Here is a 72,089-nt window from a genome sequence, read left to right as displayed (position 1 = left end):
TAGAACATAAACTCTTGATGGCCTGAAACGAAGCTGAGCCTCAGAATACCTAAGACATAATGAACTGGATGGACTGAGAGAGCAGACTGTTTGAAACTTCACAGACTGGGACACTGAAGGGAGACATCCACGTGATCTGGTCAGAGGAAGTGTACAAAGCAACTCGGAATATTGTTCCTCTTACCCACTCAGAACAGCAGTGAAATATGCCATTGCTTGTAAGAATTGCAAGATTTCAGAAGCGTGAAAGTGGTCGTAATATCCAAACCTGCCATCCAATCTGGTAAAGGAACATGCAGAATTAATGGAACAAGGCCTTGTAATGAGTAGACCAACTTCTAGTTAAAAGATAGTCTGTTAATCCCCACAGCATAGCAGGGGTACGGCTTAGGGGGCCTAGACACCCCTTTCCAGCGCTGCCACCCTTCCCTCTGTTCTCTCATCTATAATGAGGCCGCTGGACTGGAAGAACTCTTGGTTTAGTTAGCAGAACTTCTGCAACCTCTGGTATTCTATTTTGTGGTAAAATGGCTCCAGGGAAATGGAGTTTCAATCCCTGCTCTAGGAACGTGTAAGAAATCATCATCCGTGTATTTAACTATCTTCTGTATGGATAGTTATATACAGGCAACTACTATTCACAGTATTTTTCTTTACTACAGTGGGCATGTGGTATAAAACAAGCATTCAGGACATCTCCTAAAACAAGGTGCTTTGCTGTTCTTAATAGTTCTTATAATACTATCGTCTTCTGTACCACTTACTCTTAGTTCAAATGAAACTACCTAAAGAAACAAAAATATGAAAATTTTAAGATAGTCCAGAAGAAAGGTGTCCATGTTAGTCAACTTTCTGAGAAAGTCTTGTTATTTCACTTTTATTAGTGCTGTATGATGTTTCATTGGCTGGATACACTGGCATATTTATCTAATTATCTATTGAGGACACGTTGCTGCTTCCAAGTTTGGGCAATTAGAATAAAGCTACTGTAAACATCCATATACAGGTTTTTGTGTGGACATAAGTCTTCCATTGCATGAATACCAATGAGTGTGACTGCTGGATTGTATGGTAAGAATAAGTTTAGTTTTGTAAGAAAGCATCAAATTGTCTTTCAAAGTAGCCATACCATTTTGCATTCCCACCAACAATGAGTGAGAGTGTCTGCTGCTCCATATCCTTGTCAGCATTTAGTATTTAATGTTTGGAATTTGGGCCATTCTAATAGGCATGTAGTGGTATCTTCTATTCCTTCGTTCTACTCAGTGCAAATATTTTATTTTTATTATTTTATTTATTTTTGAGAGAGAGGCAGCATGAGCAGGGGAGGGTCAGAGAGAGGGAGACACAGAATCTGAAGCAGGCTCCAGGCTCTGAGCTGTCAGCACAGAGCCCGACATGGCGCTCGAACCCACAAACCATGAGATCATGACCTGAGCTGAAGTCGGATGCTTAACTGACTGAGCCACCCAGGCGCCCCTCAGTGCAAATACTTCAAATGGAACCTGAGTCCAAGAGTACAAGAAGGAGGTGTTGTCATTTTTCTGTAACCGTCTTCCTTCCTAGCATATAGCAGTTATTAGAGCATCCTACTACTTTTTAGAAGGTAAATTGACTTCAACATTAAATCTGCAATGAGAAGGGAGAACATTGAGACCAAGTGGTCCGCAAGAATGGGATTAGATATACAGGAGGCCTATAGCTTAGATCTATGGGCTGGCTCCTAAGTATACACATCAACATAGAAGTATTGCATAAAGAAAGGTGTGGGATTCTCATTTAGGATGTCGTTTGCATCTTAAGCAGAAACAGGAGCCAGACTGCCTAGTTTCAAATGTCATCGTTACCAACACTACCTCCCCCAGTAATAGCTGTGTGATCTTAGGTAAGTGACTTAATCTGTCTCCGTTCTAAATTTGTATTTCCAACTGCCCACTCAAAAGCTCTATTTACATGTCAAAGTTAACAAGTCCAAAAGTGAACTCTTTATTTCCACCCCCACAAATTTGGTCTTCCCGCAGATTTCTACAACTCAATAAAAGGAAACTTCCTTCTACCAAAAATAGCTTGGTATCATCCTTGACTCTTCTGTTTCTCTCCTATCCCACATCCAATATGTCAGCAAAACCTTATTGGCTCAAGCTTGGAAATACTGACCATTTCCCACCACCTCTATTGCTACTACCCTTGTTCATCTCTTATCTAAGCTATCATAATAACCTCCAGCATGGTTTCACTTTTCCCATCCATCACCCTTTCCGTCCCTTCTGAGAACATCTAGAAAATTCTTTTTAAGCCCAACTCCTAAATATGTCCTACCTCTACTCAACAGCTTCAATGAATTTCCATTTAAAAGTAAAATCTAAAATCCTCACCATGATCTAGAAGATCCTACCATATGATCCCTTCCTGCGTCTTTAACCTCAAACCTGTCATTCTTCCCCATTACTCACTCTCCTCCTGCACTGACCACCTTAACCTGAACTGACCACCTTGAAATTCCTAGAGAAATATAAGGAAGGTATTCCCTTTTCCTTGAACTTTCTTTAGATATTTATAAGGCTAACTCTATCCTTTCCTTCAAAATTCTGTTCAAATGTCCCCTTATTAGAGAGGCTTCCCAAATTCTCCTTTATAAAACTTCACCCCCTCCTCCAGCACTCTTCATCTTCTCTCCTTGTACTTCCTTGCATTCTGACATATACATGTTTTATTAACTGTCTATATCCCCTTGCTAAATGGTAGTCTCCATGAGAACTTTATCTGGCTTGTTCACTGCGATTCCCCCAATACCTGAAACAGTAGGCATGCAATAAATATTTGAGTGAGTGAATAAATGAATACAGAATAATATAAAAATACAAAATGGGATCATAACATAGCGTTGTGTGCATTTTAAATAATATAAAATGCTTAGAACATAAGCTCAGTAGATATTAACTATTAATGTTATCAATCTAACTTTCTTTGCCATCCAGGAGTTCGATTTAATGGTGGGGCAAATCTTAAGGTAGAGGGAAAATCAAAGGCAGTTGGGTTACAACACATTAGATCAAGAAGAGTCCATCAAAGATGAAGCAGGATACAGTATGTGGATTGGAGGGTACTGGAACTAAAGCCAGACTGAGAAATACATTAAGATTGGGTTGGTGGTCAGCACCCCAGCAAAGTTGATCAGGTTTCAAGATCGAGCTCAAGTCCCACTCAAGTTAAAAAAAATTTTTTTTGATGAGGAAAAGGTCATTGTTAAGCACTCCACAGAGCACACGGGTATTTCCTGATTAGCTTATTCCACTACCACCCACCACTCTACCTCACTCCTCTTCTCTGGAGGAGAAAAGACAAGAGTTGCACTGACAGATTCTCTCAGGGCACTGGGCAAGACAGCATATGTGCCAGGTCTTGAGTGTATTGTGTCTAGAAGTACAGCACAGAAGAAGATGGGCAGAAAGGCAAGGAGTGTGGCCAATAAAACTCCTAGAATAGTCAAAGACTCCTCTCCTTAATTCAGGGACTTGAAAGGGGCTGTTACTCTACAGCGCACTTACTAGGACAAAGTTAGGCCAGTGTATTAGTCGGCTAGGGCCTCAAGAACAAAGTATCCCAAATTGGGTGGATTAAATAATATAAATGCATTGTCTCAAAATTCTGGAGCCTAGAAGTCTGAGATCAAGATGTTAAGAGTTGGTTCTTTCTGAGAGCTGTGAAGGAAAATCTGTTTATGCTTCTCTGCTAGCTTTGGGAATTTACTGACAATCTTTGACCTTTCTTGGCTGGTAGACACATAGCTCCAATCTCTCCCTTCATCTTCATATGGTGTTCTTCTTGGGTATGTGTCTGTGTCCAAATCCCTGCTTCTTGTAAGGACACAAGATCATCTCATGATCTCATTTTAACTTGATTACTTCTGTAGAGATCCTTTCTCTAAATAAGATCATGTTCTGAGGTACTGTGGGTTAGGACTTCAACATATGAACTGGGGGAACATAAATCAACCAATAACCAGCAAGAGCAGGTCACCATACATATACACAAAAATGAGAGAGATCATATTTACAGAAGAACATGGGACCTCCAAGTCTGTTAGGCAGTAGCTGAGAGGAGAATGAGGGGGGGGAATATAAACTATCAAGTTTTCACAAAGTGTTTCAAGGTACAGAGACAAGTGTTTTGAGTAGAGATGAGGAAGAGATGAATATGGCTATTAGTGGTTGCTATGATACTAGCTAGGGATTATAGACAACCCAGGTTTTGGGGGAGACTCCTCCTTAAATGCAGGTGGGACACTGCTGCACCGGGCTTAAATCAGAGCCTCCAGGCCTGATTTGAATCTTGGTTCTGTCTGAAACAAACACTCTGAGTTTAATAAAGTATTGTAAACTCCTTGCCCTTATGTTTCATAACTGAGAAATTAGCATGCTGGCACCAATCTCATTACATTGTTATGATAATTTGATGGAAGGATATATGTAGAGTGCCTTTTACCATTCCTAACACATAGTGAGTTCTCAAACAGACTGCACTAGAAGTTATGGAGAAGCTCTCCTAGGGGGGTTATCTAATGTAGGACTTTTCCCAGAGGTAAATAAGAGAAACTCATTCTCATGGTATCTAAGACAAGTTATCCAAAGCAAGAATATTTATCTTAAGGAAATAGGCCACCTGGAGAGACAGACATTCATCCCAGTTATGCCTCCAGAATAGCTGGTCTTAACTTCTTCTGTAAATTCATTTCAATAGGCTCTCTTCTTCAGAGAGATCACCTTCATAATCTTACTTAACTGAAACATGTGTTCATTCTCCTTTAAAAAAAAAAAAACTTGTATTTTTCCATTCTTGAGAATGAAAAATAACTATTTTATCTGAGAGTATATCTCTTAATTCTGTTACAAAGAAAGTATCGTATTTTATAATAAGTAAACTTATGGTCTACAATTTTTGCCCTTATGAAAATATGCAAACCCTACTTAACTTTGAATTCTTAATTTTCTTTCCATGTCAGAGATTCCCCTGAGTTTTTGTTCATCTGGCACGCACGCGCGTGTGTGTGTGTGTGTGTGAATATAGTAAGTGATTCAAAAGTCTTTTACTAAGAAAAGCAATCACAGCTAATACACTTAAGGACTAGTATGAAGATGGATATGTTTTGGTATCTAATGATTATTTGCTAAAAGTGATGCATTCCAAGTGACTCCATCTTACCTTCATTTAAATGGAAAATAAATAATTGCTAGAAGGAAACATCCAATGAAGATTTCTCAGAAGTCATGTGACCATTCAAACCCAGATTTCTATGTAGTTTTGGCCTTAAACTTCTCAAGTATTGAGGACCATACAAAACTCGCTGAGCCTATGTTCCAGAAGTATGGCAGAAGATTCCTGTAAATGTTAAGTAACCTCATTTATCTTCTTTTCCCTTTTAAACATCAACATGCTGTTCATTTGAAGAAATGGGTCATGGGTCTAAAAAATAATCTAAAACACATTATAGACATGGAGCTTAACCCTTTTTAAAGCAGTTTCAAATGTACTCCATTTTTCCACCCCCTTCTTGCTCCCACTATACTAAAACCTCTCATTAAGATCATCAGTAATGGGCATTACTACTACATCCAATGGGCATTTTTCAGTTTTTCTCTTGACTAACCTCTCAATAGTATTTCCTGCCCTTAACTGTCCTCTCCTTAAAATATGCTTTCTTCTTGATTTCTAGGGTACCGCAGCCCATACTTTTTCTCCAACTTCAGTGACTTTTACTTCCATCATTTTTCAGGTTCCACTATTTTTTCTTCTATTTCACTTTGATTTTTATCAAGGTTGTGCTGTATGTAGTTTTAACAAATAGTCCTGCAAAGCCTATAGTGAAAAACACAGCCTCCAATTCTACCCTTGATTTCCTCTCCCCACTCTTAAAGGTGTTTGCTCTGATATTTGTCTTCACATTTCTAAATAGCCCACCATTTCTAGAATTTTTCCATTTTAGATTTCCAAGTTGGGGAAAATGAGTATTTTCATCTTCTTTCCTGCCGAGTACTTTCTCCGTCTCCTATCTTTTTCTTTTTTCCTTCATCCTCCCAAGAAATTACACCATAAATTTTGTTAAATCAATGATCAGTATTTTTATAATTATACAAGTATTGCTCCTAGCTTAATTATATAGTATACTAAGATTATAATTCTATTCTTGGTCAACTTTTTGCTTTCCCCCTCTATGTTAGTAAATTTACTAATTGCTATAACAAAGACAATTCCAAATTTCAATTGCTTACCACAAAAGAAGTTATTTCTTATTAACTTATAGGAAATTCAATGCAGATGTTCTAGTTGGTAGGAGGCCCTTTATGGGGCCTTTGACTTTAATGATAACTCTATCCCCTTTTTGGCTCCTTTGACTTTAATGATCTTCTATTTCCTGGTACCTTAGAATCCTGTATTAGATTCTTTCTACCTGAAGGCAGGAAGGCAAGGTGAGATGAGACTAGACAATTTAAAGGAACAATTCTATGAGCTGGGTTGGAAGTTTTATGCATAACTTCCATTCACAGCCTATTAGTCAGAATTCAAAGCATACAACCTGAACTATATGCAGGAGAGGTTATAAACAGAGTCTACTCATTTTTTTCTTCTTATGAACATAAGAGTTTTGGTAAACCTAGTGCTGTCTGTTATAACAAATAACATATATATATTTCACTCTTCTCATTGATAGGATACAATCACTCCTCCACTAAGGCAATACTCCAAATCTCTGGAAGTTCTTGCTTGTCTATCAAAGATCAATATCCTTAGATAATGTACAGTCTTCTATCAGGTTCAGATATGATCCCTCAAGTTCCAAGAATGTATAAACTAAAGAGACCAGTAACTTTTTGATCCCACATCCCCAATACTCATTCTACAGACAATGGAAGAGCAGGAAAACTGAAGAATAGAAGGCACAGAGAAGTTATTGGTACATAGCAATTACGGAATCCTGTAGGCAGGATTTCAGTTCCTGGGTATTAGCAAATTTTTATCTTAGACCCCAATTCTGCTCTCTGGAAAGAACTTTCTAACCCATTGTTTAACATGTCTCCTGATTCTACCCTCTGGGAAATTCTTCCTTGTCCCATTATTTTCCATTGACATATCTGAAGTCAGTGTTGATGTATATATCTTCCTTGGGAATGGTAAGTTTTACAGTCACTTTCTGCTTGGGCGTTACTTTAAGACTCAGTGAAGAGTCATGGGTCTTTTTAGGCCAGGTTTATAGTGTCTTTGACCATAAATTTACCTTCTATTCATTATATTTCTAATCTCTTTGCTGCCAGCCATTTTTATGTTCATTATGTTTTTTTAACATTATTTTTTTAAAAATATTTTTATTTATTTCTAGGAGAGAGAGAGAGAGAGACAGCGTGAGCAGGGAAGGGTCAGAGAGAGAGGGAGATACAGACTCCAAAATAGGCTCCAGGCTCTGAGCTGGCAGTCAGCACAGAGCCCAACGCGGGACCCGAACCCACCAACCGCGAGATCATGACCTAAGCGGAAGTCGGACGCTTAACCGACTAAGCCACCCAGGCGCCCCTGTTCATTATATTTCTAATCTATTTCCATGCTAGTCAACATTCTTTCCTTGATACAATTCTCAATCCTGACTTCTTCATATCTTCAGTGTCTCTCTCTCTCTCAACTCATAATGAGTTGGTTATCTGGAAGCCATATGAAACCAGAGGCTTAGGTGGGAAGATAACATCTTTAAGGTGGTCTTTGTTCTATGGCTGAATCATATTGTTTAACTAAAACTTCTGTAAATCTTTCAGTCTATACATATTTCGTCCTCAAACTCTATCAAGAGTGTAACTCTCCTTTAGGTTTAAGCTCTTCCAAGAATTTCTTCTTTCCTAATGAGATCACTGCTGGAGCCATGTTCTCCTGCTTCATTTGGGACTCATTGCTCCCTAGGCTTATTATACAAATGAAAAGGCCATGAAGTGTCTTTTCATATTCACCCTGGAAACCTCCTTCTCTTGCTAAAGTCTTAAGGTCCCTGCATACGAGATCCCATTCTTGGGATCTAGAATTTTATTTATTCATAAGATAGCCTTATTTAATGCTATTGGAAGAAGACAAAAGATGCCTGGGTCAGAAACAAAGGACTATATTTATCATGGCACAAAAATCCACGTAAACATTGTGTTTGTGTCCATTCCTCTTGCCCCCAAGTCCCATGGAAGGACCATGGAGGTGCAAAGGTGAATAATGTGTACACAGTGAGTTACTTTATAGGCTGAGCTTGAACTTATTTTATAGCAAACAATAAGCAAGACTTCTCTTTGTTCCAGAGGAATATTCCTCATCCCTGCTTGCTACAGACTCTGAGAAATGGCCCTCATTAAGATTGGTCAGAGTCTTGCATTCTTAGCATACTCAAAAAGAATGTGCAGAGACATTCAGTTTCCATGCAGATTGTCTTTCCCAACACCCATATATGCTACCCCCGGTTCATCAAGTCTCCAGATTTACTCAATTATGGATTTCTGTTAAACAACATTATGGCCCACCAGGAAGGTAATTAGGATTATTAGGAGGGCAAGGGCTGGGTATATTTTCCAACCATTAGATCCCTAGTGCCTATCTCAGTGCATGGTAATGCGTAGGTAATCCAAATAAACTAAGAGACTTACGTGATTCACTCTATGAATGGTATTGTATAAAGTAAACCCCACTTGTTTGCTCACTTGTGCACTCTCACTCGCACTCACTCTCTCAGAAATGAAAGAATGAAGTGCTCGTGCTCTCTTTTTAAGACTATCCATTTCTTCATACTAACGTTTGTATTGTCAAAGATAGCATAAAAGTCAGGGATGGTACTAAAGATCCTATAATCCACAAATAGCCCCAAATTGTCCATAGTGCCAATGTTGAGAAATCCTATTTTAGCACGTGGAAGAATGCTGCAGAATAGTTCTTGTGCCAGCTACACAGGAATTCATCATCTTCCCAATTTCCTTCATCCCTCAGTATTCTAGAAATATGAATTTCCCTTCCCTTTAAAGCTAAATTACTCTACCACAACTATCTTCTTATCCCTTTTTTGAAGCATCTTTGTTTTTATAAAATCTTCAAGGATAAGGATAAGTCAAATAATGTGGATTTAAGGTTTACTACTATGCCAAGGATTCCCTGTGCTCATCTTAACCCTGTCTCCCAGCCATATACATATCTCATCGTGTGGTCTGATGTATTTCTCTCGACTGTTTGGGTAACAAGGACACAGCAGGCATTCTGTATGACTATATCTAGCCTTGAGCCAAAAAATAGTCTGAGGTTATTTCAAAAGAGAGATCGTTCACCAATTTGACTCTTTATTCAAATATTGGATTCACTCAAACCCAAAGTTGCTGAAAGTTTAGAAGAACTAACCTCAGCAATTTGACTGTTTCTTACTGTGTATTTAGGCTGTCACGAAGCAATATAAACTATAATAATCCACCACCAGATAAGTCTTATTTGTAAAGCAATCTGACATGACCTAAGTTAGGATAAACAGGTAAATCAATACAGGAAAGTCTGGTGTGTAGGCTTAATTTCCAGACCTAAGAGATTAGAGATGAGTTTAGAAAGACCTATAAGCACAGACCCACAAATATATACAGATTGCTTTTAACTCATCCCACAGATAGAATTCCTTTGCAGAGTTAGCTTATGTGCCCTCCTGACATCCTAAAGACTTGGTTTACATCATCTTTTGAAAAGCATTATAACCTTGAGATTTTCCATTTATCAGCATCACAGGCTAAAGTCTACCCCAGAATAGTCTGGATCTCTCCTGGCTTCCCAATTCTTTCAACATACCTTTTATGTATCCTTCCCTTGGCCCCACTGAATTTCTGCTTTCCTTAAACACTGTTCTGGCCCTCATTCCCAAGCCCTCTCCCTCCCTTCTAGCTGGCAACTCCTTTCTCCTGTAACTACCCTGATTTCTGGCTCCAAAGTGATCCACTCAGCAGTGATCCAGAGTCATAATTCAAGGGTGTAACTCCACATCCAGGGGCAATGAGCTGTTTTTCCATGAAAGGATAGTTAGTGCTGGAGCCTATGTCTTCTATTACAGGAAATTGCATCAAGCATTAATTTAACTTACAGGGTCTCCAACATTCTTTTTTTTTTTTTTTTTTTTTTTTTTTTTTAAATAGTTTAAGGTCTCCAACATTCTTAAGGGGGAAGGGAAAATGAAGGTGAAAAAAAAAAAAAAAAAAAAAAAAAAAAAAAAAAATCTACAAATAGATTTTTGTTGAAACATACCAGAAATAGAGCTTTAAGTGCCAGCAGAGTGTTCCAAACACCATTTTTTTATGATTTTCCATGAATGTAAAGAGTGAATCCAGCACATAGTTTATTACTAGAATTGGAGTCTGTCTGATACAACAGTTAAAAGACTACAATAGCTTGCCATAACTCAAGTGGCTGAAACCTAAATGAATGGAATGGGAAAGTGATGGTAAGTTGAGGGGAATGGGTTTTTCTAGGCAGCAAGACATTTCTCAAAGCTCTGAGACCAAAAGAGTGAAGATGAATGAGAGATTGAACAAGAAAATAAAACTGTCACCTCCTTTAAAAAAGAGGAACTATTTTTTAATGCATTCATCTTCTACAAAAAGAGGTAAAGGATAACAAATTGAGCATTTTAGTTAAGAGCTCAGTAACAGCTTGTTCTCATTTGGTTTAATTTAATACAACAGATTAAATACCCTGTCCAACTTTCATCTGAAACTGTCATGAGATTTTACTACACTGAATCCCTGTTCTTTTTTACTCTCAGACACTGTGTTGGTTTTTCTCCCTTCTCCTTCTTTGCCTTCTCCTTTCTTGGATACTATATCTCAAGCAATGGAAACTAGATTGATACCAACCTTTTTTAAAAAATGTTTTAATGTTTTATTTCTGAGAGAGCGAGAGATGGGGGGGGGGCAGCGTGAGCAGGAGGAGGGTCAGAGAGAGGGAGATACAGAATCCAAAGCAGGCTCTAGGCTCTGAGCAGGCTGTCAGCACAGAGCCCGGTGCGGGGCTCGAACCCACAAACTGTGAGATCATGACCTGAGCCGAAGTTGGACGCTCAACTAACTGAGCCACCAGGTGCCCCTGATACCAACTTTTAAAGGAAAATACCAAGTAAATGAAACCATTCCAGTGAAGAATTATAATGATTACATTGAAACATTAAAGATGGAGTAAATAGTAAAGAGTCTGACAACACTTGAAAAAGAAATCTTGAAACTGAGGGGAGAGGATGTGTGGATCAGGATTAGACAAAGTTGAGGCCCAGTGGGACATGTATCTGTGGGACTATGGGGCTTTCATCCTTTTTTGCATGTTAGCTGCTGATGTGAGGAGACAAGGGGGTGGTGCAATAACAATTGGTAATAAGACAACCATGGACTTTTTTCCTTGGAAGTTTTCCTAAGCATCTTGATATCCTGGGATGGACCTAATTATCCTAGTGTTAAGGCATAAAAATAAAGAAAGGGAAGAAAGATACCTTTCAGGTTTATTTGAAGGCATCATGTCATGAATTCACTTTGAAAACATTAAAAAACCATGCACAACTATTCTTACATGAACATTTTTGTAAGCCTTCTTAGATATTTTGAAGGAAGCCTGTATACTTAAAAAAAAAATTGTAAGGAGTAAACTTTATTTTTGCTGGTGAAAGAAATGCCAGTCAAAGAATCAGACCACCTGGCCTCTCTATTCAGACATTGCTACCAACAGGAGGCAACCCAACCATTCTTCTTACCCATCCATTCTTCTGGGCATCCCTGACACTCTTTACTTATATCTTGTGTAGTACTTTGCACATCTGAAAGTAATTATCTATTAATCTATCTATCTTTGTCTAGCACCAAAAGCTTTTTAAAGAAAAAGGCCATCTTTTTCAGCTTTGCAACTGTTTAACTTATTAGTGATTTTTAAATGTTGAATAAATAAATAAATGAACTTTGTGCATTTCTGTATCTTTCTTATTCCTCATTCAAAAACTATTGTGAAAATAAAATGAAAAGTAGGTAAAAGGGTCATTAAAATGTAATGTATCACCAGTAACCACTTAGAGGGGAATGACAAGATAAATATGGAATGTGAGCAGATGAAGTAAAGAAATTCTTTAAAGGCATATCCAACTGACAGTGCATTGGCTATCACCATACCCATCTTACAAAGGTCTAATAGCTGAGAAAGACCCAATAAGAAGATAGCAGAGGCTAAGTACATAAGTGATTATTATTCATTGCACTATTTCTCCCTGTTGTTTAACTTATGAAGCCAAACTTTTGTTGTTTTTGGAAAAGTCTTGCTCTCCTCCTGATCCCAGGGGATGCACAGGAGCATATACCTCTTTGACTTTGACTCGAGGTTGATCTAAACCAGATGGAAAATTTTTCATAGACATTGTAAAGTACTCCATCTGTGAAGCAAACAAAAGAAAGTAAAAGATAATGAACTATATGGAAGCTGAATTACCCATTAAGGGGTTATGCTGAGGTCTGATAATGAATTAACTCAGTGTTGTATGATTGCTGCAGATAATGCTAAGAAACATTGTGCTCTGCTTGTCCTTTTGAGGGTCACTGAAATTATGAATGTCTTTGCCAGTTGGTGGAAAACATACACTTCCTATTTATTATGTAAGGTAAATCTCTTTAGCTGGCCTTTTAAATTCCTTCTTTGTGAGTTAGGCAAGGCCCTTGGTAGCAAGTAACCATGGGCAAGATCTTTGTTGTTGTTGTTTTCTTTGGCTTTCTGATTTTTGGTTGCTTCATTTGTAATAGGGGGTCATATACTTACCTCACAAGATTGCTGGGGGAAAATTGACCAAAACTTCTATAAGAGGCTTCGCAAAGTGCATGGTGCATATTATGGCCTCCATATGATAGTAGCCAATAGTGTTATCCGGCTTCTGTCAGGTAATATTACCATGCTTTGTTATTTTTTATATATTTTGTCTTATACTTGGTGTCCTTCATCTCATTACCTACCATAGCAGACAGCTAGAAAAAGATAGTTTCCCAAAAAGCTCATGGGCCACTGTTTCTCCAAGGTGATGGATGATAGCTAGAAACTGTGAGCATCAATAGCATTGTTGTCAACCTCAGAAAGATATACATTGAAATATAGTGGTGCCCACACCCTAGAGAAAAGCTAAAATCAAAGAGAATGACAACACCAAATGTTGGTGAGGTTGTAGAGCACCTGGAACTGTCCTCTTTCATTGGCAAGAATGTAAAAAGGTAAATCACTTTGGAACATGCTCTAGTAGTTTCTTATAAAATTAAACCTGTACCTTCCATGTGAACTAACAAGCCTGCCCCTAGGTACTTACTTGAAGGAAATAAAAATACATTTACAAAATACATTACAAGAGGGGAGCCTGGATGGCTCCGTCTGGTTAAGCGTCTGACTTCAGTTCAGGTCATGATCTCACTGATGGGTTTGAGCCCTGCAACAGGCTCTGTGCTAACAGCTAGCTCAGAGCCTGGAGTCTGCTTCAGAGTCTGTATCTCCCTCTCTCTCTCTGACCCTCCCCTGCTCGCTCGCTCGCTCTCTCTCTCTCTCTCTCTCTCTCATAAATAAATAAAACAAAACAAAACAAAATACATTACAAGAGTATTCATAGCAGTTTTATCCATAATAGCCCAACACTGGGAACATCCCAGATATCTGTCAAAAGGTGATTTGCACACAGTGAACTACTCAACAATAAAGAGTGATGGGTGTTGAATGAACTACTGGATATTGTTATGAATCTCACAAATGTGATTCTGAATACAAGAACCCCTACACAAAAGAACATAACCTGTGAATCCTTTACATGACATTTATAGAACAAATTTATAATAGAAAAAATTCAGACTAGTTGCTTTAGAGACCAGAGCAGAGCAGGAATTTTTGTGACCATGATTTTCTCTACCTTGATGGGAGCTGTGGCACAAGTGCATGTATTTGAAATACTCCATAAATGTATAGTTAAGACTTGTACATTTCATTGTATATACATTTTATATCAACTGAAAACAAATAGCAAAACTCTACTTAATTAAACACAGCTGAACTACTTAGGGGAAAATATTTAGATACCTGAAGTTTATTTTGAAATGCACCAAAAAATGTAAGCTGGATTAACAGATGGATACAGGCTTAGAAAGATGGATAAAAAGTGATAAAGTAAATGTTAATGGTAAGACTAGGTGGAAGGTATAAGTGTTGACAGTAAAATTCTTTTGACTTCAAAGGTTTGATAATTTTTGAATGTTTGAATGTTTTGAATATTTGAAATGGTGGGGAAAATATAGTAGGGGCAAGTTCATTCTTGCCTAAAGGAGTGAGTTTTTAATTTTCCTGTGTCATAAGAAGTCTAACTCTATTAAAGGAAATTATTCCAGAAAACATGAGAAAGGCAATATATAAAATGTATAATAGCTTAGAGGTAAGGAGAAATGACCAAAGATATCTCTCCAAAAGATAATTAAAATTGGGTGCCCTTTCAACAACCTTCTCTCTTTCATGTTTCCTTGTTACTTTTTCTACCATTCTAATGGTACCCATTGACTATATCCAGCCTAAAAAGGAGGGTCCTACCTACTTTGGGCCTGACCTATAGGCAGCTAGATAAAACTTTATATCAATATCAACAATTTAAGAGAAAAGATGGCAACCATTTGCTTCAGCAGAGACCAAACTTTGAGTGAAATAAGCATGGTGATAGGTTTGTGCCCTTACTGTAAATACTGGAACACCTGTATTGTCAATGCATTAATGTAATAAATACTAAGAAAAAAGTGCTTGTTTCTCACCAGGCCAAGAGTAAGAGCAGCACCATGTATGAAAAATGGAATTTTCCTTTAGTTAATGGGATCTGGTTTTCAATTTTTCTACATTAGAACTGGCTGGCATGGTTATTCTCAGGGTCTGGTCCTAGAGAAGATAATCATGTGCTGATCTTGATATTTTTTCTTTAAAATTTATTGCAAAACAAAAGCCTACATTTAGAAATGATGTCACGAAAGATTCTATCAAAGCAATATAGTTTGTTCTTTAAGAACTATCACTGGATTGGGGTGCCTGGGTAGCTCACTTGGTTAAGTGGATAAGTCTTGATCTCAGCTCAGGTCTTGATCTCAAGGTTGTGAGTTTAAGCCCCAAGTTGGGCTCTGGGCTGGGCATGAAGTCTACTTGGGGAAAAAAAAAAACTACCACAGGATTTTGCCTTTTATAGATGAACGTATGATCTGCATGTTTTGGCACAAAGGAGAGGAAATTCAGGCAGAATCCAAGGAAATGACCGTATCAAGGTTATGACTTCGTAATAAACTGGCTGACATCTGATTTTAATGAACATGAGTAAAAGTAATTAAGCATAATTGTTAATTTTGACTCCTATGATATCTAGGATGAGCACTTTGAGAAGGAACTTCTGTTAAAGCTTAAAAATACCCATTTTTTAAGATCATTAACAGTGTTCCTACAAGCCTTTTCTGGGAAAGCGATAGGAAGTAGCATTCAAGAAAAGCCCAAGCTGGCTATCAGACACAAACACCATTTGAATCCATGTGTCAACCAAGTGGATGATGTCAAAACCAGCATCCAGTTGGCAGAAAATTTATCTTTTAAAATTTAAGCTCAGCTCTAGTACTTTATTAAAATTTCTTAACAAGTATTAAGGTAGCTGATAAGAGAACATAATGCAAGCTGGCAGGTTGCAAACACCCCCCACCCCTAACCAGGTGAAATATGGGTGATATTCCTGGGCACGCCTGGCTGCCCAAGAACAAAGGAAAGGGGAAAAACAAATGGTTAACTGATAGAGATCATAGTCCTGCAGGACCTAAGTCTCCATCACTTCTCCATAGTGATTTGGGAAACAAAGGCAGAAGGAAATGGCAGATAGAAGTAAATTTCCTTATAACCTGCAGCCCACTGACAAATACTTGAGGCTGGCAGAGTAAAATATTTCTACAGAAACTCCTTACTATCTTAATGATTTGCTAGGGAGAAAAACAACCTTTAGCTTGACAATAGCTATATCTCCAGTACCCTGTGTGTATTCTTTAGCATATGGAAATCTCCCTGAAAACTTCCTGGACTTTACCTCCTCTGACCCCACAGTATACAACCAGTCTCTCCTCATGGTCCGGGAGGCTCTTCCTGCCCAGGGTCCTGCCCCCGTGTTTTAATAAAATCACCTTTCGCACCAAAGGCATTGTCTTCAAGAATTCTTTCTTGGTTATCGGCTCCAGACCCCAGAACCCCACTGTCACCCTAAAACCTCATCAATAGCTAATAATCCAAAATAATTGTTGTAAGGATAAAGGAGTCAACAGCTTCATTTTTCTTGCCCATCTGAAGATGAAAATATTAAGTGGTTTCTTTGATTTTTTTTTTTCTAGAGATGGAAACTTAAAGACATTATTTTAATCTTCTGCTATTTGCTGTTTTCTCATTCTGAAGAGAAGGCGTTCAGAAATAAGAATGCTCACGAAAAATACCCATGGCCAATAAGAATGAAAAATGTTCATTCTCATTAGTAATTTTAAAAAGTAAAGTAAGGACATCTCCTTTTTCTCACCTATCAAACTGGCAAAGATAAAAAAATTGGCCAGAGAAAGGAGAAGGCATTCTTATAAGCAACTTGTATATACGGGTATAAATGTGCTATAACTTTTTGCTGTAACTTTACTGAGTGAGTAGTTTTGGCAATGTGGATTAGAGTTTTGAAATATTCTATTTCTAAAGTTATGAATGAAAAACCAGACAGAAAGATTTATATTTTTAAGTGTATTACAAAAAAAATTTTATAGTAGCCATCCACAGGGAATTGGTTAAATGATGGCACAGTCATATGGAAAAATTATGATTTTTTAGTAATGTTTATAATACATAATTAAATGGAATGAGAAATTTAGAAGAAAATCATATTTAGAGTGGTATTCCAGTTTTCATATACAATAATATATGTGTATGTGCATGAAAAATCCTGCATGAGTACATATCAATATTTATGTATTGATGGGACTTTGGGTGATTTTTGTTTTCTATATTTTCTGTACTGTCTGTATTTCTACAATGAGCATATTCTACCAGAGAACAATGAATCAATACTTTGAATTACACAAAACAGAATCTGTGCTTTGTTTGGCTCTAACAGGCCATTGTCAGTCAATTCAGTTGAATGATGGGACAATTCAGTGAAGAAAAAAACTCAGGCAACCTGGTTGGTTGGCAGTTTGTAGACAAAAGAGTTGGCTAATTTCCCATACTTGTAATTTTTCAACTAGTTGGTTTGGCATCACATAAATACAGCTAGAGTTGGAACATTTGAAACTGAAAAAGCTTTAATGCCAAAAATCTTCGGCCCAAATTGAAAAAAGATGAACACTGATTTTTTTTTCCTACTACAGTTTCTTTCATACATAAAAATGAACTAATAAATCCCCCATCACTACCAGCTATATTTTTTGAGCATGTTAAAGTGTAAATGTAGTCTTTAACCCCATCTGGCTACAGAAGAACTATTTGTTAGGCTGCAAAGAGTGAGAACAGGAGGCAGGGGAGGGCTGGTCCATGAGAGAAACAAAGCTATCTGCCTGAGGCTGGGCCTCTGTGCTTTCTTAATTTTCACCTCATTCTACCATTGGCTATTTCTTTACTGGTTACCTTGGATATGGTCAAATTAACCATCATAGCTGTTACTTCAGAGAGGTTAGCCAAAGGGCTACCAGGAATTTTCATCAATTTGGCTCATTGCAATGGTCCCAACAGCTAGAACAGCCCCTAGCACATAGTAGGCACTCAAACAATTGCCAACTGAAAGAATCTATTACGTAATGCCTACAATGCCATAGCTATTCATACATTCCTTTAGCTTAAACCTCTGGGAGACACAGGGGAGTAAAAACTCCCATGTATAGATGAAGAATTTAAATTATCAGTAATTTATACTTTTGTCTGATGAGTTTGTTACTTGAAAATGAATTAGGGCTAGTGCCTGGGAAAGAATATCAAAAATGAAGTTTGAGCACTTAGAAGAAGAGAAGAAAGGAGTGCCTGGGTGGCCCAGTCTGTTAGGCACCCAACTTCAGATCAGGTCATGATCTCCTGGTCTGTGAGTTCAAGCCCGACGTTCGGCTCTGTGCTGACCACTCTGAGCCTTAAGTCTACTTAGGTTTCTGTGTCTCCCTCTCTCTCTGCCCCTCCTCTGCCCATACTCTCTCAAAAATAAATGTTAAAAATTTATTTAAAAAAGGGAAACTATGCTTTTCAAGTACAAACTATCCTACCTCTAGAAAAGCCGGGGTTCCTGGTAAACACACAAACAGGGCTTGTTTTGAGAGCAAAATCTACATGTAATCTAAAATAGTGCTAGTAACTGTGTCATTTAATCCCTGCAACAGTCTTTCAAGAAAGCCATTTCTTCACCCAATTTTGCACATGGGATATTGAGCCTCAAAGAGATCTAAGTAATCTCTCAAAGGCCTAACAGCTAGGAAGGGGAAGAGTCCAGACTTGTTTGACTCCAAAGCTCCAAACCATGGAGCAAAACGAATAAAATAAAAAAATGGGAGACCGGGAACCCTGTAAAGGAATTTGGTTGTCTTATCAGTGTGGCTCAGAGCTGCCAGTTGTGTGGCACTGGTGGTAATCTCTTCACACAGCTGCATAACTTGGGTAGGTTCATGATAGAAGAAACTTAGAGAATCCCTTCCCAAGCCCGGCAGGCAAGACTGTTACAAGCCTACTGCTACATTATCTTTACAAATGCTATAACATAGCTGTACCAGCCTCCTGGGCAGTAAAAAAAAAAAAAAAAAAAAAAAAAAAAAAACCTCCCCAAGCACTTCTAATATCCTTAAATAAATACTGGAAGTTCCAAGTAAATATCCAGAAAGCAAAGGTTGAATTGAGAGCCAAACAACCTTANCTTGGGTAGGTTCATGATAGAAGAAACTTAGAGAATCCCTTCCCAAGCCCGGCAGGCAAGACTGTTACAAGCCTACTGCTACATTATCTTTACAAAAAAAAAAAAAAAAAAATACCAGCCTCCTGGGAAAAAAAAAAAAAAAAAAAAAAAAAAAAAAAAAATCCTCCCCAAGCACTTCTAATATCCTTAAATAAATACTGGAAGTTCCAAGTAAATATCCAGAAAGCAAAGGTTGAATTGAGAGCCAAACAACCTTAAATTATTTAAATTTGTGAATATCAAATAAAAGAACCAGACACTAGGTAAATTAGTGCAATGTTTACACATCCACTGGATAATTTCTAATCTAATTTGCAGTGGTATTCAGAATGCTGCTGACCATTTGAAATAAATAATATGTTGTCTTAGATTCGGATGATTAGAATACTTTGCAAAGATCTGCTTTATTGTACAACACCATCTAGCAAAGCAATATTGCTTTAGGAGACAACTATTGCCAAACTGGGGATTATTTGCAGAATATACATGGCTGAGGATAATTGTGTATAGCATGAATCTTATCACTACATGGAAAACTCAAACAAGCTTTCCTGGCTAGTAGCTGAAAGTGAAATAAACATGATTAGAGTACTTTTATTCCAGGGAGTAATTGTGCTGCCTGGCCTCAGTTGAGAAGTATAAACAATGTTTGGGAAGTCAGAAACAAATGTTTTAATTTTTAAAAAGTTTGTGAAACAACATCTGAGTAGAATGAGACTGCTCTTGAAATCAAAAAATGACCACTCCCACCAAAAGGCAGCTATCCAGAGGAGGGCTTTGAGAATTGGAAAGTTGGACTCCCTGCAGCCAAGCTTCCTAATTTCTGAAGCTCTGGTTTCCTCCGCTGCCAAAAGAAAACCAAGGCATACATAAAAATAGGAAATGTGCATTTTCAGCAAAGCTAGCCAGCTTGCAGTATTCACTTGTTTCAAAGAAAAGGGCAATGGGTGATGGCAATGCTACACCATCCAGAGAGAATTTTACTCTGCATGTGTTTCAAAATATTTAAATACCATTAAGTACAGTAAAATGAAAATTTGCAGCAATAGATTACTCAATCTAATAACTTTAGAATTCTTATTTAAGAAATTGGCAATATTACGAACCAAGAGTACATAACTATACACATTCGATGTCAGGATTCATGAGTGTGGGCCTCTAGGTCAACCATATTCTAGTCAATAAGTATTGATTAAGAACTATTATATGCCTGGATCACTATTATATGCCTGGATCGAAGACCTGCTATGAAGGATACAATATTATCAGATACAACTCCAACCCTCTGATAAAGGGGAAGGGAAGGAAAACAAACTCCTCATGTCAACCAGATGCCAAACACATTTCTAAGCACTTTTACATTTACCGTGGCAACTCTTCAAGGGAGATATTAGTACTTCTATTCTATGAATGAAATGTGCAGGAGAGCATGAAAACAAGTGAAAAATGATACATGATAGCATATAATTAGGTCTAATATTGAACATCATCAGGTTCTACAGTTTATGATTCTCAAGAGGTCGCATGAAAAGTCCAGAAGGGATGAAATCATTGCTGACTAGAAAGACTGACTACACATGACACCATGAAGGAGCTGGTGCCTGGGATGCATCTTAAAGTATAGAAAAGATTAGGTGAGACAATGTGTGGCTAGAAAAAGATGCAGCATTGGTAGCAAGAACCATTTAATCAAAAGCAAAAGCTCAAAAGTAGTGCATGGGGCAGAGGTGAATCAACATGGTGGCCATTCTGATAGGGAGAGAGTACTTTATAGACAGCACAGGAGAATTAACTTAAATGTGAAAGAAGTTGTTTAGATTCTGGTTGATCCAAACACCAAAGGGAGGCAATTGTAGATTCTTGAGAATAAATGATAGGCTGAATGAAATATTAAGCCAGATAATGAGCAAATTCCCAGTCATGGAGGCAGTCTGATTTTTGGCATTCAAGACAAACCTGCATAGAAAATGCTATGATAACACTGATATTTTATGAGCACATCACTTGTGTCCAGAAATTTTGCAGTAACAAAACCTGAAACAGGGAGATCACTGTTCTTTCACTGTGGGAACCATGGCTTTGTTGTATTATGGTTTCAAGCAGTAGACACAGAGAATAAGGAAAGTTTTTCGCTTAAAGGAAGAATCTATGGGACTTTCTGATAGAGAGGAGACAGCAGAGAGGAAAACCTAAAGATGAATCCCAAATATCTTGCTAGGCAAAGAACCTCTACCAATGCAGCATAGGCATAAGCTATAAGGAACTATCTTGTTCCCACAACTCAATACACATACCCATGATTCAGAGCTAGAGGCAATAAGAAAGAATAGACAGTGAAGGGATTGGTTAGTACTAGTTACCTTCTAGTCCAACAGGTATCTTTCCCTAACAGAATATAAGGGTGGGAAGGTGTGGTGTTAGAGCAGTTTCTACATGCCCATGCAACCAAATGATCAAATGTTAATGAGCTTATGTCAGTCCATTGGCCTTCAGAAGTTCCCGCATCAATTTTAGGCTTCACAACCTAATATCAATGACCACTCCTACCTTCTCACCCACTACTATTGAATATGGGAGTACTTTATTTGAAGGCCGTAGGACCAGTAGCAAATATTTTGTTGAGATAAAACAAAGCTAAAAGCAAGAATACTGACCAAAATTGAGATCGTGATCCTCAGTAGTGCATTATATGTCTTTTGGATTTTGGATTCGTTGCTTCAAATAATGGCTCAACACTAGCTATAGCATCTGGCACAAAATTGATAGACAATAAATATGTGCTAAGCGAATAAACAAATTTTCTTACTCATTTCCTTTTGGGTTTATATATTACCTTTGCTTGAAAACATCCAAAGGCTTCCATCATTGTGGCACTGGGAAGAATGCTAATAATAGCTAATCTTTAAGATGACTGTGAAAGTTTTGCTGCACAGTAGAATAGAAGAAACATTTAGCCTGGGAGACTTGAGTCTGCATACAGGCTTTACCTTGAATCATCCATGTGACTTTGGGACAAATCACTTCCTCTCTCTTGGTGTCTGTTTTCTCAGTGGTAGAAGACAGAGCTGGAAGGGGAGGAATCTCAGGCTTATTCTGGTTTAACAACCTCTGAGCCTGTGCAAGTTCACTGAAGCTAGTTCAGGGATTACCTTGTGCCCTCTCTAGGACTTTTGGTTGGTTAAAATTTCTGCCCTGGTCTTAAAATATGGCTTAGTAGGATTTTCTTTTCATCAACTGGTGTAAGTCATGGTAAGTCTTGTGTGACAATCAGAATGAATGTGTCTTTATGCCTTTTCAAGGCCCTTAAAGATGATTCCACAACACCCATGTAACACCCATGAATTTTACGACACTGGGTATACAATTTGGTAATTATCTGTAAGGCCCTTGCACAGGAAACACCTGCTGAGATGTAGGTCAGCCCAGCTGTTGTAAATATGAAACACTTCTGTACGTGTCCCTGTAGAGACAGAGATAAGCAGGCGAGACTCTCGGCAAACCTTGAAGCCCACAGCTTCCTCTTCATTCTCTTTCTTCCATAAGGGGTCTGCTGTCTTTCCCAAAGACCCCACCTTTTACTTTCTTCCCAATAAAAGAGGAAAGGAACTACCATTGGTACTTAGGCTTCTACCAAATCCTTTTTTTTTTTTTTAACTTAATGCTTTTTATTTATTTCTGAAAGAGAGAGACCATGTGAGCAGGGGAGGGTCAGAGAGAGAGAGGGAGATACAGAATCCAAAACAGGCTCCAGGTTCTGAGGGGGCTGTCAGCACAGAGCCTGATGCGGGGCTCGAACCCACGAACTGTGAGATCCTGACCTGAGCCAAAGTGGGACACTTAACCGACTGAGCCACCCAGGCACCCTGGCTTCTACCAAATTCTATCCAGATTTAATTACCCTGGTCATACTAGGGTTTTAACTTTTTTTTCTCTCTCCAACTAAAAGCAGCAAGTTAGTGGAGGGTTTCCCTGGTTGGAAAGTGGTGAGTGATAGGAAACGGATGAGAATGTGGCAGATGGTTTTAGATCTGTCTCCTGCTATCTCCTACAGCACACACTGCAAAGACACTGCGTGCATCTCCAGGACTGAGAACCATATGCTAACAGCCCTGACTTCTTCCTTTCCTCGCTCTCCTTGAAGTCAATTGTTTTCCTTTCAACTTTCTGCTCTAAGACTCCCAAGTCTTCCCAGCCTGCCACCAATGGTTCCCCTCAGTTTCCTGTAGCTTCACCATTGGCCTAGGTTCCCTGCTTTCCATACTATGGTGCTATCAAGTCTCAGACCTTGGAGCTGTTAGAGCCTCAAGGCCCCTAGAAAGTATGCTTCTGGAACATTCATTATTAATACTAAATCATATATTGATTAGGAATGGAAACATGGCCACAACTCAAATGGAGAATAGAAGCAGAAAGCAAAAGGGTATGGAACAGGGCTGGGAGTAAGGACTGGGTTAAATAGTGACCTCCAGCATTCATGCCTAGCCAGAACCTATAATTAGGACCTTATTTGGAAATAGGGCCTGGGCTGATGTAATGAAGTTTAAGAGAGGTCATGCTGGATTAGGGTGTCGTGAGACTGGTGTTGTGAGAAGGAAATTTGGACACCAAGCCATATAGGGAGAGCGCCATGTGACAACAGGAGGGAGATGGGAGTGATACAAGCCAAGGAGTGCCATGGACTGCTGATTAGAAAGAAGCAAAGAAGTGTCCTCCCCTGGAGGTTTCAGAGTGAGCAGGCCCAACTGCCACTTCAGTTACAGACTTCTGGCCCCCAGAACTGTTAGAGAACAAAATTGTGTGCTTTTAAATTTTGTTTTTACATTTTTAAATGTTTTTACTTATTTTTGAGTGTGAGAGTGTGTGTGTGATGGGGAGGGGCAGAGGAGAGGGAGACACAGAATCCAAAGCCGGCTCCAGGCTCTGAGCTGTCAGCATAGAGTGTGATGCAGAGCTTGAACCTATGAACCAGGAGATTGTGACCTGAGCAAAAGCCAGATGCTTAACCCACTGAGCCATGCAGGTGTCCCCAAATTTAAACAAATTTGGCTGTTTTCAGCCACCAAGTATGTGATAACTTGTTACAGCAACCCTAGGACATTAATACAGGTTATCAGAGGGATTACGTATTAGTGGACAAAGCAAAACCCTGAGACCCTCACCCTGTGCACAGGAGGATGGGGAATCTGGGACCAAAGATGCAGCAATGTAGGGAAGCAGATCCCAAACCTTGCTCTTCTGTTGTATGTGAGTATCAGCCAGTGTGCAGAGGTAGAGGAGGCAACAAGGATGCCTACAGTTGTTGTTATGATAAAGAAAAAGAAGAAACAGAAGAGGAAAAGGCAAAAGAAGGAAGATAGTAGAGAAAAGCATGATTTTAGAAAAATAACATTGTTAGTGATTTTATATTGATAATCAGGGTCCAGGTAAAATGGACCGTAAAACACCAAAATCTGGCTCTTGTGAATAAAATAATTATGCAAACTGCTTACCATTTGTGCCTAATAACCTTATAGCACAACAAAAATTATGTGTATCATTAAATACACATAGATGTTGGATTTATTATTTTTTTAATTTCTAGGAGAGATAGAGACAGCGTGAGCAGGGGAGGGTCAGAGAGAGAGGGAGTCAGACTGAAACAGGCTCCAGGCTCTGAGCTGGCCGTCAGCACAGAGCCCGACGCGGGGCTCAAACCCACGAACCGCGAGATCATGACCTAAGCGAAAGTCGGACGCTTAACCGACTAAGCCACCCAGGCGCCCCTAGATGTTGGATTTAAGTTACAAACCTTAATTCTATCAAAGCAGTAAACTTGAGGTTAAATAGCCTTTAAATAGTGACTCCTACCATGCGGTCATTAGGTCACAACCTAAAAACAAAATGAAAACAACAAACTATAGACAACTATGCTTCACACCACTTACATAAGTACAGAGAAAATATGGCATTTGTGGATTTTACCACTCAGGCACACACTTAATAAGGATCTGGGGAAACAAAGCCCACTGTCACATGTGAAAGTAAATGCTAAAAGAACACAACAAGTCCATGGTGGTGGTATATCCTTTTGTATACAATATTTCTTGATCCAAATAAAAGCACGTGTTCTTGGTTCAACAGAGGACTGCTGGGCTCTCTTTGACATTCCTCTGACACGTCTGCTGCCTGCATTTTAACAAAGACTGTGCTGATGTATGCTTGCTGCTTGTATACCAGCCCCACCAGCCCCACATAAAAAACGTGTCTCTTCACACTCCCACCAAGACTTAAGAAAAATACCCTGCAAATGTCAGCACACAGTCACATGTACTTGAAGTTCAGCTGAACTTGGTCTTCCATTTTGAGACCATGAACACCGTCTCACAGGTTTCCTCTCCCAAATACACCAGATTTTTTTGTTTAATGATCAATCTGGGTTTAAACAAAATACAATTTGTTTTCAGAGATATTTGAAACCAAAATAGGAAGTCTTGTTATTGGTTTATTGGTCTATAACCAGGTTCTTTCCTGCAGAACGATATTTTCAACATTCAGCGTGAAACACATGAGGTAGCACCCTTTCTAGGGATGGGGTGTTGGTGCCCTCTTGAGGAAGTATCAAAGCAGGAGGAAAAAAATTGAAGGAAGCCTTTGGAACCAAGGAAATGAATATTTAAGTAGCTCTGTGCAGGAACAAGTCCAGTCCATCTGAAAGCACATTTTGGGTCTGCCTAAGGTGTGGCCAACAAACTTTTTGCATTTTCCTCCCAGCACAAACTCCCTTACCTTGATATTTATAAGTAGGATCTGCTTTGCTCCTGCTTCTTATTTATGGCGTGTTTTCCAAGGTAATGCCGTTTTGATGAACCCAGGCCTCCCTTGCTTTCATGAAGCACACAGTCAAAAATGCTTTTTAATTATTAAATCCACACTGTTACTCAGACAATATTTGCCATCCAATCCCTTCTAGCTATAGTTATATATAGCACTAATCTCAAAATGTGCTAGCTATTTTACCCCCATTCTCCCATTCTCCATTTAAGACTCTGGCTTAATCTAACTATGCACATTCAGTCATTTGACCCTTTCCTTTCTATTCAGTTCTGCCAAACTTCTAACCATTTTTCTTACAATTCTTTGAACTCAGCCCAACTTTCTGCCTAATTCTGATTCCAGGAATGTGGGCTCTAAGAATCTTTCTTATACAGGACAAGTAACACATTTAGTTAGCCTTTCCACCCACACCCGCCCCCTCCAAAATATGAAATCCTTTTAAGAGTTTCCTTGAAAGAAAATGAACTAATAAACAGTCTCAAAAATGGACAGACTTTCAAAGCATTTTACCTGATTTACTCCAGTAAAGTATAAACAACACATTCTCTGGGGTTCCAATCTAATATTGCAGAATGAAGTTTGCCTCTACCTGGACCCTTAGCACAACTGAAGACTTAGAGCCACCTGACCGTATATCTATCTCATCCCTAACTTATTACTTTGGGACCTGTCAAGATAAAGATGGACATCTGTTGGTTTCCAAGGGACACTCTACTCTAGTAGATCAGAGAACTAGTTTTAAAACGATGTGAACAGAGTTCTAACTCCATCCTCTGCCACTTTCTAATTACATAAATCTCAGTCAAGTTACTTAAGCTTTCTGGACCTCATCTTCTCTGTAAAATGGGATGGTCTGAGTGTATTCCTGTGTTAGGAGAACTGGGATCAATCCTGTGGACAACAGACCATGGCTACTTTTTGGCTATTTGCTCTATGAAGAGCATTCCTACATCTTTGAACATACTGAATTTACAAAACTGTCTTGAGAAAAGCAGAGCTTAAACCATTCTATTTTAACAAAACAATATATGAAGTGAAATAGGGGCACAGGCTGTTTAAGTCAGTAGAGTATGGGACTCTTGATTTTGAGGCTGGTGAGTTTTAGTACCACGTTGGGTATAGTTTACTTAAAAACAAAATCTTTAAGGGGCACCTGGATGGCTCAGTCAGTTAAGTGACTTTGGCTTAGGTCATGATCTCCTGTTTTGTGGGTTCGAGCCCCACATTGGTCTCTGTGCTGACATCTCAAAGCCTGGAGCCTGCTTCAGATTCTGTGTCATCTTCTCTCTCTGCCCCTCCCCTGCTTGCACTCCCTCCTTCCCTCCCTCTCTCTCTCTCTCTCTCACACACATAAATAAAATGGTTTAAAAAACAAATAAATCTTAAAGTAAAACATAGCCTAGAATGGCTTAGGATGTCCTTCAGTTTTGTTTTGAATTGTCACCAGGCCACTGTCTTGTTTTGCATCCTTGCTGTTCTATAACAGCCTCTCATTCAGTGCCCCGAGTCAGAAGCTGCATCTGACTCCATCAGTGTCCATCTTCTTAGGTGTCAGAGAGAAGTAGGTCACCTCAAGGAAGAGAAACTGAGACTTGGTCATAACTTTGATGCTTCTTCATAGACAAATATTTTTTTGTGATCTACTTAAGAGAGAATGGGTGTTTGGTGGAGAAGGAGGCAGGGACAGACTTGTACCTCTCTTCAGAGCTTTGAAACATCTTCATCACTTAAGGAGAGAGAGCTCCACGTAAGAAAGCAGTAAAACGAGGTTGCGTAGAAATCTGATTATTATGTAATAAGATCTTAAATCAAAAATAAAGGGAGTTTGGGGCACCTGGGTGGTTCTGTTGGTTAAGTGTCTGACTTTGGCTCAGGTCATGATCTCATGGTTCTTGGTTCTTGAGTTTGAGCCATAGGTGAGGCTCTGTGCTGACAACTCAGAGCCTGGAACCTACTTCGGATTCTGTGTCTCCCTCTCTCTCTGCCCCACCCCTGCTCACACTCTGTCTCTCTCTCTCTCAAAAATAAACATTAAAAATACCTTTTTTAAAAAAAAAGTAAAAAGAGTTTGCTCTGGAGGAGAAAAAACTTCTGAGTGTTCTGTCTCAAAATTCTGCCCTATAAAAAGAACTTTCTTATCAGTTTAGATCCGGAAAGTCATGTGCCCCTTTATCTGACCAAAAATTCCGCTGAGACATCTCTCACAGAGTAGCTCTGGGGATTAGACAAGATAATGGTTGTGAAGGCTTCAGCCCCGGCCTGGGACGGGTATATCTGTCACTATTCCTGGTGATCACTACATTTTTTACTCCTTTGCAAATGTCTCAGACTGAACTTAATCTGAGCCAACTTCCTGGGCCCCATGCTCAGGTACGAAGAGATTCCTGTCCCAGGGAGGCTCTGCAAATGCCACAGAGACAGGATGTTTGTAACTTTCTGTCCTTATCTGACCTTCTCCAGACTTAAATATTCCTCTCGTTCTCATTATGTCAAGCCCACCTCCATTCTGGCAGGACCTGTCTGGCATGGGCTCCAGTGTTCTGTTACTGAGAACTCTTTGAGAACTCTACCGTTTTCTACGGCCATGGTCTCTGTTTGTCTCTATTCTTTGTAACATTAGGCTCTTCCTGACAGGGCCAGAAGGAACATCTTTTTAAAGGAGTCAAGGGCGCCTGGGTGGCTTAGTCAGTTAAGCGTCCGACTTTTGCTTAGGTCATGATCTCGCGGTTTGTGGGTTCGAGCCCTACGTCGGGCTCCTTGCTGACTGCCAGCTCGGAGCCTGGAGCCTGTTTCAGAGTCTGTGACTCCCTCTCTCTCTGACTCTCCCCTGCTCACGCTCTCTCTCTCTCTCTCTCTCTCTCTCTCTCTCTTTCCTAGAAATAAATAAAACATTAAAAAATTTTAAAGGAGTCAGAGTGGAGGCTCCTGGGTGGCTCAGTCAGTTGAGCATCCATCTCTTGATTTCACCTTAGATCATGATCGCAGGGTCGTTGGATCGAGCTCCATATCAGGCTGGGTGTGGAGACTGCTTATGATTCTTTCTTCCCCTCCCACATCCTCTCAAAAAATTTTTTAAAAAAATGGGCCAGAATGCCCTATCCCAACACTCTGCAAACACCTGGAGAATAATGCATGGTAGTTATGGGTAAATTGATTATTTTATTAAGGCAATTCAGGATTCTTTGAGAAGAGAATTTCTGTAAAAAAAAATTTTCCCTCTTAAATAAGGCAAAGAGAAAAGATTTCCAGAAGTCTACATGGATCTGCTTAAATCTTAGGGAGGTTGAGAATCATTGGGTTTGATTACAGCATAAAGCTTATTTCCCTCATACGGTTACTTGTGAATGTATCTTTGTCCACTGGGCTTATTACTTGAAAGGTTAGAAAAGACAATTTAGCTGATAAGAAACATCCAATATTTCTATGCTTGACCTCTCCCATCTTAACATGTATTAGTCTATTACAGATCTGACTCCTCTTGTGGGTTAATATAACCATGTTCAAAACCATAGAGACCATGAAAAGGCTATTTGGGATAGTCTTTCTCTGTAGCAGTGATACTTGAGGCAGGTAGCCAGGAGGAGCATGACAACCACTTTCCAGAATATTCCCCAGGGTCTAACTGCTCCATGTGTTTCTCATAAAACTCACAAAGGCAACAGGATTTTCTTTTGCTTCAAGTGTCTCATTACCTCACATAGGCATCCTTTAGGTATAAAATACAATCACGTGTAATTGAAACTTTAACTTATGCAACATGTGTGTGAATAAGGATGTGACAAGGTTAGGGCATGGTTTGGTTTGGTTTGGTTTTTTAGAGGATCTAGTATTATTCTTTAGTCACCACTCTGCTTCTAATGTGTTCAAGCCAAAGATGTCTCAATTCACCCTGTAGAGTTGTCCACATTGACTCAATTACTTTACAGTTCCTACAATGTGGTCTCCTCATCACTTAAATTTTAAAAATGAGTAATTACATGTATTCCATTCTGTGGAAATGGTTTTCAAGATAAACCTGGTGTTTCTTAAACACTGGCTAGCCAGAAGATAAAATTGGCTAAACATAATCCTTGAGATACCATAAATTACGAAGATTAACCAAAGCTAGAGAATCCTATTTTCATAATTTTTTTAACTGAGTTCCAAATAGATTGTTCAGTCTGCAGCCACAGACTCCAAGATATGAACTGAATGTGAAAACATTTTAACTTTCATGTTTTAATGATAAGAATGTTGTTGGCATTAATATTTGAACATTTCAGCATACCTAGTTCTGAAGCTATGTCATGGCAGGCTCAGAATTCACTGGCACACTATAAATAAAATCTTTCTATAAATATACTTTATGCCAAACTACCAGCAGAATACATTTTTCATCTTCTAAACAGATGGTAGAAGAGAAAAATCATGCATGTATATGATTAATCAAATGTGCTTTTGCTGATAGAATTTTCATTACCGTTACCAGCATGGGTTTTGTGAAATTTCTGCATGTTCTGTTTTCTTTTGAGAATTAGTTTATTTAAGGAAACGATTAATGAAGACACAAAGATGATAGGCCTTTATGTGTTTGGTTTCTCTGAGGTCCAGTGGGCCTGAGACTTAAGTTTCTTTGGTTTTGTTTGTTTGTTTGTTTGTTTGTTTCTGGCAAAGACCTAGCCAGGCAGCTCTTTCAGGCCTATGGTTGGTCCACAGGCTTAGGTTCTTACCTTCTTATTATCTCAGCTCCTACCCCAAACCCCCACAGGTCCTCTGTCAGAGCTCCTATTCAGCTAAGAAGTTAGTCTTTATCAAAAAGGCCTTATCCTCTCCATGCTCATGACCATTATGTGAGATGCTGTAAACAAGGAAGAGACTTTACTGAGGAAAACGCCATGGCAAAAACTTCTGGGATATTATAAAATAACACTAAGAGTGACTATTTTCTAGTCATTAAAGAATGGGGGCTCCCCTAGATGTAGACCATCTGGGTTCAAACTCAGCCAATCACTATAGCAAAGGATGGTGGTTGCCCACCCCTATATCCATTCTTCTATTTCTCCTTGTGAAGAACACCACAAATTTTTATCTGGGCATATTATCATCTAGAATCAGAATATTTCTTAAAGCCACTTTAGTGGCTAAGTGAAGCCATGGGACTAGACTGTGGCCTGGGACTAAATTTGGGCCAGGTTATAGGTTGAGTAGATGGCTTACTTTTTGCCTTTCTGCCTCTTATTTCGCTTCTGGATTGCAGTGTGTTTGTGTGTGTGATGCCTGGAACTCCAGCAACTGTTTTAGACCATGAGATAGTCATGAGGGTGGAAACGGTGTGCTCAGATATTTAGAACTGGAGTCCCTGAAATCAATGAGGAGCTACCATGTCTGCTCTGGCCTGCCTCTTGCTACACCTCTTTTATGTAGGGGGCGGGGGCAGAGGAGTTGTATTATTGAATACACTGTCTGCATACCTTCAGCAACTTGTTTAACCTCTCAACACCTTAGTTTTCACATCTATAAAATGGCTATATAAAATCACCTAACTTAGAAGTTTATTGCGGGTATTAGATACCTGAGGCTCGGGACCTGTGCATACTAAGCACTCCACAAATGCAGACTATTGCTCCTTTTAAGGATATCTGACATTTGATGACCTAACAGGCAGTTTTTACCATTGAAAATTGACCTGGGAAGTTCCTCAGCATGTTGTTGTTTAATGTTCTGAAACATGAATTTGAATCATACCCTCTGAGAGGGAATGAGTCATTTAGCAAGTCAGAGACCAGCATCTCCTCGCAGTACTGCTTTGCTGTCCTCTGCTCATAAATTAACTCCCTCATGGTATGACTAAAACATTGTTTTTTCATGAAAACAACTCGGGGGGGGGGGGAAGCCAATTGCAGTGCTAGTCACAGTAATAAATAAAATATTAAGAAGCCTAATAAGTCAATGAAGTTCCCCAGTTAAAATATTGACATTTTGGCAATAGGTCTGATTATGACATGAATATATCCACCATATGCTCCACGCAGAGGAAGCTATGGATGATAGAGGTCATTTTTAAAAATTTTTAATGTTTTACTTATTTTTGAGAGAAGAGAGAGAGACAGTGTGAGCAGGGGAGGGTCAGAGAGAGGAGGACACAGAATCTGAAGCAGGCTCTAGGCTCTGAGCTGTCAGCACAGAGCCCAATGCAGGGCTTGAACCCACGAACTGTGAAATCATGGCCTGAGCTGAAGTCGGATGCTTAACCGACTGAGCCACCCAGGCACCCCAATCAAATGTCTCTCAATGTCTCACTTATAAATGTTCAGGACCTCCTGTTGCATATGATCCACAAGCAAAATCCACAGGTAATAAAAAGACTAAAGTTAAAAGAATTAAGGGGGACTAGAACCTATAGAATCACAACAGTGATCCTGTGTCTCAGAAGAGCTCCAAGAATAAAGAAACTATTACACATAGACCAATGGAATAGAATAGAGAACTCAGAATTGGACCCAAAAATATACAGCCAACTAATCTTTGACAAAGCAGGAAAGAATATCCCATGGAAAAAAGACAGCCTCTTTAACAGATGGTGCTGGGAGAACTGGACAGCACCATGCAGAGGAATGAAACTAGATCATTTTCTCACACCGTACACCAAAATAAACTCAAAATGGATAAAGGACCTGAACGTGAGACCGGAAACCATCAAAACCCTAGAAGAGAAAGCAGGAAGCAAACTCCTTGACCTCCACCACAGCAATTTCTTACTTGACACATCCCCAAAAGCAAAAGAATCAAGAGCAAAAATAAACTGTTGGGACCTCATCAAGATTAAAAGCTTCTGCAAGGCAAAGGAGACAATCCATAAAACTAATAGACAACCGTTGGAATGGGAAAAGATAGTTACAAATGACATATCAGATAAAGGGTTAATATCCAGAATCTATAAGGAACTCCCCAAACTCCACACCCGAAAAACAAACAACCCAGTGAAGAAATGGGCAGAAGACATGAACAGACACTTCTCCAAAGAGGACATCCAGATGGCCAACAGACCCATGAAACGATGCTCAGCATCCCTCCTCATCAGGGAAATACACATCAAAACCACACTGAGATACCACCTCACGCCAGTCAGTGGCTAAAATGAGCAAAGCAGAGGACTCTAGATGCTGGCGAGGATGTGGGGAAACGGGCACCCTCCTACACTGTTGGTGGGAATGTAAACTGGTGCAGCCCCTCTGGAAAACAGTGTGGAGGTTCCTCAGGAAACTAACAATAGAACTCCCCTATTACCCAGCAATAGCACTGCTAGGAATTTACCCAAGGGATATAGAAATGCTGATGCATAGGAGCACATGTACCCCATTGTTCATAGCAGCACTCTCAACAATAGCCAAAACATGGAAAGAGCCTAAGTGTCCATCAACAGACGAATCGATCAAGAAGAAGTGGTTTATCTATACGATGGAATACTACATGACAATGAGAAAGAATGAAATCTGGCCATGTGTAGCAACATAGATGGACCTTGAGGGTGTTATGCTGAGCAAAATAAGTCAGGCAGAGAAGGACAGATACCATATGTTTGCCCGTATAGGAGGGTTAGGAGGAACTTAACGGAGGACCATAGGGGAGAAGGGGAAATAGTGGGGGAGAGGGAGAGAGGCAAACCATGAGAGACTCTTGAATGCTGAGAACAAACTGAGGGCTGATGGGTGTGGGGAAGGAGGGGGGAGATGGGCATGGAGGAGGGCACTTGTGGGGATGAGCACTGGGTGTTATATGGAAACCGACTTGACAATAAACTATTTGTAAAAAATAAAAATTTTTTTAAAAAAAGAATGAAGAAACTATTTTGTGCATACCTATCTATTTCCCTCAAAAGACTTAAGGCTTTTTATAATAGAAGGCACAAGATTAGCAAAATTATAGAACCGCTGAGACAAGAATGAAAGGGAGTAGCAGAGAGGGAAGAATAATTACAGATAGGCAGTCTGGATCCTGACCTAGAGATGTCACTTCCTATGATTTCTCCTGGATCAGAGGTTCTGCCTAGAGAATGTTCACCGAGAGCAGAGGTAGGAGTAACTACTATGTTAGATCCCCTTTGTCCCCCAGTGCCCTCGCCACCCCCTCCACTCTGCCCCATGCCCACAGTGGCTGCCCAGTGGTCCCTGCCCACAGGCTCTCTGCCTTCTAGTTTCTGGTTGGGTTAAGCTAGCAGCGGCTTCTGGTAGAAGATCAGAGGAAGGAGAGAAATTGAGATCATAGTATTTATCCTCCAGTTTCCTCCCCGTGAGGATGCCTTGAATTGTCTGCATCCCTAGACTCAAGCTCACTACCCTTCTCGCAACAGCCTGTTCTACACAACTCCTTTCAGGTTCTCTAAACTTCTACCTTCCTTTTGAGTCTAAGGATGCCAGATTTAGCAAAGACAAATATAGAAAAGGCAGACAATTTAAATTTTAAAAAATCATCCTTTTAAATATAACTCATGCCATATTTGGGGGTCAAACTTCTAAGAGATTACTTTATTGTTGATCTGATATTCAGATTTAACAGGACATCCTGTATTTTAGCTGGCAACCCTACCCTAAGGGTACTGTCAGCTGCTAACCCTGGGTTCCTGCTGGCTTTCAAAACCCTGCCTACACCTTTGGAATGAGTTCCTTTGTCTATAAGCCATCCTTGAATTATTCTGATGGGAGTACACCATCTGTTTTCCTTCAGGATCTTGATACAGTCCTCAGACACTTTCATTTTTCCCTGTCAAGTTTATTTCCTCTCAACCATCTCTCATCTGTTATTTCTTTCAGGATATTTTCACAAGTTTCTGTGGCAGACAACCCAATGAGATTGAAAGGAGATTCTTCCTCCCCAGAAAATAGATAATGCTGAGGTGGGGATACTGGCATCTTCATGGGAAACTTAAGGAGCTCAATTTAGATCCTTGTATCATGTATCTTAGCTTGGCTTTCCCTGAAAGTAGAGCCTGAGTCAAAGTCTTGCTTGCAGGTAGCGTACTTCTGAATGTGACCTCAGGGAGCAGGAGGGCAAGCATGGAAAGTGAGTAAGAGGGAGGGAAGGAAAGCCAATGTGAGGAAATCCTACTGAATGGACTACAAGCAATTGGTAGTTGATCCCACCAAAACCTTATGAAGATCCTCATGGGTGTGACTCAGACCATCTATCCAGGGGCTCAAAGAGGGAAACATTTATCACTAGAGCCTGTTCCCTGTCAGGGAGTAAGAATTTCCTGTCCCCTTCAGGGTCTTTCTGGCCAGACTAAGAATTAGTGACATGGGACAAATTGATAGGGAAAAATCAAATTTAATTTTGCATTTGGGGAATCCACACACACATGGAAATTCCAAAGATAGTCAGGCAAAATGAGGTATATATGTCATTCTGGACTAAGGCGAAAAGGAGACCAAGATGTCTCCCATACCCCGTGAAAGGCCAGTCTACTTCTACATGAAGGTGAGTTACAACTTAAGACCTTAATGAAGATATTCAGAAGCTAATGCTACTGAAGAAGCCTGTTCTTCCTAAGATGAACTTGTTAGAGTTGCCACAGTTGGCAGCAACCAGAAGTCCGACACTCAAACACAGAATATGATTGGGTGAGCTTAATTCATTGAGAGGAGCCAAGCCAAACTCTTCTTTGAGACCACTACATGTCTATAGCAAATGGTTATGGCAGGCCATAGGTCTGTCCACAGAAAGTCTCCAAGTAGACATACATGGGAAATTCATGCCTTCTCCAGCACAGCTAAAGTTAAGGGCAATTGCTCCAATTTAGGCATGATCAGAATTTCATGACTTAGAGTCTCTATTGGTCCTGAGTACAGAATTCTTGCTTTGTATGGAAACTTAAGTGGTTTCTGCATCGAAACATGGCAGAGTGTATGCTTCTATGCCCTGGTGGATATCTCCCTCCTCCCACACAGTCTTCCCTTTGTCTTTCCCTTTTTGGTAAGAACCCTTCTGAAAAAGAAGCCTTGAATTCATCTAAGTCATCACGGCTATTTATCCTTGACCTCAAACCCCTCTCCATGGTCTGGTCTAAAAGACAAAGCACTAAGTATGTAGGCAAAAGATTCAATGGTTAGGTATGGGTATAATTAGGGAGCATTAGCAAAATAATATAACTTATTCATAAATAACACTAACTCACAGGTCTGTCTGAAGGAGTGACCGCAGATAACCCTCATATTCTACAACTTAAACTATAATTCCTTCCCACATAGTGCCAGAATCAAGCTTCTAATCATACACCATGTAAGCTGTATGTTAGTTCAGATTATTATCATCATGGGTATAATTCAACTTTTCACTTTGTGGCAAATAAAGAAACCTAAGCAGTATTTTCAGTATTTTTCTTCTCCATGTGAAATGTAGTAGTGTGAAATACAACCACAATATTTTAAAACTGCTCCTCTGCTCCTGATAGTGCAGCATTTCAAACTTCATTCTTACTTTTGTGTCTACAAAACAATCCTTGAAAAATGATTAACACTTTAAATTTTAAAAAAGGGTAGCATAAAGAACCGGGGCTTTAAAAGATGTTTTCACATTCTTCCACCATTCAGAGAAGTTGGAAAATGTTAGCCATCAACCCACAAGACTTTAAAGATTTTTGAAAAATTAAGTCCGTGCTTTTTCTTAGTCTCTGCTTCAGAGCACATTACCTTTTGACCTATCAATAGGATTATGCTCAAATCATACAGATACTCACTTCAACTGTTGTAGTTAAGTAACAAGACTACAACAATTAAGACTGCATTTCATCTGCAGAAAATTGCAATTTGATCTCTCCTTTCCTTTTCATCAATATGTCAACAACAGATTGCTCCTCCAAAAACTGCACATCTTATAAGGTGTTTGAATGAATCATGAGTAGGGGCACCTGCATATCTAAGGGCTAAATATACCTTTGAGTGTGATTGGCAATCTATATCATTTTAAGGCCTCAAAGATATTTCCTCCAAATGGTCTCAGGTCATACATACTTTGCTGAGAAATCATGTAGGTGAAATACTCAGATTTTCTGGCCCCTTTATCATCTGTGCTGCTAAAACAAGGCTTGTTCTTTTACAAGCCTAAAGCTCTGCAGTAATAAAAGTGGCAGAGTAATTTACCAAACTAAAAACTGAGGTGAAGGGGAAGAGACAGGAATGACTTGTGAGTAAATTCCTATCAGACAGAATTGGTGATACCGTAAAGGATGTTTTGATTCTTTAATAAAAAGTGATGCAATCTGACAAATGCAGAAGAGAATTTAAGAGATTGATGATGACTTGGTTTATGCCCAGTGAGGACAGAATTCAGAGCTGAGAAATACTTGACCTCCTCCACCAAAATGTCTGACTCCAGAGACCCAATCTGTCATTAGTATAGGGTGTGAAAGCTGTGACCATGTGTCTCTCCTTCCTGCTCCATGATAACTAAGACCAACTTAATTCCTTGGTCCTTCCTCCTTCTTGGAGGATCAATAAAGGACTGGTAAACAGGAATTGATTTGTGACTACCAGCCTCAGCTACGACATGTACAGACTTTGGAAGTCATCACTACTGCTCTTATGACAACAAAATACTGTGAACATTGAAGATGGGTGGCTTTTCTCAGACTTACTAGGGAATTTAAGGTTGCAGGGCAAACTGCCACCCTGAAATCTGGAGATCTGGGGACATCCAGAGGTCTAGCCAAGAACAGAAGCTGCTGGAGGCACAAACTGGTAGGAACACTTAAAGGTAATTTTGGTAGATTGCTAGTAGAGTGTGGAGTAATGTGAGAGTGGGAAATTCCAGGAGTCAGACTCTTAGAGGGGGCTCCCACCCCTTGATGGAACTCTACCAGATTCTCATGATGAAGATCTAAGAAACGTACCCTCCAGGCTTTGGGGAAGGGAATGGTCATTATTGTGAATACATCAGAATCTTCTCTGTAACAAAGACCTACTCTAAAAGAGGGGGAAAAAAAAACAAAATAAAACTTTGCCAGAGCCTTATCACAGTTGGAGAAAGGGCATTCCTTCCATTCCAGCCCTCTCCAGCCTTTTTGTCTCATTTAAAAGAGGAAAAATACAAAGGGGTCAGAGCTTCAAAATCCGAATAGATTAGAAAGGAGTAAGAGGCAGGGAAATAAGAGCTGCACCTCTGATGAAATGCTTGTGAAGGTCGCAGTTCCATAACAGCACCCACTAAAAGCCTGAGATTTATAAAATATTTTCTTTTTACTTTTTTAAATGTTTTTATTTAAATTCCAGTTAACATACACTGTACTATTAGCTTCAGACGTAGAATTTAGTGATTCATCACTTACATAACAATACCTGGTGCCCATTACAAGTGCCCTCATTAATCCCCATCACCCATTTAACCCTTATCCTACCCACCACCACTTTGTTAACCATCAGTTCTCTATAGTTGAGTCTGTTTCTTGTTTTGCCTCTTTTCCCCCCATGCTTATTTGTTTTCTTAAATTCCACGTATGAGTGAAATCATATGGTATTTATCTTTCTCTGACTTATTTCACTTAGCATAATACTCTCTAGATCTATCCACATCATTGTAAATAGCTAGATTTCATTCTTTTTTATGGCTGAGTAATATTCCACCATATATGTGTGTGTACACACACACACACCATGTCTTTATCCATTTATCAGCTGATGGACATTTGGGTTCTTTACATAATTTGGTTATTGTTGATAATGCTGTTATAAAGATTGGTGTGCATGTATCCCTTCAAATGAGGATTTTTGTATCCTTTGGGTAAATACCTAGTAGCAAAATTTGCTGAATTATAGGGTAATTCTATTTTTAATTTCTTGAGGGACATCCATGCTATTTTCCAGAGTGGCTGCCCCAGCTTGCATTCCCACCAACAGTGCAGGAAGGTTCCCCTTTCTCCACATCTTTGCCAATACCTGTTGTTTCCTGTGTTGTTAATATTAGCCATTCTGACTGGTGTCAGATATTACCTGACATCGTATCTCATTGTAGTCTTAATTTGTATTCCCCTGATAAGTGATGTTGAGCATCTTTCCATGTGTCTGTTAGCCTTCTGTATGTCTCCTTTGGAAAAATGTCCATTCATGTCTTTTGCCCATGTTTTAACTGGATTATTTGGTTTTTGAGTATGAAGTTTTATAAGGTCTTCATATATTTTAGATACTAACCCTTTGTCAGATATATCATTTGCAAATATTTTCTCCCATTCCATAATTTGCCTTTTAGTTTTGTTGATTATTTGCTATGCCAAAGCTTTTATTTTGATGAGGTACGAATACTTCATTTTTGCTTTTGTTTCCCTTGCCTCAGGAGATCTATCTGGTAAGAAGTTTGCCAATATCAAAGACATTACTGCCTGTGTTCTCCTCTAGGAATTTGTTGGCTTCCTGTCTCACATTTAGATCTTTAAACCATTTTGAATTTCTTATTGTGTATGATGTAAGAAAGTGGTCCAGTTTAATTCTTTTGCATATTGCTGTCCAGTTTTCCCAATTCCATTTGTTGAAGAAACTGTCTTTTTTCCACTGGATCTTCTTTCCTACTTTGAAGTTTAATTGACCACATAGTTGTGGGTTCATTTCTGGGTTTTCTATTCTTTTCTATTTATCTTTGTGTCTGTTTCTATGCCAGTACCATACTATCTTGATCACTACAGCTTTTTAATTAGAAGGTGATAGAACACTCCCAGTCTCCCACATCTTGACACCACACCAGTATTTCAATGGTGGACAACAGCTGAAAGAGTTTTAAGACCTAGATTCTTCCTGAGGAGGAATACTTATGGAATCTCACGGTACGTACTCCTAGAGAAGCCTTATGATCTCCTGGAACCCAATTCCTATCACAACAGCAGATGCTATGGCTTCCACCATCATGTGGTCCCTTAGGAGGGCTGGACACCCAGAACACACCACTGCAGTAAGTCACGCAAGAGAGGGAAAGCAGAGCCATGCCTGACCATTTTGCCCATGTCTAGTCTCCTGTAAGCCTGGAGTTTCCTGGTACAGAGTTTTGGGCACAAAGTTGCAGGCTGTTCTATCTCACTGACACAACACTCCATGATGTTGGTGGACCTGCTAGATGAGTTACTGAAGAACCTTCTTCCCCTACTCGTCATAGCTCACAATTAGTCTCCGGAGATGCCTGCTTGAAGTTAGCCAATCTTCTGCCATGTAGTCAATTGATCTAGATTGCTGACCTCAGCAGCTCCAACTTGTTCATAATGGCAGATTCTAAAGACCTCTTTCTAGATTTGCATGAGCAAGATGCTATAGATTTAGCACAAAATGCTAATTTTGCAAATGCTATCAATTTGCAAATGTATATTACTCAGGTAGAGCAGCTACCTGACTTGATGTATCAAGCATGGCAATAAATGGTAACCTTGGCGGTCTTGGCATGAAGAAAAATACTATTAAGATCCTTAATGCAATCTTTTAGAAGATTCTTTTAGGCTGCATATGCACAATAATCAATTCTATTAGTCAAGCACCTCTCGGTTTCAAGCTATAGAAACAACTCAAAATAGCTTAAAGACAGGGGAATTTATTACTGGCTTACGTAACTAGGAAGTTGGGGATAGAAATTTGTTTCAGGAATAACTAGGACTTACATGCAGTCGTTAAATCTAGGCCTATCTGTCTCATTTCTCTTTCTCCCTCTCTTGCCCTTGTTCCTCTAAATTAGTCTAATTCTCTTTTCTAGATGTTCTCCCTTAATTTGGTGATAAAAGTAGTCACCATAACCCTAGTCCTAGAACATTCTGGTACAGAATCCCAACAGAAAGAGCAAGTTATTTTTTCCCAGAATCCAAATTACAGTCTTAGACAAGGACTCTGACTTGCTTGGTCATGTACCTACTCCTTGAACCAATCACTACTTCTAGAAAGAGTATAATGACTGTCCATCCCTGTGGCCAGAGAGTACTGTGACTGCTAACTCCATTATCACCCCAAGGATTACTTTCCCCAAGAAAAGAGTTGTTGCTAGAAAATGAAGACCGGGACACCTGGGTGGTTCAGTTGGTTAAGCGTCCGACTTCAGCTCAGGTCATGGTCTCCCCACTCGTGAACTTGAGTACTACATTGGGCTCTGTGCTGACAGCTCAGAGCCTGGAGCCTACTTTGGATTCTGTCTCCCTGTCTCTCTGCCCCTCCCTGTTTGTGTTCTCTCTCTCTCTCTCTCTCTCTCTGTCTCTCAAATATAAATAAAAACATTTTTAAATTAAAAAAAAAAGAGTGAAGACAGCCTGGATGACACAAATAGATTATTTATTCTACCCCTTGATTTCCCATAATACACATTTAATCTTGATCTAATGTATATTATTCCAAAGGTGTAACCACCTGAGAATTTGATTACCTTCACCCTAAATATAGGCAACCCAATACCAAACTCTAGTCCAGCATCTTGGAATCACATACATTACCCTGACTAGGTCCAGATATAACTTCTCACAACCATGGAGCCTAGGGCTAACTGATAAAGTTAGCCATCCTCAAAATACCCAATATAAAATAGTTGAGACAGAATACCAGTAGAAATTCCCATTTGATAAGTAGAGAAGAGGAATGAATAGAAATGCTGTGTGCCATATCTTGCTTGATAGAAACCATAAGAACATATCTCCCTAAGGCTGGAGAGAGGTTCTGTGGGAAGCCAATCCCATACCTAGTCTTGTTTACAAGGAGGCTTTCCCTTGAACATTGAATTCCAAGGCCCTTCCTGAGAAGGGAGTAGAGGATTATTCTGGGGTCTCTTTAGAAAATCAATTCCCAAGGCACAGTTATGGGGGGTGGGGGAGCTGGGAATTGCCTTAGGAGTAGAGCCTCCCAGATCCCTTTTTATATCTGGAGTTTCTCAGAACTCCTGAAAACTCTAGTAAGCTGTTAATGGAATCAACTTTGGAAAACTCCATTAGCTCAGAACCAATGCCAGAAATCTTGGCTAGTAACAATTTGTAAATTGTAATCCTGACTTTCAGTTTCTGTATCTTAGCAACAAGCCTTGGTCCTCTGCCCATGCTCCCAGCTCTCTTTGTTAGGTGTTTATCTTGGTCTCTGTTGCAGAACTATATGAGACTGTAAATTGGGGTGATGGGGCGGAGCTAATCTATCCCTAGCCAGCAGGCTATATCCTATTGGATGAAGCCCCAGTAGAGGAGTAATTATTACCTTTATTTAGCAAGAGTAACACAGAGCCAGTAGTATTGAGGAGAGGTTCCCATATTCTCTGGCCTTTCCCTGGTTTCAGTATAATCTCCTTCCTTCCTTACACTAAACTGAGAATAAAACAGATTTTTAGCATTTGCAAATTCACAAAGATGTGATTATCTGACCCTCAGTGGTCTTGGTATTCTGACTATCAACAGATACATATTCTCTCTCTGCTTTCAACTCCCCAACCTATCCGTTTCTTTCAGGGCAATAGTGAAGATGGCAAAGGAACCAACACCCTCAATAATTCCAGTATTTTTCTAGCAAATCCCCTGAGGCTCCAGGGTTAAGGTTCATAGTCTGAGTCCTAAAATCCCAAAGATGATAATGAGCCAGCTGTTCTGCTAGTTCACAGCAAAGATTTGATCTTCCCCTTTGGAGATGAAAGACTTACCGTAGTCCCTTATTTCACCTCAACAATAATTCCATATTGTGGGGTCTGTCATTGGCAATGCCCTCCTTCTAGGTACCAGTTTCTGTGTTGGCCAAACCCTTTTGCTTGCAAGTGACAGAAATCTAATGCAAACTACCCTTAAAAAGCAGGTTGGGGTGGGGGGCAATTTACTAGCTCAGATAACATGGATCAAGGAAGCTTCTGCCACAGTGAGATCTGGGAACGGTGAAATTCACACATCTCTACTTCTCAGCTCTGCTTCCCTTTGAGAGTTGGTCTCATTTCCCACCTGGAAGAGGGTCTCCCCCTGTGTGGTAGGGAGAAGACCCTTGGAAACCCCAAACCTATAGTGTTCAGGAGCAGGTATCTCAGCGGAACGAGAACACCTTTCTCCTAGTATACAGCTATCTGTCCCATAAGAGGTTTCTGGTTGACCCTGACTGGTCTCCTACCCAACTCCTAAACTCATGATGGTTTCCAGATGAGTGGCTTACAATAAGGTGGCAAGTCTGAGCTATAAACCATGGCTGGCATTTGGGTGAAAGGACAGGAGTGTGTGACTGGAAGCCTCCTACCACTGCATGGAATGGGGTGAAACAGTCCTCTAAGGGAGAGAGTCCCCCACCTGTCTCCTCACTAGAATAAGTAGGGAGGAGATACAGGGCAAGAATGACCCTAATCCCATTACACTGACTTCCCTGCCTCCCTGGGTCTGAGATTCCTAAGCTCACATATGCACTGCCTTGATGGAGAACCTGAAGGATCCACAAAGTATACCAGTTAATTTTTTTAAAAACCACCAAAATAAAAAAAAATGTCTGTTATTCACAAAGATGTCTAATGTAGATATTTACACCTGCAGCAAGAGTGACCCCTCAGGCCACCGGAGCAGGACTTGAGAATGTCTGGACGTACTTCCGCCATGCCTCTTGTGCGTTCCAGAGGCGGCTTTCTCTCTTTGTGCTATGTTGGCTAAACACAGGGACTACACGTTGAGCCTTGCACCCCTCGCTTACTTTTGGAGTACCCTCGAATTACGATGTCCAGGGTCTGATGTTCTGGTTATGTTTGAGGAGCCAAAGTTCAGGAGACTTTACCAGGTTAGTTTCTGTGGGCAAGACTGCATTGAACAGAATATCACACTAGAAGCAATGTAGCCAGAGGGATAGATTTGATTACAGCAGATGGCACTCAAAAGTTAAACAGGGAACATGGAACAGACTACCAGATCCAGAAGGGAGCTGGGAGGTGACAAGAGGTGGATCAGAACAATTGGTTCAGGACTAAGGATGTGAATGACACTAGTCTTGAGACTTGCTTTCATGAGATTCTTTAAAACTCCTGGGAAGGTTAGGCTTGAAGCTAAAAGGAACTGGAGGTAAAAGTAGGACAATGGATTATGCATTAAAGCCATTTTCTAAGTGCCCAGTTGTTTTACACTGTAAGGTTTATTTTGTGCATATTTTATAGATTGTGACTTTCAAATGAAGAAAATGTATCTTGCATAATGGTCTAGGATATTTTTGCCTCAAGGCTATTATATTGCTTATTTTTATATAGTTGACTTTCTAAATTTCACAGCAGTAATTGTTTTTAGAACACAGGGAGCTTTATAAAGCACTTAATTCAGTAGTTTTTACACTAATTTGTTGGGATTTTTAACCATACTTTTTTTGTCCCCCAAATAAAATCTCACAAGAAATTCCAATCTGTAAGATGGTGTCATTCACCCAACAAATATTTATGTTCCTGACACTGGGCTAAATGCTGAAAAGGGGGCAAGAATCAAACTCTGCCTGCTCCCCCCACCCCAGTGGGGCCTGGAGGGTCTTAGCCCCTCCCAATTTCTTTTCTGAGGCTGTCACCTTCTGTCACAGCCTTGGGTATTTCTGAGTGTCTGGCCACAATTCAGATCCCTATCTAGGCTCACTCCCTCATTCAGGATGAGGACATTGAGGTCAGAGGGTAAACGACTCATTTTACATTTTATAACACAAATATTTTACATCTTAAATACTAGCATCTTATAACTTAAGAATCAGAAAGTTTAATTTCATCTGTTACTTTTGTCTTACTTTACATTAGAAAGAACATCACCAGTTGCCTACCTTCCTCTTAAAAAAAAAAATTCCTCCTACATCTGCCTTCAGAATTCTTTTGCTTTGAGTTGGAGGAACACAACATTTTTTCTGTTTTCATAATCACTTTATACTGTCATTTTGCTTCTTAAAGAAAATCTTATGTAGGAGGATGAGAGTAAAGTTGACAGAATTAAAGCAAATAATGGCCCCAGTGGTAAAGCAGAAGCCTTGGTGTGGAAGAGTAGGAGGTGCAGAAATGTGGTTATGATAAAGTTATCAGGAAAGAAAACCTAAAAGTTGGAGGCCAAAAGAAGAAACCACTCACTGAGGATTCTACATGGATAACCAGAGTGTCTTCTATGGAAGAACACTGTAAATGAGGGTAAATTATATCATAAAGAAATTTCCATAGGAGCCCATTTTCTTCATAGACCATCTCTTGTCTTGCTGCCTTTGTGATCAAAGAACCACAATTACTGGTCAAACTTGAGATGACTCCATAACCTTGAAATGGAATATGATGTAATTCAAAACACAGTATTTGAGCTCATACCCTATGGCAGGTACCAAGACACACTGTCAGGGCCTAACAAGCTAAGAGTTATATCACAGGAGCACTCTATCCAGAGAGGGGAAAAAGACACATAAGCAAACAAATATAACATCCATTCATTCATTGGTCAAGTGTGTCTTCATTCTTACTCTGAGCCAGGCACTGGGCTGGGCAACTGAAAATTCAGGTCAACAACAACAGAAACATTTCTTCAACTCTGGGGATGTGTGATACACAGGGGAGGCAGCCAATTAAATAATAACAAGCAATTATAGAGAATTGTCTTTTACAGGGCCATGAAGATGAGGCCCAGGGAGTTACAAGAGCCTGAAACGGCACATTTGATCTAGTAAGAGAACTCAGGAAAGTCTCACCCCAACTGAAATCTGAAAGACTAGGGATTAACTAGACAAAGAGAAGGGTCTTCTAGTCTTCCCACTCTAGGTCAAGGAGCAATGTAAGGGAACTGGGTGCAAAATTGGTGAGGTTGGTTGGACTCTAGGCAGGAACTTGGAAACCACGCAGAGGGGTTTTAAGAGTAATGAGGAGCCGTAAATCCTTTATAAAAGTTCTGTGTAAGATGTGTTATGGGTACAAAGAGGAAATAATGAATTCTTCCTGAGAAGTGGAAAGGTCTGAAAAAGACACTTAGGGTGGGCCTTGTGAGATAAGTAGATATTTTTCTAGGTGGTAAACTAGGTAAACCCTCCCCAGATGATGCCAATGGTATGAGAAAGGGAAAGGGGATAATGGGAACTTAGCTACAATTGGGAAACATGGGCCAGGACAGGTGATATTCTAGTTGAGTCACCAAGTGGTTGGGGAGGCTTAGGGGTTGCTGAAGGAAGAGTTAGAAACGATGTCAATAAACCAAACTTAGGAAGTTGAGGCCTATGTCAAAAATGTGGAAGAAATGGGGTGCCTGGGTGGCTCAGTCAGTTGAATGTCTGACTTTAGCCCAGATCATGATCTCAGTTTGTGACTTCGAGCCTCATGTCTGGTTCGATGTTGACAGCTTGAGAGCCTGGAGCCTGCTTCAGATTATGTATCTCCCTCTGTGTCTGCCCCTCACCTACTTGCATTCTACCTCTTTCTCAGAAATATTTTTTTTTAAAATTTTTTAATGTGGAAGAGAGAAGGAGGAATGCGTATGAAGGGAAAGACAGAGTCAGCTGGCCCAAAGAACCATTGAACTAGAGTCCTATTTCGTTTTCTTCCTGCTAAGAATTGTCTTCTCTCCCCTCTCTAAGAAGCCAGGTAGACACAATTGCCAGTACTATCAGAATTGGGGTGTGGCTCTGGGCCAAGGGGTCCTCAGAATGCCAAGTTCCCAGCAAGCTACATTCTCATTTCTGCACCAACAGTCATTTTTCAGACTCTGTGCCTTGATCCCAATGTTTGGCTGCCCAGATTCCTTACCTAGGGTTTTCTTGATCCCATGTCATGTGGTCTCTGCCTTTTAACTTTCATTTTCAAGTTTCCCATTGTGGTTGTTTTTTTTGTTTTTTTTTTTTGTTTTTTGTTTTTTTTGTTTTTTCTTTACTTCCTCTGGCTTGACCACCCAAGCTCCTTGCCTATCATTTTCTCACTGCCAAATCTGACCTCTTTAGTCCGTTGGGACCTGTGAGTACTTATGGATCCACTCAGTGCCCTCTCCACTACTTCACCTGCCAGTTTCCCAATTTGGTTCCACCTGGTCAATTTTCTTTCACCACAAGGACCCTGCCATATGCTGCTGTGCTAGAACCCACCTAAAATAAAAGCCACCTCTGATTCTTAGGACTTCTTGGAAATTCCACTGCTACTCCATTCTGTTCTATATTAACGCATTCAACTCTGCACTTTGAACAATCCAAGGGAATGTAGCACCTGAAATGTTTCAAAAACAAATTGCCACCATGCAGCAGTCTCCCCAGCACCCAGTTAATGACTAAATCAAACAAAGCTGACGCTGGCATATATTTCTCAGTAGCAACTTCACAATTCTGGATAACTAAGTTAAGTTGAATACTTTCTTTTTAAGATAAAATAGGGTCCTGTTAGAGTTTAATGAAGTAAAGTAGTAACCTGCTTAGTTCAATGACTAACACATAGCCAATGCTCATTGAAGGACTGCTACTATTTTGGCAGTAAAAAAATATATTCACATAACTTTTACTTCATATTTTCCTGGAATTAGATTACCCAAGAACTGGCTAGTAAGCTGAACAAACTTGGAAGTAGAAGACTGAGATCAGAAGTCAGCAAACTTTATTTCAAGGGCCATATGGTATCTTCGGCTGTGCAGGCAACATGCTTATTGTCACAACTACTCAATGTTGCCTTTGTAGAGTAAAATCAGCCATAGAAACTAGTTTTAAAAAAAAAGGGTGTGTGTGTGTGTGGCTGTGTTCCAATAAAACATGATAAACAAAAGTAGGTGACAGGGCAGCCAACCAGTTTGCTGACCTCTGATGTACATGGTTGTCTGTGATACAATACTAAGGAATTAACAAATTTATTAATTACAAATAGTCATTGACAATCTACTATGCTGGATGCTGGACATACAGTGGTAGGACAAAGAAATAGTTTCTGCTTCTCAGATAAGTAGAGGAGATGGACATTAATCAAATCACACATATAAATAAAAGTTACAAATATGATTAGAGCTTTGAAGTAATGGTGTTATGGTGTTATTAGACTATTTGACAGAGACCTTTGTTGTTTGTCTCTATGCTGGTGGGGATTCGTTATAAAACTTTCTGTGAGGGAATGTTGCCTGAGCTGAATCTGAAAGATGAGAATAAACTGACTAGGCTGAGGAAGTCTGGAAAGGTTTACCAGGCAGAAGACCCAATGAGTGCAAAGCCCTGTGATGGGAGGAAACATAGACTATCCAAAGGATCCAGATAAGACTGGGTGGCCAAAGCACATGTGACATAGAGATGCATGGTGTACGATGTGACTGGGGAGCTTGGATAAGGATTATGGTCTTTAGCCTGGAAACAAGGGCAAGCCAATGACCAGCTCTAAAGTGTGATTGAATTTGCTTACTGAAAAGAAATAGCCTTTCAGCTAAGATGTTGAGAAAGGAATGGAGACACATACAACACTGTAATGTGAGAAATTTTCAGTTATGGCTAGGTTATTCTTTTGAAAGAGGGAACATGGGTGGTTTGATTTGCAAATAAGAATTGCATTTTGCATCATGGAAAAGTCTTTTGAACTCTTTCTGGTCTGTGGAAAATGAAGAAAAAAATGAGTATGTGTATTTCATCAAATACTTTTAATGTTTCTCTTTCAGCAGCAAAATGCAGATGAATTTGCATAAAAGTTTACTCACACACAGTTCTGGTGACCTACTGACTCAACTTGTTTTTCAGCTTGACTTATTTTCCACACATGAAACAGTTTAGCTCAGATAACAGGTTGCAATAAAATATCTTGTTTGAACAAGATACAATATTATTAATCAAAACTAGTTGGAAGTAAACTGAGTATTTTCAAAGATTAAAAACTGATAATCCAGCTGTTGGTTTTGTTACTCATATATTGAGCTGAAAAATAATTAAAAATAACAATAACTTTTTAGGCTCCTTACATTATCCATATTCCTTCTAATGATACCAAGAATTTACAAGGTTTAAAATAGTTCTCAACCTGCAAGATTTGCCGCACCCCCACCCCCCAGAGGACATTTGACAGTATCTGGAGGTATTTTTGGTTGTCACAGATAGGAAGGGGGGAGGTTACTACCGGCCTCTAGTGTGGAGGGGCCAGGGATGCCGTTAATCTCCTACAATACACACAACCGACCTCCGCCCAGCAAAGAGTTATCCAAACCACAATGTTAATACTGTTAATGGGGTGTAGAAACCCTGGTCTAGAATGATGATAATCCACAAATTTCCTTCAACTTTGATCCATGTAATGCTATAAAGTTCTTTCTTTTCTTTTCTTTGGTTTTGTTGTTATAGTTGTTGTTTCTTTTCTTTTTTCTTTTTCTTTACTTTCTTTACTTACTTTCTTTCTCCTCCCCTTGCTTCTTTCCTTCCTCTCCTTCTCCCCCTTCTTCTTCCTCCTCCTTTGTCTTTGCTGACTCACCTAGTTCCTACAATCTGAAATGAGGTTCTTCAGCTTTTGCAGAAGCCATGAAATATCTCATGGACACAGGTCACTTCCACCCTGGAATATGTTGAAGTCTATGTGATTGACTCACACAGTGACATCTCTCACTTGGACTAATCTCCCTGCATCTTGTCCCTTCTCCTCCACCAACTAGCCTTTTAAACATGTAGTTTAATCTTGTCAATCTCCTGTTTACATATCATTTTTAAAAAACCTTCAATGACTTCCCAAGAGAAATTTTCAATTTTTCAATTTCATCTTGTGCCACTCCTACTCTTCACTCCGCCATGCTGGATTCTTAGTCTTGAGTAAGCTATGCTCTAGTCTGTCTCACAGACTCTTCCTCTGTCTGGAATGCTGTTTCCTTTATCTAGTTACCTATTGCCTACTTCTTCAAGTCCTACTTTAGTCATAATTTCTCAACGAAATATTTCCTGACTCCAAGACTAGGTACACAGCATCAGAACACTTGAGAATATTTAATTATTCTTGTTTTATCTTTGCTTAATGTTAATATTGGCCTCTACCAGACAATAAAGCAAACCATGAGTGGGTGTTCAAAAAGAACCTTGCATTTCAGCTTGTTCCAAAGACTTTTGATCTTTTTTTTTTTTTTTTTTTTTTTTTTTTGTAACTACTTTTTTTTTTTTTTTTTTTTTTTTTTTTAAAATAGTGGACTTGGGCAAAATTTGCAAATAATCCTGGTGTCTTAACTGTAGCATCACACAATAAGCCACATGTATATATTCCAGTACAAAGTCNAGTGGGTGTTCAAAAAGAACCTTGCATTTCAGCTTGTTCCAAAGATTTTTGTTTTTTTTTTTTTTTTTTTTTTTTTTTTTTTGTAACTACTTGTCATGGAGCTAATGTTCTCTCTAAGAAAATAGTGGACTTGGGCAAAATTTGCAAATAATCCTGGTGTCTTAACTGTAGCATCACACAATAAGCCACATGTATATATTCCAGTACAAAGTCCTTCTGCCTCTAATATTAGCCTGGCTAACTGTACTAGACAACTTTTATAACCTATCTTGTGTTCTTCTGGACCACTTTACTCTAGCCATTGTGGCAGCAACCAGTTGGTGTAACCTTACCATAGTTATTCCTATAACTCTAGCTTTTAGCCCTGGGACTATTGTCTCATGTGACACCAAGGAGAACTGCCTGGACTCATGTATGTGCAGCTTTGAGATGTAAAGGATTTAGCGCTCTGTAGGGAAATTCTTGGTTAATAGTTGATGTTGCTAGTGTTCTTCCACCAGTCCCCACTATCTTGAGCATACTATTTTGGAAATACATTATAAGTCCTCTTTAGAAGGTTGTGGCTGGATCAAGCCTTAGCTGCTTACAGTGATGGTCAAGTCAATAATGTATCCTTGAATAGGTTTTCCCTTTTATCCTCTTTACTTAATCCATCACTAATGCTCTCTGGGACTGCTTCCAAAGTAAACTACATGTACATAAACCCTTGTCTTTTGCCCTCATTCTGTGGGAACTCAGTCTAGGACAATTACATTGTATTTTGTGGGAGTCATGTGGGGGAAGATATTTAATCACACAGAAAATGAATTCACTTTGCTCCAGAAATTCTGAATCCATCTGTGATATAAACTAAATAATGGTCCCTCAAATCTATCCTAGTCTTCAGAACCTGTGACTTTGTTACCTTAACATGACAAAAGGAACTTTGCAGATGTTCAAAGTAAGGATCTTGAACTAGGGAAATGATCTTGGATTATACAGGTTGTTGCTAAATGTAATCCCAAGTCCTTCTAAAAGAGAAGCAAGAGAGTTGGAGTTGGAGAGGTCATGTGCTGTTGGAAACAGAGATTGGAGTAACGTGCTTTGAAGATGGAGTAAGGCACACAAGCCAAGGAGTACAGGTAGCCACCAGTAATTGGAAAAGGCAAGGCTCCCCTATAGCCTACAGAAGTGAGATTTTAGCTGGGTAAAACTGGCTTCAGACTTCTGATTTCCATAACACTAAGAGAATAAATTTATATTAAGCCACTAAGTTTGTGGTAATTAGTTTCCTTTTATTACTATAATAGTCTACCTCTTTGACCATTGTACAATTGAACACCTCTATTAATAAAAATAATAGTAGCTGCTAATATTAACCCAAGTGCTTACTGTGAGTCAGATTCTGTGCTAATCACTTATTCTCCATTCTTCCTCTAATTATTAAAACAACCTTATAAGGTTAGTACCTCTATTATCTATCCATCTTGGTCAATACCAGCCTATGATACTCCAGATCCATCTCTTTCCTTCTCTGCCCTAGGAGGTGGGACTATATTGACTGCCTCAACTGGTTCCCTTGATCTCTTGCTTCTAGTTAAGTTTGGCCACTTGGAGGAAAAAATCAGGAAACAGGGAGGGTGGGTGGGCAGTGTGGTCTCCAGCTTTTTCTCCAAGGTTATTATAGTTGACTGCATCACCCGCCTGAGATCACAGATCATGTCAGATGACTTTGACATACAGCTTGTTTGCAGGGTCTTTGCTCCTACTACCTCTATGAATCTTCCCATTACTTGTTGAATTTCCTGAATCCTGCGCATACTTCTGTAAATAACCTTTGATTAAACATTTGCTAAATCACTCAGTTCATATGTCTTGATTTCTACCGGGACCCTGCCCAATATTCTCCATTTTACAGCTAAAGAAACTAAGGTTCAGAAGTAAAGTAGCTTATACATTCCATCCAAATATAAAACAACCAAAGCATCAGATGACTAGCAGAGGGTTCATCTGCTTTTGCTGTGGTAGGAAGCATTGCTGATGTCCTCTCTAACTTAAAATGAAACAAAATCATTGTTAATGTTGGGTCTGTTGATCACATGCACATTTAATCTGCCTGCATTTTTATCAGGCTATCTCCCTTAACTATTGTGTTCTCATTTTGTTGGTGCACCATTGGGTATTCTTAATAATATATGTAAATTTTGAGAAAATGATTTTGTATCTTGTTTTGATCATCTTGACACCACATTTTTCCTGTTACACAAACATTTCAGAGTGTGGTTTGTCCTCAAAGACCATGCCAATTGAGAGGAAATGGTTCTGTGAGTTATATGTAGCCATTTTTTGATGAAGTCTGCAATTTTAACAGCTGTGTCCTAAATTAAGAAGAAGATGGGCATTTCTCCAGAGATGAACTAATTCATCAAGAACCCATCTTGCACATAACATAAAACTTTAATAATTCAGCTCTACTGAGGGGCTGGCCAAGCTGAAACATGTTGTTTAAAGAAATGCAGTTTGATGGCTTTGAAATACAAACAAGAACTTGAACTAGGTAAATAGAATGTAGCCAAGCACAGTTCTTAGGAAATCTGCTTGAATGAATATCTAAGAAAGATTTATAATTGGTGTATCAATTATTTCTATGGGAGTAGATGTTTTTATGATGCTTGAGGGTACTTAAAAAGTTTGTTCTCATAAGTAATTTAAACATTCCTCTTGAAATACTGTTTGTACTATTAATTTATTTAGCAAATTAATCACAGAATCATAACATTTTAGAGTTGGAAGAGGCCTCAGAGAAAATCCAGTGCAATTCTCCTTTTGCAAACAGTTTCTTGGGTCATTCTTAGCTCCATGCTTACAGTCCAAGGGCCAGACCTCTACATGCCAGCCCAGTCCAGCTTTGACTCCTGAGACACTGGTCTAAAGCCGGGGTCCAGCATAACCAGCTGCTACTTGGTTGCAAAGGGAGATCAAAACATGTCATAACTAAGGTTATACAAACATAGCTATTGTTCTGCTCTAGTCTTTGCCATCCTTTTTGTGAGTCGCATACCTTCCCACTCACTTCCACTATGGAAGGCTGAGAGGAGGATCAACTTCTGTGTCTTGCTTTACTAATCTTCCAATCTCTACTCCCTCTCTAGCCCTCTGGAATCCCATCCTCCAAAATGGCTTTTGTCAAGGTCATTAATAACAGAGCTCAAGACTCCTATGACTTGACCATTCCTTGGTAGCATTTGGAAGGGCTGATAACTCCTTTCTTGAAACTTTCTTCCTTGAGCTTCTACTATAGTGGCTCCTTCCTGGTTCACCCCTACCATTCTGACTATTCCCTCCTAGTACCTCATGTTAGAGTCTATTGTCATCTTCTCTTATCATTCTATAGTTCTTCATGGGAAATCCCACCACTTTCTTGACTATCTATGGGTTATTTACACTCAGATTTAAGTCCCCAGCCCAGATACTTGATCCAAGCTCCTAATTTCCTACTGGACACCTTCTGAAGTTCCACAAGTTATCCAAACTCCTCATATCCAAAACAGAGCTATTATTCCTCACAAACGTGTTCCATACTCTGGTTCTCCTCTCTGAATAAGAGTATCATTCACATAAGTGCCTAAGCCAGAAATATTGAAATTACTAGATCAGTCCATCCCTGTTTTACCACTGTTCCCACGATAAGATGCAAATTTCTTAGTGTAACATGTAAGATGAACAGTGAGATTGGTCGCTACTTGCTACAACACCTTCCTCTTTTATAACTCATCAGTCCTCACATCCTCTCTAGATAGACTGTCCTTACCATAACCCTCTGACAAACACTTACTCATCATCCAAGAGTTCAAGCATTATCTTCTGTATAAAGCTTTTTCACACCAGTTTCTCCCTCTCTGGAACACTGAATCATTTCTTGTACACCCCTCTATGACCCTTATCTATGTGTAGCCCTAAAATCAGTTCCTGAACAAGGCTGCCATTGGGAATACAAAGAAAGTTCCAAGTCAGAGAAGAATCAGTAGTGTTGAGGAGATTAAAGCTGTCTTAACTAGGATGCACTAAGTAACCAGTTTTAAAAATAGGAGATGTTGGGGCGCCTGGGTGGCTCAGTTGGTTAAGTGTCCGACTTCAGCTCACATCATGATCTCACAGTTCGTGGGTTTGAGCCCTGCGTGGGGGCTCTGTGCTGACAGCTAGCTCAGAGCCTGGAGCCTGTTTTGAATTCTGTGTCTTCCTCTCTCTCTGACCCTCACCTGCTCACGTTCACGCGCACGCTCTCTCTCTCTCTCTCTCTCAGAAATAAATAAAACATTAAAAAAATAGGAGATGTTTCAGAATTTTTCCTTCCCTGATATTTTTTTTTTTTTTGAGAGAGAGAGAGAGAGAGAATATGAATCTTGAACTGGCTCCACATTTAACACAGAGCCCAACATGGGGCTCAATCCCATGATGCTGGGATCAGGACCTGAGCCAAAATCAAGAATCTGACTCCCAACAGAGTGAGCCACTCAGGCATACCCTCCTCCCCTGGTACTTCTTTGTGCAAGATGCTTTCCTGAAAGTGAAATGGCGCTATGACTGTTTACATAACTTCTGTGGGTTGCATTTTTCCTTTGGCTGCTGAATTCTGGACACTTGTTATCTTTGAGTACTGCTAATCACTACCTGTTAGTAGGGAAGCTAAAGAGGAAGAAGAACATAGATAGGTAAACCCATCCTGAATGTTTATTTTTCCTCTGTCTGATGTCTTTAATCTTTTAAAGCTAGACACAGAAGAAAATGGAAGCTGGATGATAGGAGAGCCAAGAAATCAGAGGTAAAAAAAATCTGGGGGATTTCACAGAACCCAGAGGCTGGTGAAAGATGAAGGCTGGTGTAGTAAGATGGGGAAAAGGATTTGTCTCTTTTCATTTTATCTACTTAGAGCTAGGAGAGAGTTGTTTGTGACTCTTGTGACCATGCTGTCCAGTGAAATATCCATGAATCAAAATTTCCAAAGATTCTGCAAGTTATACCACTATTTGCTTTGTCTCTTCCAAATTCTCTCCAAGAGTTTTGGCAACAATAACAAATGTTTATATGTCATTCCCCATACCCTACCATGTATGTATGTTATAGTCTATACTTGAGTGTTTAAATATGTCCTATGTTTTTATCTAACTTGTCTGAACTACCATGTAAAAACTTATGAAAGCAGGTCTCTTGCACTTAAAGGTATTTAATACATGATTTCTGAGTTAGAAATGTAAATGTAAAATAATTCTGAAATCTAAACTTGAGAAGCAAAAGTCTTAACTACCGTGTTTCCCAGATGAAGTCTTTTGTAGCTTTCTTCCACTAAGTGACAGGATGAGTCATCTATAATACAATCAACAAAAATTGGTGGCTTTTTTGGGATTTTACTGAGGAAAAAGGAGAAGCCCTGCACATGATTATCTTTGTCTGATTGAGCTGAGAGTTTCTGAATGATTAAGAAACTAAAACTTGACTAAGTCAGAAACCATGTGGTTGGTCTATAACAGAACACCTTCTAAAGAAAAACAACATAAATTTCCAGATGAAGCAAACAGATGATTTCTGTAATTTCATAACCAGGACAAGCACTCCATTTGTCTTCACTTCTGGGTAAAGTCCCTGAATTGAGGCCACAGCAGGACAGGGGAGCAAAACCGGGTTTTCAGTGACTACTTAGAAAGAGAAGAATTGTCAGTTGCAACTGAGCCCTCTGATATGTTCTAATAATGTCTCCATTTCACATAGGTGAACGGAGGTGAGGGGAGTGAGTTTTGAATTGCCTGCTTTTCTAGTATAAATGGTCTCTAATTACTATATTTTTCTAATGAAAAGGAAAAGAACACAATTCTTACTAGTGGAAAGTGTGCTAACATTTTAGAGTCTGTCATGGGCTAGACATGGAGAGAGGTTCTTTTATACACATTCTCACTTTTAGAAATAGTAACGATAATGACAGAATTCTATTGACATAGCCACCATTGACTGAGAATTTCCAAGTGTCCATGAAAGCTAAGTATTTTATACAGATCACCTCCCTTTCAGGGTTTTCAAGATTCATTCATGTTGTAGCATATGTCAGTACATTATTCCTTTTTGTATTATTTTAAGATAAAACTAACTCAAACTTGTGAAAGGTAACTTTAGTGTCCATTGAACATCTTCTCCTATTGTCTTATGACAGCTCCTCTGTAGATAATGACTTCCACCCAATCTCAGAAGTATCCAACTGAAGGCAACCAATATTGTATTTTTGAAGAGACCTATAGAATTGTGCATCCTCCATTACTTCCCCACCCCCCAGGCCATTGCCTTAGAAATATACCATTTATTTACAAATCAAAGGTTAAAAGACCTAAAGATCCCAGGCCTATCCCTGCTCATATGGGAAGATAGACCAGATTAGGACAAATTGGATTGTTAAAGTCTGCTAGCCCTTGTATGTTTATCACTAAGCTAATTATCTGTTTTACTATTTCAGGATTTGGGCTTCCCATGAATTGCCTATTATATGATTTTTAAATTTTTTTTTATGTCTTTATTTTAAGAGACAGAGAGTGAGTGGGGGAGGGGCAGAGAGAGAGGGAGATACAGAATCTGAAGCAGGCTCCAGGATCTGAGCTGTTAGCACAGAGCCCAAGGTGGGACTCAAACCCACAGACTGTGAGATCATGACCTGAGCCAAAGTCGGACGCTTAACCAACTGAGCCACCCAGGCACCCCTATATGATCTTTTTTTAAAAAATGTTTTTATTTCTAGGGGAGAGAGAGAGAGAGAGAGAGAGAGCCAGCGTGAGCAGGGGCGGGTCAGAGAGATAGGGAGATACAGACTCTGAAATGGGCTCCAGGCTCTGAGCTGGCAGTCAGCACAGAGCGGGACGCGGGGCTCGAACCCACGAACTGTGAGATCATGACCTAAGCGAAAGTCAGACACTTAACCGACTAAGCCACCCAGGCACCCCACCCCTATATGATCTTAATAGTACAAAAATATAGGTGGACCAGAATGGGATTGGACACTCCATTTCTACCTAGCATTTAAAATTTTCCCATTCCTTCATTAGATAATATAATGAGAGAATCACAGTACTGGAAGCAGCCTTGGTCAGCATCTTTTGTATTAGAGGCTTATCAAAATCATACAGCCAGTTATTGGCAGAGCTGGAATTAGAGCCCAAGGAGAACAAAATATACATGGATTTACTTCAAAAGATTGAGCTGTGAATTTCCACTCTGCCCCCTCTTAGCTGAGGGACCTTGCAGAAGTTCCTTATCCAAGCCATTTCCTCACAGAGGTGTGAACACTAAATGAGATAACATGTCAAGTACCAAACACTGTATGTAGTCTGTTTTGAAAATGTCAATTGCCACCCTTTCCAGGTCAGAGCTGTTTGGTTTTGGCCTTGGTGAGGTCCTTCTCAGGTAGTTAAGCGAAGCCCATAGTTTTCAACGGTCTCTTCCACTTTAAGGGTAAGGAGACTGTTTGGTCATCTGGTTACCTAGGCAGTGCCCTTTGGTGAGTGTCAGTGAACACAATGACAGAACAGAGTAGGTAACTATACTTGGACAGGTACAGGGCTCCCTTCAAGTCCAGAAGATTCTTTATTCAAGTCCTACAGCCATTAGTCATCCCGTCTCTGACAGAGCTCTCCCACCCTAAGAAGATCCGGTAGATTCCCACCCTAAGAAGATCCGGTAGATTCCTAGGAAGTATTCTGGAGAAAAAGAAAAGTTTATTGTTCCCACTTTATAGTTTTCAAGGGTGAGAATGAACCCAGAATGTAGCCTGAACTCCCTCTTAGGCCTTAAAAACATAATACCATCAGCTACAAACCACTAGTTATAATTGAATTTTATTATTTACAATCATAGTTTTCCCACTACAAAATATTGTCTTAAGTTTAAGGAGCACCCTCACTCCTCAAAATCTAGCTGAAAACTTTCTATGCTACCCAAATGTTCTAACTAAACAAACATATAAGCTCTGTCTTTCAGTAATGCTTGTCCCAAACTTCCTCCTTTTTCATATATTACTGACACAGAGTATTTTTACATTTTGTTACTTTTCCAGATATGGATCTAACTGACCCTGAAACATATTTTTCTCATCTTAAAATTTTCTACTCTTCACTGGCAGACTTACTATTCTATTCCTAACTCCTCCTAAACTTCTTCACAGCTTTTCTGGAGCCCACCCCCAAAACAATGCACCTTCTCAACACTTTTGCTCTGGCCACTTGAAAAAAATAGGACATATTCCCTGATAATTATTCAACTTTGAGAGAGCCTACTATATGTAAAAACTGAACATAATTCTTGATAAGTGACCAAATGCAAACCACTCAACATCTCTAAGCTTTGGTTTCCCCATCTGAAGAAGGGAGACAGTAATAGAAATCATTATATAATGTGGTTTTGGGTAATAAGATATAATGAATATAAAGGACTTAGTGTAGTGTCTGGCACATACAAGTAACCGACTAATGTTGGCTAGTTTTGTTATCATTAGACCATAGGGAACATAAAGCTACATAAGACCCATTCCCCACCTGCAAGGAATTTACAACCTGGAATGACAAGACAACAGCATTAGAGATATCCTAATAAAGTATGTTAGATGAGTGAAGGGTGTAGAACACCTTGGGCTAGAATATAGCCTGGAAAGACTTCAGGTTGATGGAGAAATAATGATCTGGACCTTGATGGGTGAATGCATTTAGGTGGGTATGAGAGCAGAATAGCATCCTAAGTAGGAGAAGCCCTAATTAAGACACAATTAGATGCAAAATTAGAATGTTCAGATAGTTAGAAGACCATGAGTGACAGTGTAGAATTCAACCTACACAATGTAGGTTGGAGCCAGATTAAGTTAAGCACTGAGTATAACTGTACACTGTGGGCTTTGAGGTTTAAGACTATGGAAGCTTAATGTGGTGGTATATAGGGCAAGTTTGGGAAGGACATATACCAGAAAGTGAACACATTGCTAAAATCACGTAAGTTTAAAGTGAAGTCCAGAGATGTAGATGACATTCTGAGGTGGGAAGGGAAGCTAGATCTGAAAGACACTTAGAAGAAAGAGCTGTTTCCTGACTTAATACACAAGGACAGAATAGAGTGGGGGTGTTATGCAAGGAGGAGGTAGACACAGAACACTCTAAGGTTTTAATCCCAGGAGGCAGTGAGACTGAGGCATAGTATCACTAATAAAAGATGAAGGTCATTTATTCAGTCATTTGTTCAACAATATGAATCTTCAGTCTATGTCAGACCCTGGGCCAGGTCATTGGGATCCAAAGATGAACACAGCAGTCCCTGCCTTCCAGGAAGTAACAGTCTTGTCAGAAAGAGAACCTAGCCTGGGGGAAAATGATGAACATTTACTTGAAAATTGATGTGAAAAAACTTAAATGTCATCTAGAGTACTCCTCACCTGAAACAAACTATAAAGAAAACTGAAGTCCAAAGAGTAAAATTCACACCTCTACTTGCTGTCATTCATAGCCCAGAATGTGAGACCAGAATTCTTCTGTTTTTTTTTTTTTTTTTTTTTTTTTTAAGTGGGGGGTGATTGGTGAAAGGAAGTGGGAAGGTGGAGTAGTAATCTAGCAGGTGACCTTCATGCTCCTGTGATTCCAAAGGACAGCTGGCCTTCAATTTGGACTTGAGATGGACCTGTGGAAGCCTCAAACTTTGAGTGAGGAAGTCTCACTGGAATATTTGGGGGTAAGAGGGGTGGTACATGGGATCCTTTTTGCCAGCTCCACTCTCCCAGAAACTTCCTCTTAATAAGTTAGGCTCTGGATAAAGGTGTTTGCCAACTCATTGTGAGGCTTCCCTAGTGACTTCCTCTTTCTCACCCTAAGCAGCTGTGGGGGGTGGGGGGGAGAGGAGAGGGTTACCAGCCATCTGAGGAATAAAGAACCAGCTTAGATGCACCACTAGTTGCAGAGTTTATCTGGAAAAGATAATGCAAATAGATGGCTGAGCCCAGAGGAATGAGTGACCCTAGCAGATTTGCCCCTACCACTCAGAGGAGCCAAGACTAGAAGTCTTTAACTAACCCTAAGCACAGAGTTAGAAACCCCCCAGCCAGCAAGAGCACACTCCTCTGCAGGCAGTTTTGAGACTACTAAAAGTATGCTTTGAATGTGAAGCCAGGAAATGTAGAGTTTGGCCTTGGCTCTGCCACTCACCAGCAGAGTATGTGGGGACCACTAAGTTATCAGCTGGGCCTCCGCTCATCTTCTATAAAATGGCAACTCCAAAGTTGGCCCCTTCCAGTAATTTGCTAAAAAGACCTTGGAACCAGAGGGAGGTCTACAAGTCCTTTGATTTAATCTTTAAAGTTATTGTGCTGGGATCCAGGCCTACAGAAGCAGGAAGGAGTGGTAGGATTTCTTTCCTTTTTATGGATGAATAATATGCCTGTGTATGTATTTTTGTGTATGTATCATTTATCAACGGACATTTAAGATGATTCCATGTCTTGGCTATTACAAATAAAGCTGCAACAGACATGGGAGGTGCAGAAGTCTTCTCAACATAGAGATACTGTTTCCTTCAGATAAATACCCAGAAGTGGAATTGCTGGATCATAAAATAGTTCTAATTTTAATTTTTGGTGGAACCTCCATGTTTACCATAGTAGCTACACAAGGGCTCCCTTTTCTTTACATCCTCACCAACACTTGTTATTTCTTTTCTTTTTGATAATAGCCATTTTAACAAATATGAGGTGGTTTCATTACGGTTTTGATTCTCTTCTATTTCCCGAAAGTTGAGTAGCATTTCACGCACCTGTTGGCCAACCGTATGTTGTCTTTGGAAAAATATCTATTCAGACTTCTCTGCCCATCTGAATCAGCTCTCTGTCTCTCTGTCTCTCTGTCTCTCTGTCTCTCTGTCTCTGTGTGACTCTGTGTGTCTCTGTGTGTGTGTGTGTGTGTCTCTGTGTGTCTGTCTTTTTCTTTTTTTCTTTCTGCTACTGAGTTGTATGAGTTCTTATTTTGGATATTAACCTCTTATCAGATATGATTTGCAAATATTTTCTCCCATTCCATAGGCTGCCTTTTCATTTTGTTGGTTTTCTTTGCTGTACAGAAGATTTCCAGTCTGAAGTGGTCCCACTTGTTTACTTTCGCTCTCTATTTGGCTTTGTTTTTGGTGTCAAATGAAAAAACTCATTGTCAAAACCAGTGTCAAGGAGGTTATCCCCTATGCTTCCTTTAAGGAAATTTATGATTTTCAGTCTGAAATTGGAGTCATTTCAGTCTTAAATTAACCCATTTTGAGATGATTTTTGTGTATGGTGTAAGATAGTGGTCCATTCTTTTGTATATGCCTGTCCAATGTTTCCAGCACCATTTACTGAAAAGATCTTTCCCCATTGTACGTTCTTGCCTACTTTGTCATAAATGAATTGACCATATACTGTGAGTTTATTTCTGGGCTATCTATTCTGTTCCACTGATTTATATGACAGTTTTTAATGCCAATACTGTACTGTTTTATTAGTAGTAGTAGTAGTAGTAGTAGTATTTATTAAACTCTTTGTAATAGAGTTTGAAATCAGAAAGATGGTCCTCTTGCATTGTTGTTCTTTCTCAAAATAGTTTTGGTTATCCAAGGTCTTTAGCAGTTCCACATAAATTTAGGATTCTTTGTTCTGTTTCATTGTGGTGTTTTTTTAGTTTTATTTAAATTCCACTTAGTTAACATACAGTGTAGTACTCTCAGGTGTACAATTTAGCAAATTCAATATTTGCATACAACACCTGGTGCTCATTGCCAAGACCTATTTAACCCATCCCCCCACCCACCTACCCTCTGGCAACCATCATTTTCTCTATAGCTAAGAGTCTGTTTCTTGGTTTTTCTTGATGTTCTCTCTCTCTCTCTCTCTCTCTCTCTCTCCTCCTATGATCCATTTTTCTAGGTTGTACAATTTTTTGCGGGTGTACATTTGTTTATAGTAGTCTCAGGATCCTCTCTATCTCTAAAGAGGAATCAATTGTAACATCATTTCTGATTTTCTGAGTCCTTTTGTTCTTGATGAATCTAGCTAAAGTTTTCTCTATTTTGTTTATTTTTTTGAAATTCAGCTCTTCCTTTCCTTGATCTTTCCTATTGTATTTTTAGTTTCTATTTCATTTATTTCACTCTGATCTTCATTATTTTCTTCCTTTCACTAACTTTGAGCTTAGTTTGGTTTTTCTCTAGTTTTTTTTTTTTTCCTGATGTGTATAGTTTGGTTATTTGTTTAAATTCTTTGTTTCCTTATGTCAATACCTATAAAGTTCTCTCTTGAACTACTTTTGCTATATCCCATAAGTTTTGGAATATTACCACTTTCATTGGTCTCCATATATTTATTTCTCTTCTGATTTCTTCTTTGACCCATTTGTTGTTCCATGGCATATTGTTCAATCACATATTTGTAAATTTTCCCAGGTTTCTTTTGTAGCTGATTGTTTTAGTTTCATGCTACTGGTGGTCAGAAAAGATACTTGATTTTATTTCAATCTTCTTAAGGTTGTTAAAACTTGTTTTGTAGCATAACATATGATCTGTACTAAAGAATGTTTCATATGCATTTGAGAAGAATGGATATCCTGCTGCTTTTCAATAGAATGTGTTGCAAATGTCTAAGTCCATCTGGTCTAATGTGTCCTTTTAAGTCCAATGTTTCCTTACTGATTTTCTGTCTGAATGATCTATCCATTGATGAAAGGAAGGTATTGAAGTCCCCTATCTACTATTATCATATTGCTGTCTGTTTTTACATTTAGGTCTGTTAATATTTGCTTTACATATTTCTGTGCTTTCATGTTGGGTCCATAAATACTTACAAATGTTATGTCCTCTGATTGGATGGCTCCAACTTCTTTGTCCTATCATGCTATCATTTCTCCACACATAGCCCTCACTGTTAAAACCATATTTTTGACCCTCAATCATGCATTGCTTTGAGACCTTGTTCACAGATTTTCAAACAAGGGAATGGAAGGCTATCGCAAACTGCAAACTGTGAGAGAAGGCAAACTACTGCTAACTCCCTTCTCATGTGCAGATGCCTTCTTTTCCCCAAAAGATTCTGAGTTACTTCCAAGGACCATATAGTCAATGTTTATGAGAATAAGGACATCATCTGCCATCCAAATGAAAGCCTGCCTCTCCTCTTCCTCACTGACTATACCCAAACATTCCTGAAGTCCTATCACTCTGTTCTTCAATTTTGCCAAATTGGTCATTTCATTTATACTGTCTCTGCTATTGCTTTAGTACAGACCCTCACTTCAGTTATCTCTTAATTTCTTACCTCTCTCCTTCCAACCCACCTTTTTCACTCTGCCACCACAGAGCCAAACATGTCCCTCCTCTCCTTTAAAACCATTTATGTTTCTTCATTGTCTGTAGGATAAGAGCCAAACTCCTCAGTATAACTAGATCTTTTTCTTCCAGAAATTCCTTGCGATTTCTTTCCAGGTATTCTATGATCCCATGAAAAAACACCCACTGTTATCTGAACACTTCTTCTGAACACCTCATGATTTTTATCTCCCCGTGCTTTTGCATATACTGTGTATTCTGCCCCCTTTTCTCCTTCCTGCCACCTGAACTGCATCTTTCAATGCCTACCTCAAAAATCACCTTCCTTGAATAGAATAGACTTCTATTCAATAGAATAAAATAGACTTATTTTATTTATTTATAGCATACACCATGACATAAAATAAGGATATAACATCACATACAAAGAAATACCCTATATAAACACCCCTATGACCCAGCAATAGCGCTGCTAGGAATTTACCCAAGGGATACAGAAATGCTGAGGCATAGGAACACATGTACCCCAATGTTCATCGCAGCACTCTCCACAATAGCTAAAACATGGAAAGAGCCTAAGTGTCCACCAACAGACGAATGGATCAAGAAGATGTGGTTTATCTATACCATGGAATACTACATGGCAATGAGAAACAATGAAATCTGGCCATGTGTAGCAACATGGATGGACCTTGAGGGTGTTATGCTGAGCGAAATAAGTCAGGCAGAGAAGGACAAATATCATATGTTTGCACGTATAGGAGGATTAGGAGAAACTTGACGGAGGAACAAGGGGGAGAAGAAGGGCAGAAATGGTGGGGAAAAGGGAGAGAGGCAAACCATGAGAGAGTCTTGAATGCTGACAAAAACTGAGGACTGATGGATGTGGGGGGGAGGAGGGATGGGCATGGAGGAGGGCACTTTGGGGATGAGCACTGAGTGTTATGTGGAAACTAATTTGACAATAAACTATTTGTAAAAAAAAAAAAAAAAGAAATACCCTATATAGCAAAGTGAAATATATTCTAAAACTTAGCAAATGATAGAAAAGTAAGATGAAGACAGGAGTCATATTAAGCCATGAAGTGCTTCTCAAACAATTCTACATATTTGCTAGAGCTTTGTAGTATTCATGTAAGTCTTTGGGGTCCCCTAAGTGTTTACATGTTTTACTCCTCCTCTAGACTGAGTTGTTAATTACAAGAAATTCATCTTAATCATTTCTGTACCACTAGTGTCTCAAATAATGTCTAGAATTTGCTAAACACTTAAAGGGTTACTGGATAAATGAGTAAACGAATGTTTCTATGGATATCATAGTCATCTTTATACCCCTCTCCCAGTACTGAATAACTTACATATAATACATGAAGTGATGGACAGAAATTCAGAGAGAAATATCCAAGTACTTGGAAATGTGATCATCTTCTTTGGGGAAAACAGATTAATCTCTGGGAATACATTAAATATCAAGAAAGGAAACTTGGAAATAAAAGAAATGGACAAAGGAGCCAGTGAAAGAGGAGAAAGAGAGTGTTGGATGGAAAGGAGTAGTAAGGAGGTAGGGGAAGCGGGGAGAGTAGTGAGTCAATGCTATGAATATTCAAGACACCTGTTCTTGAGTCTGATACGTTTTCTATTCCCTACGCCCTTCATATAGTAAGTGCTAAATAAACCTATTCATGTCAGAAGTTGAGCAGAAAATCTTTAAAGCTCCAAGTCCGAAGCACAGCAGGGTAAAGAACTTTCTTGTCTTCAGATTTAGTTCGGGCCTCTGGGCAAACATGTCTTCATACTATTTGATATATTTATGTTTCTGTCAGTTTTAATTCATTTCTGGCCACCTGTTCCTCCAGACTCAAGAGCTCTCAGAAATGACATTTTTTTTTTTTAAATCTACATTTACCCACCCTGATTGTTAACTCTTTGGAAAATATGCATTCCTTCCAAATCCCATTTGATTTCTGCATCTGCCTAGACCTTCCTGACCTACTCATGCCCTAGAATGTAACCTGTGAGTTTGTCTATACTGTGTAGCCTCACCTTGTTCTTCTAACTCCTTGGTCAGTTTCATGGCTCAAACTCTTCCCTCTTTCCCCATTTCGAGCCCTGATCTCTTTGGCTCTGACAGAGTCAGAGATTAAAATGCTCTTTCTTTCTTAAACTAAGTTTTTTAATTTTCTCAAAAGGAAGCCTATGTTGTTTTGGGTTTTTTTTTTTTCCAGTGAAGCTTAACTTAAAATCACTAAAAATTCTCAAAAGACTGACAGCTGGTGACAAAAGAGAGTGATTACATTGCAATACTCTTTATAAAATCTCTACTATGTTTTGTGAGAAATTTCATCCAAATGTTTCTGATTTCAAAATTGCTCACTTGTAATTGCTATTTAAGTCCAGGAAGCATTTCAACTATCATCTGTAACATTTTAAAAGACTTTTCCCTTTGAAATCACTTTTTCAAAGCTGGTATCACATATATTCTTATTCTATAAACCAAAGAATTAGGTGGTTGCTAATTCAAACATATTCCCAGTGTAGGTTTGCCACAAATAATATTGCTTATTTAATTTGCAAAGTCTGTCCCTTCTATGTATTCTCATTGGGATAACTTCTAGCCTTCTAACTTTTAAGGGGCAGGGGGACTGCACAAAAGTCACAACATAAAAATACTAAAAATGGGAAAATGGGAACTTCCAGAATGAATTAAAATCTGAACAGACTGCCATTTTCCTAAGCAAGTCATCAAAGGGTAGAAAATGGAAGTAGAAAATATCTTATGATCTGGGTGATTTCCTCAGTGACTTTTGGGAGCCTTAGGACTTTCCAGAAATTAAATAAGTAAATTGTAAAAATCCTGACTGTGCACCTTCAAGAAGTATAAAACCTTATTAAAAATATTTTTTAATTGGAATTGATCTTGCAATGTAATTTGTGGTTCTTTTGCATACAAAGCTCCTTGAGAGTACAATTTTGTGGCCCTGAACTAAAACAAAACAGTGATATCCCCAAAATAATCACCATGAAAGATTTTAAGAAATCCTGAAATTCAGGGTGCCTGGGTGGCTCACTTGGTTAAGTGTCCAACTCTTGATTTCAGCTCAAGTCATGATCTCACAGTTTGAGATTGAGCCTCGTGTCAGGCTCTGCACTAACAGTGTGGAGCTTACTTGGGATTCTCACTCTTTCTGTCTCTGTCTGTCTGTCTGTCTGTCTCTCTCTCTCTGCCTTTCCCTCCTTTGTGTATGTGCATGTTCTCTCTAAAATAGAGACAAAGACAGAAACATTGAAACTCAAGTGCTGAGAATGGAGCTAAAGATTTTTTTAAATTTTAGAATAGTAAAATTGTAGAGATAGAAGAGACTTCAGAAACTGTTTTGTAAATGAGGAAAATGAGCCCTCAAGTGTACCTGATTGGCTGAGTGTGCACAGGCAAAAGGCAACCTGCTTCAAATAATGGGAAAATGATGTGCAAAGGTTAGCACTAAAGGGGCTTGAGTGTAATCCTATCTCTATGGGAGGCGATGGTCTCCCCCACAAACACCCCAAGCCTCAGTCCAGGCTTCCGTATGGTACACCCCTGGCTGCTTCTTCCTAAGTACAGAGAAGTAGATGACCGTGAAGATGGTGGTAATACAAAGAAACTTGAAAATTCACAGCTAGTGATAATTTGGGGGAAAATGAAGAGATGTAAGCTATGAAAGACAAAAAGCTCATAACTATGAGAATAGAAAATTGACTAATTTTAGAAAAATTATTAGTGAAAATTGTATAACCGCATTATAAACTTACTTTCAAGCATGTAATTAAAAAATGTGTCTTAGTCTATTTTAAGTGTCATTTTTTAATTCACGTTTGTCATTTTTAAAGATTCATATGTTAATTTGATCTACAGCAACACTAGCACTTCTTTAGAAAAGCACATTATACAGTAAGAATGCTTAGCAAAAACTTCTGTTTTATTCCTTATGGGGGTGGTAGAGTTTCTAGGTTATAGGCATCAGAACTCAGTCTCCTTACTTCTTTGAGTGCTGTGTCTTACCTTTGCTATACCTCTATGTAAAAATGGCTACCAAGTGGCCCCATAGCCAATTGTAATTCAAGGTGCTTTTCATGAGCACAGCAGGCTTCAGTCTGAGTTAGGTAGGATGCTTGATCTGATAATATTTAGTGCCTCTAGGTACCAGAGTTTGCTGTTGATAAAGAAGATAATAATAGGAGGGGAAACCCAAATGACTTCAAATAAGCCTAAACTTCAAAAGTTTCAAAACTCAGAGGCTGGTAGTTTGAGTTAAGGATCTTTTGTGGGCTGAACTTGACTTAATTAATGCCCCACCCCTGCCTTTACTAATAATGCATTCAAAAAAGAGATATAGAAGTGATCTTTTGGATATAAAGTAAAGGAAAAAAACCAGGTCCATTTGACCCAAAGAAGAGAACTGGAGAAGTTTTACAAACCACCTTGAAGGATATAACATGGTATCATATGAAGGTTGATTGACTTGACCTAGCAGGCATTCAGTAATAGAGTGCATTATCTTCATTAATTGCCGGAAGGAATTGGTTTAAATTTCCAAAAATAAGCAGTCTCATGATAATTACTGAAAAACACCTAATTAAGAAGATCCATCTCTGAATACTTTAAGAATATAGTGGAAGGCAAGAGAATAGATTATACTTTTCTACGTGATGTCCTATTTGAACACATCAAAATTAATGTCACATATAATCACACTTGCGATATCTCTGGGATTATGTGAAAAAAAATTATTGTATCTGTCTCTGTGTTCCCAAATTCCTAATACATTTTACAGAAGGAAGAGAAAGAAACTTGTTCTGGCTCTCAGGGTCTCTTGCTGAGACCACAAGCAACACAGGATGGTGGAGGTGGGATAAGAAGCCCTAGGAGAAGAGAGGAAATGAGAGATGAGAATGCACAGAATCCAGGCCATCCCAAACCCTAGGGAACACATGACTACTGAGTCAAAGCTGAAATCCTCTTCCACTAGAGCCCAAGTTGCTCCATCAGAAGGATAAGAACTTCTGGGAACAGCAATTATAAAAGAAAGATGGTAGCTATTGACTCTAATTGTCCTATACCATGTTATCTGAGCCTAAGTTTATAGGTTCCCACCATCTCTCCAACCCAAGATCATTCGTCCTTGCAAAATCCCAAGTCAAGACAGAAAATGTGGGGCTTTTTGGTTGATTCCTTATTATATTAGACAAAACATATTTTCCAAACTTAGCCTCTTTCCCTGCAGCAACACAGCTTTCTAAAACTTGGGAATAATAATGACATCTGATGAAAAACCTGTTAATCAAGCAAAGTTAAGCTTTTTAAACTTCCTGAAATATGGGAAGATACCACCTTGCCCATCTCAAAATAGAAAGTTGAAACAAGTTATCTATGGAGTTTTAGGACCCAGGCTGGATGACTTTAAGGTAAGGGTCCCGAGGCAGGAAACTGGTTGAGATTGGGCAGAATTTATGACAAAATAACTTGATTTGATGGGTACAGTTGAGGCATTGACGTTAAAGCAAGTCCTGAAGTAAGCTGTTGAGCTGGCATTATAGGTTGGATTTTCTGTGAAGCAGACTTTGAGGGACAGTTTGATATTCAGGATGGGTACTGGGGAGTATCCTTAGGATAAAACCTGTGCAGTAGAGGGAGAAGAAGACAGATTGCCCAGGCAGAAAAGCCAAGATTGTGATCTCTAGTCTCAGTCAATCCCCATAGGGAGCTCTATGTATTTAAAATGACACATCAGTCACTGGTGGGCCACATCACTGGTTATGGGCTACATCTGGAAGGAAGTAACGGGCAAGGGAGGTTTTTGCAGCTGAGACAATTTCTGAAGGGAATGATAGCTAAAGACTCTGCCAACAGCATTCCCCAGCAGCTAGAGCAGAGGGATCTAAACAGGGTGGTCCACAGTCTCCTCATCCATGAACACATATTCCCTAAACAAGCAGTCTCAGTTATTGCTTGTTCTTGGCACTGTTTAGCATAGGAACAGGAAAGTGTGTCTGGTCCCATTATTTAACACCGGAACAAGGAATTTGGACAGTGTCAGTTTTTAAAACAAGTTCAGCTTCTTTCCTCCGAATAGGAAATGTACCTTAATCTCCAAGAAAAAGATTATCCATGTTTGGGTTAGATATATTTCTTATCAGTTGGGTTCTCTATCCCGTCTATCCTCTCCCACCTTTTTCCATTTATGTATTCCATGTATTTCTTATTCCCTTATCCTATGCATATTCCATTACCTATCATCACCAACAATGTCTCTACATAAAAACTTCAAGTTTTCCTAGTTTAATCAATAATTGATTAATTTTGATTTAGGCCTGTAGATCTCTATATAATAGCCCATCTTCCTTTCACCATCAAATTCCTTAACTTAAAATTCTTTCTATTCTAACTTTGTTGTTCTATTGAGATTACCCTTAGAAAGTCTCCAGTAATCGTCTTTGACATTTACAGGATTTGCCCCTATTTGCAACCTTCCTCTTAAAACTCACTCTTCTTGGCTTCTTGTATTCTGCAGGTTTCTCTCCTGTCTCCGGGGTAATTATTTGTCATGTTCACTGTCTCTCCTTCCTCTCCATTATTTCTCTCAAAAATGAAGAGGTTTCCCATTTCTATCTTTTCCACTCTACCTATACTTTCCTCATTGTTGATGTCACTCATAGAAATAGCACCTTCATATGAATAATACATCCATATCTTTTTTCAATATTCAGTTGACAACTAGAAATTCAGAAGTGATTTACTTGCCAATACTTCAAGCTCATCGTTTCTAAAAGTAGGCTCAACATATACCCCTTCAAGACTACATCTCTCAGATTTCCTGTCTATATCCCTATGTATATTCTTATGTTATACAAAATGTAGTTCTGTACTGATCAGGATGCCATCAGAGTTCTATACCCGTACCAGTTATTCCAATAGAGTGGATGTAATGCAAGAAGTAAGTTAAAAAGGCATTGGGAAGTTGCAAAGGGGAAGCAAAAGGCAACTCTGAGGTAACACAAAAATAGTAACTGCAGGAAACATCTACCACTCACAGTACTGGTGGGACAGATGGAAGAGGTTAGGGTTGTTAGGACCCAGAATCTTGGATCTGGAGAGAAAGCTCTGCATGGCTGGTACTGGTGCCTCAGGAGCTCAGAAGCAATACCTCGCTATGCCAGACTCAAACTCCTGGCGGGGCTGCCAGGAGGCTGGTGCTGAGGCAGCTCTACTATAGTCGGGTTCTAGCTGTGTGGGAACAAACTGGAAATCAGAACCAACTGCAGCAGCCAAGGTGAGGAACCATTTGGTGATGATCTGACAGGAAACAGCAAGCAAAACAGGAGGGTGTGTATCCCTTCCCCCTGCTGCAGACCTCCTAGGGAGCAGCTGGGAAAATAGAAACGTGCTTTGCGGAGTCCTAGCCCCAGCATCCCAGGGCAGGGAAGAGAGGGTGAGTTTAGAGCTCAAAGGTGATAGTTAATAGCCAGCAGGGATATCATAGCCTTGTAAATCAGGGATCAGTAAACCACAGCCTGTGGGCTAGATATTTTAGTAATAAAGTTTTATTGGAGCACAGCCTTGCTTCCTCATTTATGTATTGGCTATGCTTTCGAGCCCAAGTGGCAGAGTTGACTAGTTGCCAAGGAGGCTGTTCACAAAGCCTACAACATGGATCTAGCCCTTTACAGAAAAAGTTCGCCAACCGCTGCTCTAAACTTCCAACTCTGAATAACTCCACTATTTTGACAACTGCACTCCCTTCACCCTCAATAGAGAATTGTCTGCTGAGTTACACCTCTATAAAACTACCATTCCTTCTTCCCTGTTTCCTCAGCCATAACTTCTCCTCTTGGTCATCTCCTTTCACCTGTTTTCAGTCTACTTACATACTGCTACCAAATTAATCTTTGGAAAACCCATCTCTGGCAATTTCTGCTCTGTTGTAATACCTTCAGTGCTTCCCACATTTGCTTTAAAAAAAAAAATCCATTACCCATATTTGGGCCAGATATAATTCCTGGCTCTTTTCCACTACTTTCATGCAAACTCAGATCACTGACTTCTCTCTAATAAACCCTACTCTTTACTGTCTTTGTGATTTTTCACTGGTGCTTCTAATTTAAGATAACCCAAAAAATAATACCTCTACTCCCCACCTGAGTTAAAAACCAATTGAGAAATGATTCTCACTTGTAGTCAGAAAAACTGGAAATCAAAATGTTAAGTATTCTTATGAAAGCTGGAGTGGAGTGTGTGGTTAATCTACATTATACAAAAGTTGTACTGCTATACTACCTCCCATTCATACCCCAGTTAGACCTTAAGAAAGCTCACTGAAGGGAAAAACGTGGATCTGCAAAAGAAAACACTCTCTTGGATCTCTGCCTCCTACTGAGCCAGCCAGCCGGGTTGGGGAGAAAATAATATAAATTAGCACCCAGTTTTTGGAACTTTGTAATAAATCAGTTCTGTCAAATGGAGCCACGTGGACTAATAGATGTCTCTTACCATCAGAAGGGGTGGAAAAAGAAATAAGATGGGTAAAAAATCTGGAAGTTAAAGACTCTCATATTCAAAAATAAAAAGATTGAGGAGGGGAGGCTCCCTGCATCATTTTTTTTCTCTTAGTCTTTGAGTTTCACCATGAATTATAACAACCCAGGGAGAGATCAGCTGTTCATCAAGGCAGTCTTGTTTCCACCTTCGTGAGCTGCCTTCTCAATGCCACCTACTGCTCCTTTGTTATCCTCCTGTGACTACTAGAAGCATAAAAATGCTCCCTACAGAGAGTACATTCATTAGATTAACTCCAAATCTACAATGTATCCAAGG

The sequence above is a fragment of the Hyaena hyaena genome, unplaced genomic scaffold (assembly GCF_003009895.1).
Source record: "Hyaena hyaena isolate Hyena2069 unplaced genomic scaffold, ASM300989v1 scaffold_707, whole genome shotgun sequence".
Lineage (NCBI taxonomy): Eukaryota > Metazoa > Chordata > Mammalia > Carnivora > Hyaenidae > Hyaena > Hyaena hyaena.
Note: the sequence above shows the minus strand (reverse complement) of the source record.